General features: G+C 35.7%; 1 protein-coding gene across 2 annotated transcripts; it reads left to right on the top strand.

The window, feature by feature from the left end:
* Positions 1–16,138: 16,138 nt before the first annotated feature.
* LOC149550751 (alpha/beta-Hydrolases superfamily protein) lies at positions 16,139–71,071 on the top strand. Of its 2 annotated transcripts, none has more exons than XM_089786305.1 (14): positions 16,139–16,617; positions 16,697–16,773; positions 16,943–17,023; positions 55,733–55,861; positions 56,001–56,087; positions 56,201–56,254; positions 68,707–68,797; positions 69,090–69,160; positions 69,305–69,374; positions 69,456–69,508; positions 69,612–69,705; positions 69,812–69,909; positions 70,400–70,487; positions 70,818–71,071. In XM_089786305.1, the coding sequence occupies exons 1-14, from the start codon at positions 16,536–16,538 to the stop codon at positions 70,820–70,822; spliced, it is 1,080 nt and encodes a 359-aa protein (XP_089642431.1). In that variant the 5' UTR covers positions 16,139–16,535; the 3' UTR covers positions 70,823–71,071. The 2 variants fall into 2 exon arrangements, with proteins under 2 accessions (XP_089642431.1, XP_089642433.1); XM_089786307.1 differs by having other exon boundaries at positions 16,529–16,617; positions 16,697–16,745.
* Positions 71,072–72,089: the final 1,018 nt, after the last annotated feature.

Below are 72,089 nucleotides of genomic sequence, written 5' to 3'. Positions count from 1 at the left end.
AGCATAAGATGTTTCAGCTAGAGGTAGTGCAAATAGTATGATCAGTATAATATTCGAATCAAAATTATTCGAATGTACTTCTTACGAAACTTGGTTCAAACAAAAGATATTATAGTGCTTGTGTAATTGTGTCTTTGAGCATTGATTGTTCTTACTATATCAAAGGGACAAAATTTTCTAAGCCAACCATAAGCAAAATGGAAGCATGTATAACTGTATGCATTATGTCTTCAGTCTTGATAGGATGTTACCTGTAAAACAAGATTCATGTTGGCGAAATGTTAGAACTATTTGACATGAACAAGCGGAAATAAGATTGTAAACATATAGATCAATAGCACACTAACCTATGTTGATGATATCATTGTATTATTCTTGAAGTAGAGTGGCACGTACAATCTTGTTGGTTTGATTGAGTGTGAATTTTCCTTACATTGTGAAGTCTCGTAAAGTGAAAATGATTGTTGATTTGTCGGAAATGTACTTCTCATAGGTCATGTTTTTTAAGGAAGCCCAGATTTGTTGGACAATGTTTTTTTCAGCAAAGTAATGAATTGTTTGGTTATTGGTATTTGTTATAATTGCTTTTATGTGTAGAGAGTATATGTAGTTGACTTGTTCTTTCCATCCAGTACAATAAGCTTGGTTGTCATCAAGTACACCGTACTTTTCAAATCTGAAATTACAATTAGGACAGTAAGCATGGAAAGGATTGCAAAAGGCATTTGTAGGCTTTAGAACTCCTAGTACCTCGCAGAAAATAAGATGGTGTTAGTATGGCAATAAAATGGAGAGGAAGAAATGAAGAACAATAGGTGTTGTAAATTTTTACCTCGAATGTTGTGTGCAAGAGGTCATTTAGTTGTTGAGTTGTTCTTTTGTCATTCAGTGGACAAATATATGTTGCAAGAGTAGTGCGAAGAGAGTGTTTTTGATCAAGCTTTTTTACAATGCTTCGAAAGAGCAGTATTGGCATTTCATTTTTATGTAGTTTCTCTTGCATTTGGAGGTAAAAGTGGGCAAATTTGGAATGCATGTACAACTGCTATTAGATAAAATTGTTAATCATTTGATTTTTAAAAAAAAGGAAATAAAAACATACAAGTACAAATGAAAATAGAAATAGTGTGCAAAAGAATACCGGTCCTTGATCCATGTTTGTGTGACCATCTTTGATGTCGAGTATGTATTGAGATCCTTTTTTGTATGCTGCTGTGACTATTGCGCCGACTGATCCATTAGGGTAGTCTTCTATACTAGTGAGCAAGTTTTTTACAGTTGTGCTTGGAATGAACTTGTATTCAGTGGACAATAGTGGAATTGTTTCTACTATGCTAGAATCATTCAGAGTTAGTATGCAGTCTGAATCTCCACGATCATACTCGCTCTTAGGTCCAATGTCAAAATCTGTAATTGCTATAGCTGTGCCTGCAACTATTGTACTCTCATATTTTTGTATGAGGTTGCTTCCAATACTAAGTGTTATAGTCATTTCACCTTTGGAGTCTGTCAAATCTGCAAGTAGAACTTCTCGTGTTCCTGTGGATCTGTCAAGGACAACTTTGTACACAACAAGCACATTTCCTTGAAAAGTATTGGCTGATTTTCTGGCATTTAAATCTTCAATAGTTGTTAGCCTTTGAGCAGTCAGTTTTGGCCTAGGCAAATGAGGAATGATGACATTAGTTTTTTTATGTTCGTAGTGTTAGAAAGAAATGTCATCAGTTTAAATGCTCAATGTAATTACTTTTTTGCCATTTTGTCTTCATTTGGGTCTGCTTCATGTATTGATCCTGTTGAATCCATTGTTGCTGGAGGAGAAGATTTGAATATTTAATCTGAGATATCAAATTGGCTCCTGTACAAGAGTATTTGCTCAAATTCTGGTAACAAGTATTAACAAATAGCTGTGATTATATGATTATTGAGCAACTGTACTATTTAGAGCAGAGATATTTGTAATTGGTTTTGATATTTCAATAAAGTATCTATTGTTGTAGTGGGCTGGTTTGTTTGTCTCATTGAAAAGGGTTTTTCTTGGGTTTTTTGACAGGTGATGTATTTTTGGAAAATTGGACTTCAAGAACTGTGGATTTGAGTAATCATGAGATGTGTAAGCACCAAATAATTATTATTGCTTATATTCAAGTTTCACTTATGTTTGGGACAGAAAGTTAAATTTCAATGACAACCATTATTGGGGAGTGCGAGGTGTTGGAAACCCTTAAATGACAATTTATATTAACTTTCTTGAGTTTATTCCTATGGAACCAGAGATTGGCGGTCTTGGAAAGTAATTGACTAAGGAATCAATCAAGTTTTTGTAGTGCTACAGATCTCCTAAGTTGAATTGAGACCATTTAAACTTAGTATTCTCTACAAAAGCGAAATGTAAATCTAAATTTTCAGATCAACAACTATGCTGGGTAATTTGATTATCAACTTATGAACAGGAAAGAGGTTGGATCTGGTGGCTTTTAGAGCTAACCTGCATAGTAAATAAGGACGCAAGTATAGCATGTTGTGTATAAGGACAAGCCAAACTGACACAGTTTATGTTATGATTCAGGTAAGAGATTAATTTCTTGGAAAAATCATAGAAGATGATTGCAGGATGTAGACCATGCCTTTTCATTCATAAATTGTGGAATCTTTGTTATTACACGACTCAGAGTGTCTAGATGTACCCATTTACAAAATCCTATTGTGCTTAGTATTTATGATGCTTAGTCACTCTGACTGTGCTAGTGATAATATGAAGTGTCTGTGTCAAGGAAGTTTTAAAAACATTTTCTCCTATAATTAAAGCCTAAGTTGCTGAATTAGCATACTAACGAGCCAATTCTAGGTACAAAATGTCTTGGAATCAGAAGTGAGAAAATGTACTAGCAAATTTAGTTACGAGTTAGCTTTTTCACACTAAAACAACTGCGAGGAAGGTCTGTCATACCCATGTGATTCGACTAGTAAATAGGTACCTAGAATGATTTGATGCAAGATAAAGAAACCTTGAAATGACACAATTTTCAAATGCATATAAAATTTCATGTTCCTATGCTCAAACTTTGCTCAAACTTCCTGTTCCTATTCCGACTGTGCTAGTGATAATATGAAGTGTCTGTGTCAAGGAAGTTTTAAAAACATTTTCTCCTATAATTAAAGCCTAAGTTGCTGAATTAGCATACTAATGAGCCAATTCTAGGTACAAAATGTCTTGGAATCAGAAGTGAGCAAATGTACTAGCAAATTTAGTTACGAGTTAGCTTTTTCACACTGAAACAACTGCGAGGAAGGTCTGTCATACCCATGTGATTCGACTAGTAACTAGGTACCTAGAATGATTTGATGCAAGATAAAGAAACCTTGAAATGGCACAATTTTCAAATGCATATAAAATTTCATGTTCCTATGCTCAAACTTTGCTCAAACTTCCTGTTCCTATGGTCAATCTTTGCCAAATCCTTATGGCCATTTTGAGCATTGACGACAAAGATTGTAGGGGTAAAGATTCCTACTGCTGTAAAAGTTAGAGGAATTGTAAAGAATTTGGGCAACATTTTCAGCTATGAGAATATTGTCACCTATAATTTGCGAAAGAGAGAGATCTGTGCAATTTTAAAAGAAGCAACAAGATTCTTACAATTCTTAATGAAGGATAAGCTTGATATTTTCTTGCGTTTAGAGGAAACAAATGCAAGAGCTGCTCATTGTAGGCATTTACTGTAGTATTATTGATCATGGATTGGAAGGAACTTGTGAGGTTGACTTTAGGTTTCTGCAGTTTCAAGCTAGTTAGTTGGGGTTGCCATCTTCATCTTGTGCTATATGTGTGGCAAGATTTGTCGATATAACTTGTATAGAATGTTCTATTTGTTGTAATTATGCAATCTTTCCATAGTAGCCAATTATTACAATTTACATTAAACATTCGTCTCTCTTCACAATTTAGAATGATTTGCCTAACATCTCTTGAATTGCAAATGTTTCAGGCAATCTTATTTCTAAAGTTAGATCGTCGCTGACTCTATGAAGGTCATTAGGAAGAAGAGATACAATGAAATTGCCACCTTTGTTGAGTTTTACCTCATATCATTTTTTTCATGTTCCAAGGTATAATGTTAGAGAAATCGATGGAGTTGAAATTTGAACTTTAAATTTTGTATGAGAGTAGTTGAGATGTGGTCATGGGGGGAAGTGAATATTTGTGAAGGTGGCAAGGTGGTCTGTCCAATAGGCTTCTGTTTTGTAGGTGGAACATATTTTTCCTAGTGTGTTTGTCCATATATGGTCAATGAGTGTTTTGTTTGCAGTATGTGCTTCATTCAGGATGAAGTTCATATTGTGTTGCTGCATTTGTTCAGTGAATCTTTGTGTCACTTTGTTTTTTGTAGACATGTCAAAGTTGATTGTTCTTGATAGTGTTGTATATCTTAATCCATGTTGTGTTATGCCTGTTGGATCAAATGCAAGCCCATCCATCGTTAATCCTTGTGATCGGTGAATTGTTCGAGCACATGCGATTTGTATTGGGAATTGGTTTCTAATTTTTATTTTCCCATTGCTAAGTACCTTTGGGATGGGCCTTGCAATTTGAGTTATGGGAACCCAATGTTTTTCTATTGTTGTAGCATAGTATTGATCTAGTGCTTTTTGTTGTTGTTTGCCAACTTTGGGGTCATTGAATTCGATCCATACGATATCAAAATCTTGATGTTTTGTGTATGACTTGAAGATTCCATTAGACCCATTTACTAGGCCATCTTGTGTGTTGTAGTTGCCTCCAATAATCTCAATGAGTATGTTTGGTTTTAGGATAATTTGAGTTGGTAGTATTGCTGCATGATTGTATAGTCGTATTGTTGAATAATTGTCATCTTCAACATCTATTGCATCTAATATTATGGGTGTGCCTGGAATTGTTGAGAGAATATTGTTGTTGTGTCTATTAACATCATTTCTTCTATAAAAAAGGTAGGGAAATGTTGGGTCAGATTGTGGTGGCTTTAGACAATTGTAGTTTATGTATTGTATATCTTCATTTGTTTGTATACCTAGGCGTATTCTATTGAGTGTTGAGACAAAATTTTCATCTTGTTGTCGCATGGTTGTGGTTAATGAGTAACACTTGACATTGTCCTTCCAGAAATTGTGAGGCATTAACTCTGTGAGATTGTGTTTGCTGTCGAAGACTACATCATCTAGTATAGGGAGTGCTTGGTAGAGGTCACCACAAAAAATTGTGTCAAGGTCACCAAAGTATACAGTGGGTAATTGTTTAATATCTCGTAATCGTTTGTCAATGTATCGTAGAAATGTAGAGCCAACTAATGAAATTTCGTCTATGAGGAGCACATGTAGTTGACTATAATTTTTGGACATTGAGTCCATAATTTCTATGCTAAGTGGGACAAATTCAAATTTGTTGAAAGGTATGTGAAAGGCTGAGTGTAGTGTTGTCCCTCCAATGTTATATGCTGCCTTGCCTGCGTATGCAGTTATTAGTCCTTTTGGTTTATCTGGATCATTGTTTATGCAATTGCTATATAAACGTATTAGAGCTTCATAAATAGCTTTTGCAGTAAATGTCTTTCCTGTTCCAGCGCCTCCTGTTAGGAACAAGTGCAATGGAGTCTTTAAATCTTTCATTTTTTTCATAATAACATCTTTCACAATTGCTTGTTGTTCTATATAGCATTCTTCTCAATTTGTAGTAGTCATTATTATCCATTATTTGTGGGCATCGAGCAATTTCAAATCCATTTCGAGATATGTTTTGTGGGGTTATATGGAATGTGGTTTGCATATCGTCCTGTATATTATAGTGGTCTTCTTGTTTATGTAATTTGTCTATATGGCATGTATTTTCAATGTTGGATTCATTTTCAATTAGTTCATTGATAGCTGTATCAATATCACCCCATCTAGAATTTGTATTATAGCAGAAATTTGTTCGATTCAATTGGATAGTATTCTCTTGATGGAAGTATGCCTTTTCCCAAGACTGAAAACTATGTTTCAATGTTTCTTCACTTAGTGTGAATGGCATGTACAAGAGTAACTGTTCTCTAAAATGATTTTCTATGTCGACGTGTTTGTTGAAATTAATGAATCATATAACTCTTGGTTTGTTGTTCAGTTGAATTTTTCTTCCATCTTTTTTGTATTTTGACACAAATTCTGCAAGGCATATGTGTGCAATAGTGTGAGGGCGTTTTAGATAGTAGTCAATTATAGATTTGTGCATGACATTCTCAGAATCATCAGATTCTTTGTTTAAGTCTTTTGTAGATTTCAATATGAAAGTACGATTATCGTCTGATCTTGTGTTGATAAAAATGCACTTTCTGGAGCTGTAATTTAAAGGGAGTGATAGAGCAAGATGCGTTGCTTGTTGAGATGACATTTGTTGCAAGTTAAGTAAAGCATTTCCAAGCCTTGAAATCATTTTGACTACGTAAATATTGTTTTCTTGGTGGTCTTTACGGATTCGATGAAATGCAGTTGTCATTGTTTTATCAACTTTTGTCATGTATGAGCTGCAATACATTGCTGCTGTATATGCGTTGAGGACAAATTGTGCATCTGTATTTGCCTTCCATATTTGGGGTATTTTTTTGGCAAAACTATTGTTCCATATAGCAGAAGGGTTTCGTTGAAGGTAAATAGTAGGTCGGTTGATTGTTGATCTTAGGGCCATTATGTATTTAGGTTCATTGGTTGACATATCATCCAAGAAATTTTGGAACGTATATGTAGTGTTGTAAGTTGCTTTTTCAATTTTTGTAAGAATGTTTTTTGCAAGTGAACGTGTAGTTTCATCTGTTTCAAGTAATGGCTCGAGTATTGTAGTCTTGCTCATTGGTGGAATTGGGAAGTTGAATCTACATTGTGTTTTTTTTTTTTTTTTTGCACTGTTTTGTATGATGGTGCTTATGCAATATAGCTATATGTGGTTCTAAATCTTTTGTGTCACATGTGATATAGGTGTCCACAAAATGTACAATGCTTGAATCATTTTGCTTTCCATAAATTGGTGCACCTTTTACCCATATGAGAAAATGGTCATGTTCATTTCCACGATTTTGGAATTCAGTTATAGAGAAATAGTCTACAATATTTCCAAAAATGGAGTTGTCTGCAAAGATCAATTTTTTAATGCATTTATCCTATGTCTATAGTATTGAGCACAAGTTATCAGGTCTCTTTTGATTAGTCTAAATGCATCATTTTGAATTTCGTTACAAATATTTTGTTTTCTTGATAACTGGTAAGAGTTATGAAGTTCCTTAAGCGTGGTGTTCAAAGGTAGCCAATTTTGTTCAGCACTAGTGAATGTGAGGAAAAAGGTGGGTGGCCCCAATTGTCGTATCATCGCAAAAACATTTTTTTTTAATTGTTGTGTGTAGTCAGGAGATATTCGTATTTTTTTGAAGTCAACATAGCCAATATCTGATTTAAGTATTTTCTCTAGATTTGGTTTATGTTTGACATCTTTTGCTAATAATTTTCTTCCATTTAATTGTTCTTTTCGTATTCTGATCCACATTGTTGATAGTACTTGTTGAATGAGTATCTTTATTGTTTTGAAAAATAGATTTGTTGTATGGTACGCAAAATTTCTATTTGAATTTAATAATTCCCATTGCACAATTTTTTGGTAGCTATAGTTGTTCAAAATATCTTCATAGCATGGTATGCCAAAAAATAGTGTTGGAAAATTCATTTCTTCTGCATATTTATCTTTAAATATTCCAATGGGGTAGTTGTCTTGTGCGGGTGCAATCTCTATTAGTTTGTCTTGCATGTTGTGAATGTTACTTGATTCAGTGAATCCATGGACTAGAGTTTGAGATGCTTCATATTCACTGTCACTTTCAGAATCTACTTCAGTTGTGCTATTTTCTAGGTTTTCTTCAATCTCGTTATTGGTTTGAAGCACTTGTTTCCAGTTATCATTTATCTGTGCATTTTGCAATTTGTATAAGGTTGTGGTTGTTAATTGTTGAAGTGCTTGCATGATCAAAGTTGGACGCACCATGCCTTTTTGGAAGGCATTTTTGTATTCAATGCGTCTTTTTAGGGATACAACAATTGTTGTTGTGGTATTAGTTGATAAAGGCAATGCTGTCTGTATAATTTCTGTGTTGACTGGGACATTAATAATTGAACCTGTCAAGCCCATTTGTGATCTCTTGTATCCAAGTTCCCATATTTGTGCAAATGCAATTCGTAGTGAAACTAGACACTCTTCTAATTGTGTTAATTGTTGTACATATTGTAATGGATTGTTCATTTTGATATTATGTGGAGTTGCATATTTAGGTATAGCGGAATGCTTTAATGAAGTTTGACAATTTCGACAAATTGAATATGTTAGTAGATTGTCAAATGATTTGACCAATTTGTGATACATTTCTTTTTGTTTATTTTTTAATGTTCTGATGTCTTTCTTGAAATACAATAATTGACAAACAGAACATGTATACTTTGGTGTATCTTTAATTATTTCTTCGAATACTTCTATTGGGGATAATGTTTTTTTAGTTTTTTTAGGTATGGATTGTTTATATTTTAAGTTAGAAGAGGTTTCATTGTGCTTTGGTTGGAATTTTTGTTGTTCCACCATTGCATTTGGACATATAGAGTCATGGGAATCAAGTTCATAGTTTGCTCGTATTTTTCGCTTTAGGCGACGAAGAGATGTATGTTCATTTGGTTTTTGTTTTTGGGCCATGCTAATTTGAGTTTTGATTTTATTAGTGCTTTTTGAATTTGGCTGATTTGTCATTGTTGCATTTTGTATGTTCGATTTGAGATCAATTGTTTGCTTAAGCTCTTTGGGTAGGCATTGCATATCTTGTGTGTTAGTATTTCTTGTAGATTCCATGAGAGGTTCAAAATGTCCAGATAGTGGATTAAGATCATGGAATAGTAATGAATATGATTTTGTATTTGAATGTTTGTTGAAATGCAAGTCCTTTTTCCCTCTTGTTGATGACCAAATAGATATTTGTATATTCAACTAGTTTGATAGCCAGTGTATACAAAATATATCTCCCCAAAGTCCAGTTTCTGTATTTGGTGTTGTTGGTTTTGCAGACAATTGCATTCTTCGTAAATATGTTTGAACATCATTGACTTTGTGCAACTCATATAGACTTTGTGGAGTCAATTCATGGTTGTAGGAGTCAATGGCTTCTGGTTCATGTCTTTCTAGGCAAGCTAAGAAATAGTGAACAATGCCTTTTCGCAATTGTATTGACGTATATGTATTGTTCAACAAGAACTGTAGTGAATCAAAAAGGCAGTCTCCTACATTATATTTGAATGCATGTAATCTATAAAGTCCTTGCTCCCTAAGTATATTATCAATGTTACAATCTTGAATTTTTCTATTGTTTTCATAGTTCTCAATGTCTTCAAGTTCTATATTTTTCATTTTTAGTTTATGTGTTGTGGCGATACTAGAATAGAATGTGATCTACTTCTCTAAAGCATAAATTAAATAGTACAAACAGAAAATGATACAAGTAGTCAAAAGTGAAAATAAACTATATATTTTGAGCAAAATCTAACAGAAAAGCAATTTCATTTCTGAAAAAATAATAGGCATAAAATACATGGGAAAATGGAATTCATACCTTAAGTGTCCTATTTTCTTGACTGATTTGTTGACTTTTGTTCTTTATGCAGGCTACTATGTGCGTATACCTGTCAAAAGCAACAAGTGTTGTTAGCCAACCTCAATTTAGAAAATGTGACATTAATGGTTACTAAAAAGATTGATTGACTCCTTATCCTAAAATAGAAATATAGATGAGACTCATAAACGTATATATCTTAGATAAAGGAGGAGACAATTATAGAATACAAAATAATAATATGATAAATAAATAAATTTAAGATACAATGAATATTTAATTAGTATTTGAGAAAATAATTCTCATTTGAAATATTATTTATTTAGTAAATGTATAAAATAATTAATAATTAATAATAAAGATATAATATTATATAAGTTAAATAAGATAATATAGTTAGTATAACTAATTCTATAATTGAACATAATACTTTAATTGTGACATAGTATACTAACATATACATTAATTAAAATTTTAAAAGAATATATATATTTAATATTATTTATTGTATATTATTAGTTTTCTGGTCATATTAAAAAGTATTTTACTTATATTTAACTAAAGATATTTAAAAATGTAAAAAATATTTAACTAAAAGAATTGAGAAGCTTATATATTTATTTAGAATATTATATATTTTAAACATACAGATTCTATTTTTTAAAATTCAATGTCAACCAAATTAATATGATAGAGTATATAGTATATATAGAAGGGTAAATGATAAAAATTAGAAATAGACTAAAGCTGAAAAATATGTTGAAAATTTAGTTATTTTAGTACAACAGTTTCATTCCTAGTTAATCTAGCAAGCGAGTCTCTTTTTGTCTGACAATTTAATGAAATGAAATATTTATTACGAGGGTTACCTTGTTCTGCTCTCCACTGATCGTTTGGACGTACTCGTTGTATGCTGTTTGACTTGATATGTGGACTGCAAAAACAACACACTAGTTAGAACAGTAAAGGTAAACATGAATGCAGTGTAAAATATTGAAGTTTAGTTTCTCATATATCATTTTATATAGGTTTCAATGAAAACAAAGACAATGAGGTAAGTATTTGCATTCGCTGTAATTGAAAATTTTCACGGTCATTTTAAAATATGTGGCAAAAATAAAATAAAAAATTGCTTCAATGGTGAAGAGAAGAAGCAATAGCCATGGAACATATGGAAAAGTTATTGACTACTTGAACCTTGTATATGTTATTCTCCAAATGGCATCAGTCTCTTCCAGCCACAAACTCAGTAACAACAAGCACAATGTTTCCATGCAAAGCATGCCACAGCATTTAGGCAGAAAATTCTGAAGCTAAACTTTTATTTCAGGCCTCAAAATTATGTGGTAGACCATTTTATAGAGCATTACATTTTAAAAGAAATACAATAACTTTTTTTCTCTAGGTAAATGAACCTAAAGAAGACCAAACGTTGTATAGAGCAAAGCTTAAAAACAAAATAAAAACCATTACAATAGAACTACTTAATTGTTATGAACTAATTAATATCAAATCTGGTTATGACAATTGATATGATGGGCAAATCTAAGCTACAGAGCTTAATTATTGTAACATTGTGGACAGCCGAATGGCAGCAACTTGTACAGTTCTTTCTTTAAATGCAACACTAACTAGTAAAATCTACTCATGTCTAAGTTATGAATTTGAATTTGGAGCTAAAGACATAGGAAAACTATTGACTGGATAAAAATCAAATGAAATGTAGTCCATATATCCATTTTGGTTAATTTTATTCCCTCATATGAAAATAAGATCTGTAAACTTTGTTGGACATTTTACACATATTTTTAGTTGCAGATTTGAAATAATATTTAAAAAACTTGCATGCAAATTAAATGTTGTCAGATAAAAATACGGAAGAAGAAAGTTAGTGTTTATGGACGCATGTTGATGTTATGATGGAGGGGCGGCCTGGTCATCCAATCAGCCGAAGGAACTGGCCGACAAAGCAGAGCGAACGCAAAACATTTCAAATTACAGTAGCAACGCAAATGCTTTATGTACAAATCACAGCTATATTCTAGCGGAAAAAATTAGGGAAATATCATTTTTAAAAATTTATCACATGCAGGTACATATTTTAAAGACAAAGCTGAACAAAATCACTTTATAATGGCTTTGTCTTGTAACGACAATTGTAGAACTAAACATCTTCCAAAACAGATGTGTAAGTCATTTGAGCATTGCAACACATGTTTGAGCTGTAACATTTGGCGCATTGAAACCTACTTCTCCATGCATCAACATCCTTACTTTATTACAAAATACATGAGAAACTTGGTGAACTCTAAGAGATGGATTCAATTTCAACAATAAGAGCATTGCGACAAATATTGAATTGAACTCGTTTCTTCAATTCTTCTTCCAACGCACAATAAATAGCTTGGTCTCATATTGGGCAATAAGGCCAAAAGTACAAAAACCCAAGTTTCCCTCTTTGTTTAATTCATCATAGGTTGTATGATCCAATCGCCTCAGAGATCACAGAGAAGCGAACTGGGGGCTGGCGATTAGAGGGCGAAGATGGGGAAGAATCAGGCCTACAAGGCCATGCAGAGGGCCAAGATGGCCATTGCAGGCAGACCGGATGAAATTGAAAATGGAATGGTGTGTACCCTTCCATACCCTTTTATTTATTCATTTTCTGTCCCATTTAATTGAATATAATGCTCGTTGTCATTCGTGCTTCAGTTTTGTATGCAACCCAAATTTCTACATGGGATTCGGTAACAAGACGTTTACTTTTACATTTATGAAACCCTAGCACTGAATGCCAAATCTAGTGGAGAAAAAAAAAGGGATTATGGGCATGAGCGAGTGATGATGCAATGGTGGAGGCTTTCATCGCTTGGACGACTTCTCAGTCAGATTATGGGTGGAGCAATGGCGGTGCAGCAGTGATGGAAAATGGGGGAAACTCTGCATTCAATGATGAGACTCTGCAGCAACGACTACAGATCTTGATTGAGGGCGCTCGACAGAGCCATTATCTCTGTTAAAGAGATAGGTCGGACATTGAGGGATGCCTAAGGGCCATTTAAAGATCACTGGAAACCAAAACATAATCTTCGTTCGCTGTTATACCATGATTGAACTGGTTGCGGGGTAAAGTGATTCATTTGTAAATGAATGTTTGAGGATAAGGCTCCTACACTGCCGTAAGGTTAGCTTCTTAGTTCACTGCAATTTGGAGTGCTTTAAAAATTAAGAAACGTTACCTACCGGGTTCAAATAAAAATCAAACTTCACACAACAATAGTAACTTCATACAACAACAGTAAAGAAAATGGATTTCAGTAAAAGCACCTTACGAAGATATCGACAGTCAAAAAGATTTACTGAGATCAAATTGTTGATGTGAAAATCTTTGCTGGTAGACGATGGAATTATCTTTGCTGGTAGACGATGGAATTACTGCCTTTCTTGTCGCAGAAGAGCAGAGCAGAACATCATTAGAGAAAATGACCGCCTTTCAAACTGCCTTTCGAACTTGTAGGAAGAATTGTAAAACAAGTAACATTCCATTATTTTAATAGAAGTACAAGTTAAACTTATGGTGGCCGGTGTACATTAATTGTTTTGGGACACATATTGAAAGATAAAGTTAGCGCTTCCGACTGTTCTATTAAAAAAATTAACACCGACATACAGGGAAAATTTTGGAATTCTTGGTGTACTATGCCAAACTTTGCCTGACTTACATTTAATGCAATTAATGAGTGAAGACAACTTTGCACTGAAATATCCAAATTTTCTTGTGCAAAATTAATTTTACTCCTTGCCTTTTTTCACAAGGACGAATAAAATTTCAGATAAAAAACATTTTTTAACTTTGAAAATTAAAAGAAAATTTGTAAACCATATAATAGATTTTATAGCTTAAAATTTTTGAAATACTATTGGTCAAACAAATAGCACTAAAAAACTTAACGAAAGCAATAGTTTTCCTGCTATCGCAGGAACTGACAAGAGCTGTGTTCGAGCATGAGTCCCTACCTATTGCAAGTAGAAGGAAATAAATTATTACAATGACTAGTATGTCAATAATGAAATAGGTAACCAATACCAGAATTTGATTATCTGAATGTTTCATTATGATTAGGTTGATAGTACATGTCTTCATTAAGTTGAAGTGTTTCATTCCAAACACTTCACTTTTCAATGAACCATTAATGTTAAGATTTGGATTAAAGAATTTAAATCTTTGCAAATATTACAAACATGACTATTTATAATAACATATTTAAGAATTAAAAATACTAAATATCTAAACATGAAAAATTATAAATATCTACATATAGAAGATTATAAGTATCTAAATATACAAAATTATAAGAATTGAAATATACAAAATAGTAAGTATGACTGAATTAGGAAACTTAAAAATTGTTTTAAAAAAAGTTTCCCACAACCTAGGCGAGCTAGCAGCCTAGAAAAATGCATAGATGTATCTTTCTAGAACAGAGTACGTGACATAGTCGCCAAAACACATGACAAACCATAGTATTAAATATAAAGGAAATAATTTGGTAATGAAGGGACTAGAACAAGATCATTTGAGTTAATGATACAATGGAATAGACGAGTTATTTAAGTACTACAATAAAAATTATTATGTAGATATTATTTAAAAATAATATTATTATAATGTATTTAACATATTATATATAATTATTTTGTATTATATTTTAGTTATTATTCAATTGAAATTATTAGTAAAAACTATTATAATATAAATTTAAACAATTATATTATATTTTTATTTTAAAGAATATATGATATAAAACTCTTGAAAATCAACTAAAAGTCAAAAACATTGATATTGTTAAAAACAATTAAAATATCCTGGGTAACCACTAATTCGACAATTGTCTTCGAACTGTATGTTAATGTTGATGTGACATGTCTTGGTGATAGTTATCGAATGCAAATGCATTAAATAAACCATTAAACTTTCTACCTATCTTCTTAGCTTAGCTGTAGTCGAGAACCATACACATTTAATATTCAAAACAATTTGAACTCTAACCTAACTTACCAAATTATTATATTTTTTTGACTTGATGTGTAAATGCCTTCCCACCACATATTCTAAAATCTATTTCGAGGGGAAAGAAACACCTTTTCAAAAACAAAAACAAAAACAATTCTTAAAGAAATTAGTTTAAAATTACTTCTTAAAGTTTATAAAAATAATTATAAATTTAAAGTTATGTAGTTTGTAAGTACAAATTTAATTATAAGATAACATTTTAAATAATAGATTTAAAAAATGTCAAAGATAGCTTTAACTTTTTAAAACATTATAAATTAATTACTAGATTTATATAAATTAGTTACTATATATTATTATTTTGTATTGTTTTAAATTTTGTTGAGTACACATATATATAGTTTGTTGAGTACTTTATATTTAGTAATATAGATTTTATTTTATAATTTTAATATTGACATAACAACCAATTTTATTAAAATTTGATATTATATTTTATAGTTAAAATTGATTTTACCATTAATTAAAATTTGATATTATATTTTATAGTTAAAATTGATTTTACTTATTAATGGTAAGTGAGATTTTTAATAAAATTGATAGTTTTAAATATGTTTCCCCTCAGTATTATAGGCTTAATTTTAAGAATATTTTAAGTTTTAAAATTAACATAATAACAATTGATCGATTTCTGCTGTTCAGTAACAGATGTGAAAGGGGGTCCCCCGTCTCCTACCAGTACTTTGGACTTTGGGAGACCTGATTGGGATTCGACCTCCTCTTCTATTGTACGAATTTTATCTCTGGCCATATCAAGGCCTTGTGCGAAAGCTGAAACAAGGGAGGAAAATGAGCCGTTGAAGAGGCCTTCATTTTTGGCGAAGAACAGATTGGCAGCATTGACTGTAGGCGTTCAAAAGCCTGACTGGTGTTCAAGCTCTCCGAGTGGTCACTGGATTGTTGTCAGATCAAATACTCCCTTCTCAGACACTGCAAATTGTTCCAGAGGGGAAGAAACCCAAGGCAAAGCCATCGTGGAAGCCAATGATGGGGAAAAGCGAGAACTCGCACAAAAAACCTCAGTGGCAGAGACGTGTGGAGAAGAGTTCAAATATGAAGGTGAGCTGCCCTCGAAGTTGTTGATCGATCAAGCTTCTGAATTGTGCAAGAATCGCTTTAGGCATCTTAGAGGCTCTCACCATCATTCTAAAATTCATGGCAGAATTTTTCGGAGAGAATTTGTGTGCACTTCTAGTGCCACTCGTCGGCTTTCCTGTTTTGTTAATTTTGGTTTAGCGGGAGCTCATCAACAGCATGCCGACATTGCTGAATATTTCTAGAACATTTCAAAATTGGTAGAGAATCAAAGAAGTTTCTGGAAACTATATAGATATTTTAATTTTTGAGATTTTTTAGAGTGAAAATACAATAATATTCCTAAGAAAATTAAGATCAATCAATTAGAAAAGAAGAATTAAAGATTAAAAATTATTTTAAAAATATATCTATTCTCTAACTTTAGAAATTGAGTACTTAAAGTCATAAAAATTAATTGAAATGAACAACTGTAAAAATTAATTGAAATGAACAACTAAAAACATTAGTACCCTGCCTGCCTATTTATAGGCAGGGACTAATAATAAATAGGCAGGGACTAATAAACACCGACAGATTACCGTACATTCACCAAACGTTGCCTTGGGAAAACAACTTCGGGTGCTTAAAATAAATCAAGTTACCAAAAGAGGTTTAAATCTTGTACGGGCGATGTGTCTTGTCTGATATGCAATCGCACGTTGCCTGTCCGGTATAATTTGAACTCTTTACGTGGGCAAACCTTTATGAAGATCTGAGATATTCATAGTTACCTGACTTCAAGCATGGAGCCTATTGCTAATGCTCAATACATTGACACGAGGACGGAGTTTCTAGATGTTCTGGCTGAAAGAAGAACAAAATTGGGTAATTACATCGTCCCCATTTCCGAACTTAATATTAACATGAAACTCTTTTTGATGTTGATTATGATCTCTTGCTCCAGTTGGATGTAGTGTGGAGCCAGCGCATCCCGTGACAAATCCTATGTACCAGTTAGATTCCATTCCCCAATTCTGTGAGGTGTTTTTCATTTCGCTTGATTTGTTTTATATAATCCAGTATGTAAGGGTCATGGAATTGAATACCCAGGTTTCTCTGATGTTTTCATTTGATTCGTTTGTCTTATTAGTTTAAGATTTATGGGCCATTGATTTAATATGGTTATCTTGTTATGGTTATGCATTTGTAGGCAATGGCTGCCTGCCCAAGGAAAGATATTCATAATCTGAAGGAGGCTATAGAAGAAGAGAATTTCTACTTGATTACTGAGGTGAGTTTTAATATTTGTCCTTTTTTTCCTTCTCAAGTTTCATGTTTTGGAACATTATGGGCTTCTTGCTTGTAGGTGATATGTCTTGCTTCAGTTTATTAAGTGCTTTAATTTTCCACTCAAATGATCTGATGGTATCAAGTCTGTGATGTTGATTTTCAGCCTTGAATAGTTTAGAATTGTTGTTTGAGGCTGATAAGATTCCTCTGTAAGGGGCAGCGTCTTTTGACAATTTTTATAATTTATCGTTAAGATGGTTTGATGACATCAAGGCAGTGGCATACATTTTTGGCCTTGATCTGTTCTCATATTCAGCAGGGCCCAAGCAATCTCTTATGTCATAGTGCTGCCAGAGCATGAGAAACTGAGTGCAAAGGCTTAGATCAATCTTAGGGTAGGCTAGAAAACTAAGGGTTGGGCTTGGGTTCCTAATAAGGTTATATGTACACTTCTGGGTGTCTCTGGCAATACATGGTTTGGCCTTTTAACAGGATTGTTTAGTGCACATAGATAAACGAGGAAACATGACATGAAAAATGGCTGGGGAGTTTTTATGTAAGAAATGGACTTATAGTGGCCATGAATGCATGTAAAATATGGAAATTCTTTGAGGTTCAAGCAACTCTTCAATGGCTTGATACAGCCCTGAAATGATCAAGGTATAAGATAAGATAAGATAAGATAATAATATTAATGTCCAACAAAAGACCACAAAAGGTCTATGGGACTGAGAGCTTACAACAAGATAGCTGACAGAAGCAGGAACACGAAACGGTGTCTGAGAAAAGCAAACAAGAACAAAGAAACAACAGGAAAAGAAGAGAACAATTAAAATAGATGTCCCCAAAGTCGGAAATATCCACTGTCAATGGGCAGTCATTGTGGAGGGAAATAGTTCTCATGGGGGTTGGGATTTGACCTGTAAACAAAAAATTCTGTTGCAGTGGTATTAGGCCTTTTAAATTTGTGTAGTGAAAATAAAAACATAATTGTTCGCATTTTGGCTGTATTATGTTTATTTGAACTAGCAACAATATCATACCATTGCATTTCTGGAAATATGCATTGCCTTATGTCTGATCCCTATTTCTAGCCGTCTGAATAGTTTCTCGAGGATGTTGAAGTGTGAGGGTGCCCTTAATTTGCAGTTTGAATTTTTATTCAAGATGCCTTGAACTTTTGGAATGGAACCATGATTCACAGTGTGCTTTTCTTTGTAATGTACTGATCACAGATCTGGCACAAAAACTTCCATATGGCCTCACCTGTACTCCTCACCCCGTATGACACTCCCACAACTCCGTACCTTAGTTGCCGATTCGTGAAATGAATCCGATTTGTGCACATGAATCGCATCTGTGGATTCAAGATTTTGTTTTTCCCAATTATGATTTGTGGAGGATTCATGTGTATATATAAATATAAATATAAATATACTAAAAAATAAGGGAAATATACATATTCTAAAACTAAATCATTTCATAGTATGAGTCTATGATTTTAGTATGGATCTACAAATCTTGTATACTTGATAATTGATTTATTTTCATGATTTTAAAGAAAATTAACACACTCACATTGAATTACTGAATTAGAAAATGAAATTATGATCCTTGAGGATCCTCGGGCTGTGGCTTGGATCCTTGAGGATTTGGGCAGGATCCTTGATTCTGCCTGTGGATCTGTCAGGGTCCTTGATCTGACAGATCCACAGGCAGAATCAAGGATCCAAGCACGAATCTGGATCCTCAAGGATCCAAGCATGAATCCGGATCCAGATAGGATACATACGATACACCCATACAGCCCAAGTCCTGGTCTTCCCTACTGTATCGGGTATCCCCACATGTACAACACAAGACTCTCTTGTACAACCCTCCTTCCATACAAGTTGCCCATGGGTATGGTCAAACACTCTCTTCTGTTGTATAGTGAACTCTTGTTGCTAAGAATGCAGTGTTCGGTAAGATCCTCTGTACGCCAAGACAAGGCACTATGTTCAGAACTTCTCCTCCATACTGTATGACATTCACCTGTATGGCTTCACCATACACGCCCAATGAGCAGATAGCTCCTGACTTGTCTCTCACTGATAATAGTTGAATTGAAATAGAACATGTGCCAACCAAATAATGAATCGGCACTGGATATTTGTATTTTCACTCAATATAGGTAGATCCTTGAATATGGAAAATTTGAGAACAACAAGCAGATTAGGATGAGGAGTTATGCCCACCGAAATTGCAAACATCCAACTATGGAGGATCTTGAACCTCCAAAATGGCAGACAAGAATATTCAGTTCCAACTGGAATTGCAAATACAGAAGCAATGATAACTCCATGATGATTTCCTACAATGCAAACCACGGCCTTACGAAGATAGCCAGGAAGTTCTTCTAAGGTTTCAGGCAGGCCGAATTAGCTATTTATCACTATTTATTTTATAATTAAATTAATTAATTAAAAGGGTCCGTGTTATTAAATTTGGAACCACTTAATCTATTAATTTAATTAAGTCATTTAAATATTTTGGGGACATTACATTCTTTTCAAAATTCGCACAAACAATGTGAGTGGAACAAAAAAGGCAGCATAACTTTTTCAAGGCTTTTGCTCCATGGGCTATGCCTTTGATTTGCTACAAACCTGTACTCACTGATTTAATTGGAGGAGAAAGTATAAATTACTAGTTGGACATAAGCGTCAATTTCTTTCCTTTCTCAGCAATTTAATGCCCAAATATAATATGAATTTGTAGTATCCTTTAAGACAAACTTTTACAGTATCAAAATGTACCTACTTGTTTGGATTGCTTGTCCACTTTTATAATTTTATAAGCTTTGTTTAATTGTTGTAAGACATGAGCATCTTTTTAGTTTTATCCAATGCCATTATATATTGGATAAGTTAGAAGTTGGAAGAAAGAGATTTTTTAAACTACAAACCTTACGCTGTAAGTTACACTCTGTACATTGATATTTCCAAGGGATTCTTCGATGGATATGCCAGTTGTACTGCGTTTTTGTATCTCAATGCTGTGTGTTTGTTGCAGCTTATCTGTATGTGTATACTACAGAAGACAAAAATGAAAGGATTAGTACACTTCCAGACCTCAAGCTATGCAATGTGATTTCAGTTGAACCCTTTTCCCATGTTCTGAGTTTTACAGTTGCTCTGTCATATTTGGGACATTTATAGTTTCCGGCAAATTGAGTGCGGAAGGCTATTCATCCTCAACTAGGGATTTGATTAGACTCTCTACATTCAGACTCTTATGTTGTTCCCTTGGGTTTGGCCATACTCTATAATATACTAATTACTACTGCCTCATGGTTAATATTATTATTTTTCCTCATCAACACACCTCAAATAATATCTTAATTTACCAATCAACTTCCATCCACCTTAGAAGTGCTAGCATCCTAACCTACTTGCCATAGTCATGGTATCAACATTGTGCGACAATCTTAGATACTCACACTAAATATGATAAGCTCCCACAAAAAACAAGGTCATCCTTACACCTAGATCTCTACCTTGAGAATATTAATAGTGCTCCTACACATGTTTTCATTCCTTATACGTAGATCTATAAACTTGCTTTTGGCATGAAGAATTCTCGAGGCATACTGGAGATAGGGGCAACATGATATCTGTTAGTCACAAAAAGATGTAAACTTTTTGATAATAATTGCATTCTTAACATTTTGATTTCATTTTCCTTATGGCACCACCTGATATTCCCATAATTGTGTAGTTAACTAGCTAGACAATATTAATGCTTTCCACTCAAGAGCCAATAGGATCTCAATTTCCAGCAAGCAGCGGTTCCATAATACAGTAATAAGTTTGAAATCAACTTAATATATTCATAGCAAATCAATCCAATATGTTCATACTTTAGTGCTCTATAGAAATATCACCAGCTCACAATACATCATTCAAAATCCAACATCACACTATTAGCAAGCAACCAGATACAAGAACAATATAGATGCAGTGTATTTAAACTCGAAGAACATTCCTCATAAATCAGTAACTAGTAATGGCATGAGAGTACAGGAATTTTAGGATGTAGATCTTAAGGGCATCAAGCCTCTAATTTAATCAATAATTCTCATTAAATCCATCACAAAATTTCCTGAACTCTGAGGCAGACAGATTCTCAAATCTCCTCTGCCTTTGTCTCACATTTGCTCAACAATTCATAATCACTAAAACCTGGACCTGTTCTAAACAGAAATACATTCAAAAGAACCTTACTTATCGTGAGATACATTAAATCTCAATTAAAATGAACAATGAACTCAAGCTTGCATGATCAGAGAATCACACGAATTGCATATAGGACAGTCTTGCATAACTGGAACATATTTTTCAATCCAAAACTATGCTCAGAGCTCTCAAAACTTTGTAACACGAGTCTCTTCCCTTGAAAATAGCAAATTCACAGAATAACATTCTCTTCCCTTATAAATATATTCAAGGAAGCCTTAACTATCATGAGATACATTAATCTTAATTAAAATGAACAATGAACTCAGACTTGCATGATCAGAGAATCAAATGAATTGCAAATAGGAAACTCACAGAGTAACAGAGTTGTGCATAACTGGAACTTTTTTATTAATCCAAAAATATGCACAGAGCTCTCAAAACTTTGTAATATTCACACTCTATGTTGGTCCCTTGGGTTTGGCTATACTCTATAATATACTAAGTACTGCCTCATGGTTAATATCAATATTTTCACTCAACAAGCAGCCTCAAATAATATCTTAATTTATCAATCAACTTCCATCCACCTTAGAAGTGCTAGCTTCATAATCTAAATATGATAAGCTCCCACAAAATCAAGGTTATCCTTAGACCTAGATCTATACCTTGAGAACATTAATTGTGGTCCTACACATGTTTCCATTCCTTAGACCTAGATCTGTAAACTTGCTTTCGGCATACTTGAGATAGGGGCAACATGATATCTGTTAGATTTTCACATGAAAATGTAAACTTTCTAATAATAATTGCATTCTTAACATTTTGATCCATTTTCCTTATCGCACAACTTGATATTCCCATAATTGTCAATCAGCTAGACAATATCTGTGCTTTCTACTCAAGAGCCAATAGGATCTCAATTGCTAGTAACCAGTGGTTCCGTATAATAGTAATAAGTTTGCAAATCAACCTAATATATTCATAGAAAAACAATCTAATATATTCATAGCAAATCAATCTAATATATTCATACTTTAGTGCTCAAGGGATATAGAAACATCATTGAACTCAATATCCTCCTCATCTGGAGCTGTCAAAGGATCGTCGACTACCCCAGCATCAGCTTCTGTTGCAGCCACATCCTCATCAACCTGAGCTAGATCCTCCGTCTCTAAGTCCCATTGTGCTGCTAGGATCTCTTTGTACCCACTTGTCTTGTGATCCACAATACACAAGATAGTGTGTACAACAACTAGCTTCTTTGCTCTCTTAGAGGTAGGTCTATTCCTCTTAAGAGAGCGGATGAAGTTGTATGTAGACTAGTTCCTCTCTGCAGCCGAGAAACTAGAAACCTAAAATAGCAAACAAATGGTGATTGCAAGAATTCGAAAATTAGAAAACATCTACTCTAAAATTAAAAAAATTAAAAAATTGAACAGGTTATAAAGACAAGGAACTACAAAACTGTGAAAGGAATTAGATGGTTAGTGTGGTAATCTTTACCCTTTGTGATCCATGACATTTCTACCACAATATGGGATGCTTCTGTGGCATAGTTCTAAGATCCATTTTTGCCAAATCTAAGTATCCTAGAACATAATAAGATATAACATAATGTCATGTCTCGTAAACATACCCAATACTAAAATTAATTAAATTGTTTTAATGTTGCTAATCTCTATATACTAATGAACATTGAATATTGAATTAACAATTACCTGTAAGAGAGGCAATTCCGTCCACTCTGAGCGAAATTTGGTAGCTGTCTCATCATCAAACATCTTCCTAATCTATTGGAAGACCCCAAACTTCACATCATCATCTTGAAGTGATATAATTCTACCAAGCCTAGGAACGTACCACTTAGGATTCAATGCATAGGCAGCCATGTGCAAAGGAGTGTTCAACTTCTTCCACCTGTGATGAATGATAGGCTGAACGTGCTCATTACAGAATGCTAGAGTGGGGTCCCTCTCACGCGCAACAACCCTTATCTGGCCAAGCATGGAATTAATTCTTTGGTAAACCTCTCCAAGGGTAGGTGATCCCCATCACCATATCTGATGACCTCAAAAATTGGAGAAATAATGAAGACTATGTATTATGCATTGGCCTAAAATTGCTCACTCTTCATTGTCTCCTTCACCCTCTTCCCCTGCTCCGATTTAGACTCAACCCACTGATTCTGCTGCTATGTTATAACCATGAGTTGCAATGACTCTTGCAACTCAAGCGTTCTCTCCAAGAGAATGTAATATGAAGCATATCTAGTCTCAACTGGTTTTAGGAACTCCTTCGCAAAGCCTGTGAAGAACGCAAATGAAGTATGGTGACTATAGATAAACATCTGCACCTCTCCACCATCATTAACCACTCGTCTAATCTAGTCGATTTTCCCCATATCTTTGAGGGTATTATTCTTGGCATGCACACAACATGGAGTCCACCAAATATGTCTATAGCAAAGTAACGTGAATCAGAATCGTATCGGAATCGGCACGGCCGAATCGAATTGTGAATCAGGGGTGAATCGCCGGTGAATCGGCAAATTTGAAAAAACCCTTTAAATGTAAAGATTTTAACAATTTAAGACTTATTTCATGCACCCTTTATTGAATATAACTTAAAAACACTATAACATCATCAAATAGAATTTAACATACATAAACATGAAACATAAAATCCATCACATACGTAACTATGTTATCATTATGTACTAAAATATAAATTGTATGCTAGCTGAAGTAAATAAAAATCAAATGATCATAATGATTCAAATCATAGAATCAGTAAGATGAAATCATGAAGATCTATAAGACATCAAATCATAGATGTATGTATAAATCTAAGATGAAGATCCATGAAAGTTTGAAACATATGTCTATCAGTGATTCAGTATCACTATCAATATCTATACAGTGTAAACAAAATATAAAAACAAGGCTCTAGCTCAAGCCTCATCATCCTCCTCCTCATCCTCTAGCTTTGCTGCAACCTCAACCTCAGCCTCTGAGTATCCAGTTTGCCTATGAGAAAGGCGTGTAAGGTAGGTCCTAGAGGACCGCCGAGCCATGTCCCCTGCATGGGCAATGGGCTCATGAATAACGTCGCTAGGGCCTGCGTCTGTGCGTGCGCGTGTGTGTCTACCAATGCCTGAATGTGCTTTAGCTGCCTCCTCTGCCCTGGCCACAGCCTCAGCCTCTACATCCACCTGGTCAACCCACGCGCGGTCTTCCTCAGTGAAGACTGGGTCCACGGTCTCTGTAATCCACTTTGATTTTGGATCAATCTCCTCCAGAATGATTGGAGAGGAGTCAACGCCCAAAATCTGTCTGATCCTAAGACGAAGGTTGTAATGAACAAAGACAAGATCATTCAACCTCTGCACTGTCAACCTGTTTCTCCTCTTCGAGTGGATGTGCTCGAACATGGACCAACTGCGCTCACATCCAGAAGTGCTACTCGGCTGACTCAGAATGCGGATGGCAATTTTTTGAAGGTTTGGGGTTGTGGCCCCAAACATTTGCCACCATCTATCTGAAATAAGGAAAAAATAAAAACAATTAGTCTCATTTACAGATTACAACTCTAAAATTAATGCATTATATAATCAACTTTAAGTTTAGAATCTAGATTCATGAACATTGAATATATTATTTAATTTTTACTTGGCTGTAGTGTTGTCTGAGCATTTATGGCCATCCTGCCAGAGAAAAGTGGCCCCTCCTTATTGTTGAACTGGTCTAGCTCAACAATCGCAATAGCGCTATTTTCATCGCTACTCAATCTCTGAATCACTGTGTATAAGCCAATGAGAACCTCCGCATCCGCCTTGAACTGAGGACGGAAATGAAATGCCGGATTCAGATAGTAAGCTGCTGCGTGGATGGGTCGATGGAGCTGATTCTGCCATCTCCTATCGATGATGTCCCAAATAGGGCCATACCTCTCCTGCACTCCTGCATATTGGGCTCTGATGGCCTCCTTGGCCCTATCCATGCCCTCATAAATGTAGCCCATAGAGGGCTTCTCCCCATCAGTAGTTCGTAGCAAAGCTACAAGGGGCTCGGTGACCTACATATAAAGTAAAACAAAAAATTTGAGTCAAAACTTAAATTGCAATAAATTTACCTTAAGGATTTCTCTAGCGGGTTTCCAAAAACCATCCTCATCAAATATGCAATCTGCCACATCTAATCCTACAGTGGTCGTAGCATAGGAAGAGCAAATCTACTCCTGCCCAACAAACATGCTCCTCAATCCATCCCTTGATGTCAACAAGGACTGCAAGGTGATGAAATTCGAGGCAAACCTCGTGATACCTGGGCGAGCGAACTCCTTGCCTTTTGTGTACTTCCTCATTGTGCTAAGGACAAATGCATGATTATAAATGAATTTGCATATTTTTTTGCCCTTTCCACACATGACTTGTAAAACTCAAGTTTGCCAATTTCCTCCAACATGAGGTCAATGCAGTGTGCCGCACAAGGGGACCAAAATATGGTGGGGTGCCTCTCCATCAAAAGTTTACCTACAACAATTTAAAGTCAATTAGAAACTCAAATTTCAAAATTCAAATAAATTTATTTTCAAAACTTGCAAAGTTAAAAGTTTACCTGCTGCAACATAATTTGCTGCATTATCCGTCACCACCTGGATCACATTTTGGTCCCCCACCTCTGCTATAACTTCCTCAATAGCCTCACATAAATATGTGGCATTTTTCACATGTGCGGAAGCATCAATGGATTTTATGAACATGGTATATCCTACAAGTAACAAAACAATGAATTATAATATTAAATGGATCATTAACGAATTAGCATTCAACAAATCAAAATTTACAATGTATGTAGGAAAGTAGAATGATCAATCACCTCCATAGGATATAAGAAAATTGAGGAGTGTTCTATTCCTCCTATCGGTCCAACCATCAGTCATGATGGTGCAACCCTTTGCAATCCATTCCTTTCGGTTCTCCTCGAGGTCAACCCTCATGTCCTCTACCATCTCATCCAGGAGGTATCTGCTCAACTCAGTCTCAGTTGGGGCTTTAAACTCCGGACCACAAATAGCAACCGCATCTATCATATTCTGCCAATAAGGAGCCCTGTCACAAATAAAAGTTTAGATGTCAAAGACTCAAATTATAAAACAAGTAGATATAATTAAAGTTTTACTTTTACTTTTAATTTTAGCTTTAAATAAAACAAAGAAAAAAGAATCAATTACCTGGCTGCAATAAATGGAATGTTGCAAAAGTACCAAAATTTGCATATCTCCTTTCTGGCAGCATCGTGAATCTCCTTGTTCAAACCCATGCCCTTAAGTGTGGGTTGGGAACCAGGAGTAGTGCGGGGCACAAAGTAACTATCCATTCTATTTTTCCGCACTCTAGGCTGCAATAGGTTGGTGTGGGACTCTGTCTCAGTATGTGACCGACTAACACTAGCACTAGCACGAGCAGAAGAACTAGGATAAAAGGAGGCCTAGAAGAACCCTCTCCAACACAACCTACGGATGCGGAAGCTGATGCAGATGCAGATGTGGATGCGGCTGCGGATGCGGGAACATGGGAGCCAATACCCCTTAACCCTTCAACTTGCATTTTCCTATTTGCTTTGTCTTTTTCAATTTTTTCTAATGCCATTAAGCAAGTGCGTTTTGCCTTAGGAGTTTGGTGAGTGTAAATTGTAACATCATGTCCAAGTATAGCAGCAATGTGGAATTTCAATCTATAAATACCCTCGGAAGTTATTTTTTCTTTACAAAACATGCATTTTGTTTGATATTTGGTTCTTCCAGGAAACTCTTCATTATATTTCCAACATTCGTCTTTTTTACCCATTGGAATTTGCGAAAAATGAGAGCAAAGGCTGCTGCAATAAATTTTTTAATGTAAAATATCAAAGTTTGAAGCTAATGAAAATTAGAAAACAACAAACCCTAGCTTGCAACTTAGTAAAAATAAAGAACATTCAAGATTTACACTAAAATTCTTGAAAACTATAGAAATTTAACAAAAAACGCATAATACACTAAAAATTTAACAAAAAATGCATGATACACTAACATGCAAGAAAAAAATAAGCACTTACCTCTTGCAAATGAGTTGAGGAGTGTTGATATTGGCTCCTTAATGCTCCCCAAGCAATTGATGGGCTCCCGAAATGGCCTGCTGATCTCTTTGGTGCTCCTCCTTCTTGTCGGTTGGAAACCTATGGCTTTTCTTTTCTCTTCTTCTCTCTCACTTTTCCTCTCTTCTACTCATGCTTCACAAATAGAAGGCCCTTTAGAGTTATAACAAAGAGAATAGGTCAAAAACAAAGTGAAAAAAACAAGTGATTTTAAAAAAAATTTCAACTTCCCTTTTTACATGCCGCGGGCGATTCATGGCCGATTTTTTAAGGCGATTTTGGTGATTTTTACATGAATCGCCTGAATCGGCGATCCATGGCCCAGAAATCGGCGATATCGATTCACGATACAAAAAAAATCGCAGAGGATGAATCTGGTCGCGGAATCGCCGATTCAGGCGATTCTCGTTACTCTGGTCTATAGGCTGCCTCAACAAGCCTCCTTGCAGCTTTGCAACATGTGCAACATCTATCACCACTTGGACCACATTTTATGGTCCAACCTCCTCAATGGCCTCCCTAAAGACATGAAATTGAGAATCAACGTCTTTATGACGGCTTGAACAATCAACTGCCTTAAGAATATATGGGCCCTCAACACATGTGACCATGATCTTTATGAGTGGGCGATCTCTAATGGTCGTGTATCCATCCATAATAATGCTGCAATCTGACTCCATCCAATATGCCTTCATCGTCTCCATCGAAATGCCAACCTTCATATCCTGCCTATCTGATGCAATGAGAATTCGAGGGTCCCCTATTGAAGGTAAACTGGATCCCTGCAAATAACCACACAACATAGACACAACAACAAAGCAACAACAATGCAAGATCTGATACCAAATCACAACACTTTATTCATAAAATAACTGATTATGTGCAATATGCCCGACTGTAAGGCCTTCCGGGTTAGGGCCAAAGACAACAACAATTACAAGATAGTTCTGCAAGATCCCACAAGATCCAACTCACAATCCTAATATTAGCTAGTCCATAGCCACCCTCGGGTAGAAACCTCCAAGGAAATCTTACTTGTGCTCGTAAGCTCACCAAGCAATCTCCTAGTTTCAAGCCACAACTACTAGCTCTTCAAAGTTTGCATCCTCTTCTCCAAGATGGATCATAATAATGACTAAAAGACTCCACAAGACCCCCTATTTATACCCAACTAAGCCACAAGTTTGCCTAGCTTATTACAAATTAAGTTAAATCCCTTACATTGAATATATGTTGAGCCACAAGTCGGCTACAACACGAATTAAATACCCAAAAGTCAGCTCACAAACAACTCGGCACCTATAGGAACCAAGACCAAGCCGAGTGTCAGAGAAATCAAGCCGAGCATCAACAAACTCCCAAGCACTGTCGAGCTCCCAACGCATGCCGAGTTCACTGAGAGTGCCAAAGAACCAACACATGCTGAGAACACAGAGAGTGCCGAGCAACCAACACAAGCTGAGCACCACAGTAGGTGTCGAGCTCCAACAATAACCGAGCACCTTAGCCACAACTAGACCCTTCAGCGACTGAGCACCACTGTTTGGTGACCAAGTCCACAACACTTAGCCAAAATACCTCCAATCATGCAGGATTACAAGCAAGCCTAAGATGCTCCTACATCACTATCTAAGAATTGGTTCTCAACTTGTTCTCACTAGGTGGCACAAATGATGGCCCTGATGGAGCTCTATTTTTTCACAAAAATAAGCCTCCATTTGTGAATAATGTTGAAGATTGGTGATATCAAAGGAATTTATAAGCATAAACAAGATTGCTAAGGTAACCATTACTAATAATGAAGTGGAAATTACCTTCAATTTGTCAAACTTGTTGAAATACTATGAATATAAATTGAAATAATACTATTGGCAAAGGTGAATAAAGCATCTGTAGGTTGCATAATGTATACATATAAATAGTGATACATGGATACACTCAGCCAATCTGTAAAATATTCTACAGCATGTAGAGGTCAGCATATTGGAGATATGATTTACTTAGTCAATGAAATATATGCTCTCTTCAAGGAAATATCTTGTCCTAAGGATTTTTGACCAATTTCTAATCAAATGCTTGTTGAGATTGACAAAACATTTAGCACTTTAATTACAAATCACATTTCTGGCAAACATATGGGGTCATGTATACAAAAGAAGAAGTCGTGAAGTTTAGAAGTTTGAACGTGTGATATCAAACCTATAGATAGAACTTGCATGATATCAAATTTTTGGAATGTGAGCTATAATGGAGATGGATTTTGAAGACTGAATTCTATTGGGGTGTATGAATGATGTGGTTTGTTTTATTCAAAGGAATATGATGAAAGGCCAAGTAAAACACAATCAATCAAATGGCAATCTTTAGTGCCAATGAAGAAATTGTTAAATATGAAGCAAAATATAATTGGGGACACGACAACTTTATTTATCATATCTCCTAGAATGGTGATGATATTATCATCAGGCAATAATCTGCATATATAATCACAATACGATTATCATACATATCCGAGTGAGGAAATAAGTGTGGTCAGTGTAGTGTAAAGCAACTACATACAAAGTAAACATGGATGTGGATATGAAAGTAAGCAGGAGCTTCGGTTGTTGAAGAGTGGTCTTCCAAGAGATTTTAGTGTTTTTGTGTGATTCTGTCTATGCTCTTCATTCTACGAGCATTGAGCCTTTAGTCCAGAGCCGTATGAAAAAGAGGAAAATACTTGTGACTCCTTGATAAGTTTATATCTGATGTTGCTTTGTATTTGTTGCAGATAAGGAAGAGGTGAATTGAGCAAGTACGAATGGATTGTTGTCTTCAGGCACCCGAGTGGAGGATGGAGAATTTGAACATACCATTACAAAGTCAGAAGACTATTTGCGAACCTAGGCACAAGAGAAAGGGTGATTTGTTAACAACACCTACGGTGAAATGAATGAAATCTCTACAATGCAATGACTATGCCACACATGTTGAAGTTGTGCCGTCCATGTATTTCCCGCACTCATGAGTTAAGAAATGTACACTTGGAAGGATATTACCACCTGAGGAGGCTATAAGAGTATGTGCAATGGAAACTATAGGCACCGCCGGTTGTATTTTGGAAAAATTAAATTATATTAAGTATTTTACATAGGTTAGTTATTTTTTAAAAAGAGGTGCGATGGTTGAGGACATACATCTCCATCCTTTATAAATATGAGATGAGAAATCAAAAGAAAGACATTCATATAATTTCAAAAACTTAGATATTCATATTATTATGCACTTTGATATATTTTATTCTTTCATTGGCAAATGAATGAAGTTTTGAACTAAGGCCGTGGATTGTAGATTATTGAATAGATTCATATGCAATTCTAGAGTCAAACTGTATTGGATGGATCATTTGTAAGGAGTGTCTCCAGTGCAATTTTATTTCCGGCATATAATCAGTATGAAATATTTATTTTATTTTATTTGCATGAAGCTTTAGAGTTAAAGTATTATCTAGTTTTGTCCTTTATAATTATTATTTTAATTTTAAAAATAATTTATATGATAGATATTGGACAGGATCAATTATAGCTGTTTAAAATTGAACATCATAAATATTGAGAAATATTTAATTGTTTCCGAATCTATGTCTAGTTTGTCTCCTTACCACAAGAGTTAAAGTACATTCTAGACTATTTTAAATTGCGTCCATATATTTGATTTGTCGCATCTTGATTATTAAATTGTTTATAATTGATGTGTGTAGAATTTTATAAAGTTGTACGTTCTAAACTTATAATATTAACTTTATTGCCCTTCGGCACTGGTCTTTATATTTTTCATAGTTTGCAATCCATACACTGGCAATGATTTCATATCTTTCCTTTGAAGAATTAATATATTCATTTGTTGCAATCATCCATACTTATTTTTATTTTGAAAACATTCATATATTGATTTATTATTCTTAATTCACAATCGATAAGCTTGAAGTTTTCTATAATCCTTGCCGTTTGAGAAACTTTCAATACATTCGCATTCTAATCAATCTGCTATAAGTGTCTTGGACCTAAGTGTTTTGTTTAGGATTAGGTACACCCACCTTGGCCTTGCAGAGCCAAAACCGAAGGGGATTTGGATGGCATCAATCAATCCCGTCAAGTTGGTCATAACTAGTTGGATATCCTAGCATCGAGTTGGCAAGACTCGTAGGATTCCAATCTGCAGTTTTGGGAACCAACAGGCCCTTTGTCCTTTTCCACCATTGACATCATCTTTTTATAGTAGAGAGATCGAGTAACATGTAATGGGATGCTATTGGCAAATAAGAACTCACTAATGACTTCTTCTAGCTGCTCCTTTATGCGCACATTAAACAAATCAACAATGGAGTTATTTGTGCTAGAACTTCCTTCCTTCCTTTCCGCTTGCTGCTGCCCCCTTCTGAACTATGAATGGAAGCTGATTCTGAATATCTTGCCGCCCCTGTAATTGTCAAATAGTCTGAACCTTTTGCGTACCAACCAAAGATTTAGGCACTGGAACTGCACTATCATCAGGAATACCCCACAAATTGTTATATCAATTCTACACTTACATTTCAGCATTTGCAAGAAACTTGCAAGGACTAACACAATATCCAATCCAAAAGAAGTGTGAATTAGCTCTAGTAATGCTGCCATACCATTCTACACCACAAAAATTGCATTTCCATTTATGTGTACCTTCACTTGTAGCTGTAGGAAGTGACACTTTAATAGAAAATTGTTGTAGAGGGGATTTTGAGTCAAAAGGACCACTAGCAAATGATGCCAAAGTATCATAGGGGCAATCAGTAGAAGGTGCTCTTGTTGCAACATAAGGAGGTTTGGATTGTGCCTCAGGATCAGCCTCATGCTCAGGATCATACTCAAATAAGTTGGCATTTTGACTTTCCTTATGCACATCCATGTCTTCTGCACTTTGACTGTAGGCCATTTATACATTGCATTTCACAAAATCATAGATTTCAGTCTAATTAGTAAATTAAAAAAAGAAAAAACTAACTACTTTCAGCCTTGTTTAGAAGTTGAAATAAATTTCAGCATTAGTCAAAAAGCATAATCATAATGATCATCAACTTAATAATCATAATGCATTCAATTTTTTTTTGTTTTGATCAGTCAAAGGCATAGTGCCCTATATATTATATTATATTTAAAAATATTTGCAAAAGTTTTCTTTTCCTGTTCAAAGTGCGGGCACTGGGGAAAAAGAACGGGGAAGAAAACCCCAGTGTAGCATGGGACATTAATGTCCTGTAAATGAGATATTACAATTGGCTTTGATATTTGTCAAAGGTCTTTGGGAGGGCATACCCTCACTTACTTCGTTTCTTCCCTTTCGTTAAGAAGATTCCGGAAGGCATACCTTCCTTTATAAATTTCTACTTGTACATTACAGTGCTTCAAATTTGAGTTTATGAATCATGTCTACTTATTTCTGCATTAACCTTTATTGTTGTTACTTCAATGCTTCCTGTTTATCTGAACCTGTCCTTGTGTTCCATTCCTTGTTAGTGTGTTTGATTTATTCTGTCCATGTTATTTGATGGCTTAGATGACTTGTAATGAATGGATTGTGATTCCTCCTTTGCCTGTTTTGAGGGCTCTGCAAAACGACTTATCTTGATCAAGATCATTTTTAGGAAACATTTATATCATTTGCAATCAAAGAATCTTTAATATATGCACTCATTAATCTTTAGTTAAAAAGTGATAAACAGTCTAGGATCTTTGAAGCCTATCCTAATATGTTAATAAGTAGTAATTTGTAGTTCAGAATATTCAGCTTAGTACTTTTTATTTGATGTTCTTTATAATCTTTTTAAATCAACTAATTGCTTTGGCTTTTTTAGCATACATTTATTATCTCCTCAATCCTTTTAGTTATGTATTTGAACATGTGATTGAGATTAGCTTTTATCCTTCATAACCCTTTTTATACATTACTTCATATTCTGGTATTAATCTACATATAGGACTCTGTTCTTTAAGATTTGCTGTAGCTTATTAAAATGAACGTTGTAGTCTAAATTGCTTTGGCACAGGAAGAGCTTTTCAGAGTATGGTTGTAGTTCTCATTTATTTATTTAATGATTTCTGTTTCAAAGTTATCCAGCAATACTATTAAATTTAAATTCTTTATAGTGTTGGGGAGCTGTTAAGTGCAGGTGACCACGTTCCTAATTTAATTTCAGACTGATTTTCCAATCCTTATATGTTAAGTGATCATATTAGGATTGGTGTTTGTTTCTGTCGTAGTCATTTGTCCTACATTACTTCATTTCATATGGTATAGTTATAGAAAATCTGAGTGATGCATTTTGATTCTGTTTTCTAGTAATTAATTTCTTGAATAGAGTTCATCCATAGATGCTCTGTAGTATATATAGATGACATAGAGATTATTGTCAATTATCATACTATTAACTTTAAATGAGATTGCTTCCTTTTGATTAGTGCTGACTGTTTTTCCAATTGTTTAATACTCGGTTAGGATCTATTAGTTTCCCTTTTGGAAAGATATCCTTGTGATTATATTACAGCCACTGGAAGATGTGGTTATGTTTAACTTATTTAGGGGAGATGCTGTAAATTTGATCACATCTGCGAGTCCACACATAAAACAATGTCAATTAACCTCGAGGCTTGTCATAATTGAAATTTAGTTATATTGCTGATAAACTAAAAGCCTTTCATATATAGATCGAGATCAGTCTTAAACCATGAAATGCCTAGTTCAGATTGGTCTTGCTATCTATGGAATCTGATCAACCTTTTCACACCCGAGTTTATAAATTCCATTTATATTGTCATAGAAATTTACATTATAAACTGCAGTATTTTGAGTGACGGTATTCAAATTTCAAACGATTTACTGAGACATGAACAGTAATCCATCTACTGGAGGTTGACTAAACCAGTAGCTCTGTTTATGAGTCTGATCTATCTATAATATAAACAGGACAAAATATTGATCCGACAACTTCACTGATAACATAATGCATTCAAAATTGAAATTTAGTTATATTGCTGATAAACTAAAAGCCTTTCATATATAGATCGAGATCAGTCTTAAACCATGAAATGCCTAGTTCAGATTGGTCTTGCTATCTATGGAATCTGATCAACCTTTTCACACCCGAGTTTATAAATTCCATTTATATTGTCATAGAAATTTACATTATAAACTGCAGTATTTTGAGTGACGGTATTCAAATTTCAAACGATTTACTGAGACATGAACAGTAATCCATCTACTGGAGGTTGACTAAACCAGTAGCTCTGTTTATGAGTCTGATCTATCTATAATATAAACAGGACAAAATATTGATCCGACAACTTCACTGATAACATAATGCATTCAAAATTGAAATTTCAACAAAAAAAAAAAATAACAATGCATTCTAATGACAAATTTGAACATGACATTTTTGAAAAAAATTGCAACAAACTAGAATGAAAATCTGAAAATAAATCAAAATGCAAAACACAGGAAATACTAAAAATAAATAAAAACCTACCTTGCTGAAATCACTTGCAAGATTGAATATTCTTGCTCCACTTCCTCCAAGAGATCTTGTAATCACTCTCCAAGCTCTTCAACCACTTGATTTCACTTTGCTTTCAGCTGTTGCAATAATAAAAATGTCAAATGTGAATGCCAAATGAAGTATACATGCCATTTGAAGACTTAGAGGGCCCTATATGTTACCCACATAGTTTAGGGCTCAATTAAAAATTAAAAAATAATAAAAAAAAATTCTTATTTTATTTTTCTTTTTCAACCCCTACTGTCGGCCGCACCTTGTTGCGTCCTGGGGTGCAATCAAGGGATGCCTGGGCAGTACCGTCCTAGGGACATCCTAGCACCCAGTTTGGGGGGGGGTGGGGTGTTGTTTGGGACCGAGTGCACATCTCCATGTTACACTACAAATAAGCCAAATTTTGCCCTAACTTTTTTGTGAATTTCATCATCTTTAAAGAGTCTTTGAAAAGCTTTATAGCACCCATTAGCAACTTCTTCATCCACATATGGTGCTACTTTATTTGGCATAGGAAGCATTTCCTCGCTATAGTACCTCAAAGATAGAGCATATGCAAGGTGGTACAATGTGGTGGTCATATTTTCCCAACAGTGATGAATGATGCTTTCCATCCTATTGCATGAGGGTTCACATTCTGTGGGGTCGTTCCCATGTTTTTGTGTGGAAAGTTTTACCTTCTCTACTATTGTGTCCATGCCATCATAGACATCCCCCCAAACAAGGTTTATCTGTATTAGCAAAGTGGAGCATACTTATGATAGGCTTGGTGAAATCCAATACAAATTTCACATGAGCCCATCAAACATTATCGAAGACCGATGCCTTAACCTTTTGAGCCCTTTCTAAATGTGAAGCCTTTCATAGACCCCATTAGTTAGAAATAACCCTTTGGCCCAATGCCTCTTGCACCTTGATAAGTTGTCTCATGACAATAGTATGAGATGTAAATCGGGTCTTAGCAACCTAAGCAAGTTAATGACAATATGTCAATAAATATTAAACAAAGTTAAATACAATATCGATTATGACATTCGATAGTTCGTCACAAAAATATATATCTCCTTCCTCTATTGGTATATTTGTTTACGCAATCTATTTGAGTGCCAATTTTTTGCATGACCAAGTTGAGAGTGTATGGTGCATGATGTCAAACAAATATGGCCATATTGACCCTCAACCAAAAATTTGTACCCCTTTTGTTGTTGTAACTTCTCTTGACATTGCCGATGGTGTGCCTGCGCAAATGTCACATGAAAGTTCCATAGTGTATGAACATCGTCATATGAAGGGTCCATAGTAAATTTGGGTTTGTAAAAACACATATTCGAGCAAGGTATGTATAGGGAAAGGACATGGAATGGGTAGGGATAGTGAATGAGCGAATGGGTAAAGCTCAGAATGACGAAAAAATGACTAGAATAGCCACGTGGACAATGAGCTTTTAAATGTGCTATAGTGTAATGAAATGGAAACATAGCATACTTTAATAGGTGTAAGTCATACTATGTATCCAACAAGCATGTGGGAAATTCTTCTTCATCCATAGGACAGCCATATGAAGGTTCATGAAATGTGTACTGGTAGGACTTGCACTTGCATTCTCATGTGGGGAAAAGAGGGACTTGCTTCCATATTACGAGAGTTTATCCTTGATTGCACATGCATGTAAACGGGACCTTGCATATGCAACTTGAAGAAGAAGACGAAAGAAAAAGAAGTGACAACATATACACAAAAACATGCAAATCTGAAAATGGAAATGATGAGATTTTCATACACAATACAACAACAGCCTTATGAAATATAACAAGGAATCATACCCTTTTATCAAGAGGTAAGAGAAGAAGTTGTTTTAAACACTCGTGAAAAATCTAAAAATGCAATCAAAGTAATTTTTTGATTTAGAAAGACTGCAAGATGAAGTGTTAAATAGACTTCGAATCTTGACTCAATCCTTGCAAGAGATGAGTCAAAATTCGTAGCTTGCCAAGTGTAGGAAGTCAGAGCAAAAAATTACATCATTTTAACAACCGTTTTGACCATGCAATGTGCAACATGCAAAGAATTTGGAAAATGACATCCAACTAATATCAAGTGATTTAGAAGACATGAATACAAGCCAGGAAGGATAGGAAATGCTTTCAAACTTACCTTGATCCAATCACTTGTTTTAATGTTGCAAATTGCTCAAAACTAGGCCGTTTTTGAGCAAAAATGTGCCCTAGATGGGTTGAGAAATGAAGATAACACTCAACAAACTCCATTTTTGAGTAGCCCAATGTGTTCTTTGGGTGATTTTTGGCAAAAAAATCCCCTTAGATCATAAAAAATGATTAAAAAATGCTCAAAATATGAGCATTTGAAAGCTGGAAAACCCTTTCTTGGAGAAAAAGGCTGAAAAAGTGAAGTTTTGAGTGTCAAGAATGTGTTTTTGGGCTAAAAATTGCCACTTTTGTGTGTTTAATCAAAAAGTCTCATGTTATGAAGTAAAAACACTCTTTTCTTGGTTGCATTTGCATTTGAAAAATGTGTCTAAAACCCCTCCAAATGCAAGCTGCAAGTTGAAAACATGATTTCGTTGTGTGAATGCATATATTATAATGCATGCAATGTGCTTCAAAATCGCCATTTTGTGTTTTTTTATTAAGGACTTAGTGCAAAATGCACTTTTGGAGACCATTTACCTGTTTTTGAAAGACATGCAATTGGGCGAAAAGTTGCCACTTTGCCATGGTGGGGTTTTGAAACATAAAAACACATTTTAAAATGCATGTAGTTGGGCCAGAAAATGCCACTTTGGCTTAGGCTAAGTGAAATGGGTTTTTAAATATTACATACACATGCAATTGGGTTCAAAATCGCCACCTAGTGGATTTACATATCATTAAAACATGTATTTTAACTTAAAAAGTCCATTATGTATCAATTTTAAAAGATGTATATGTAATGGGTTAGAAAAATCCCATTTAAATGCATATATATATATATATATATATATATATATATATATATATATATAAAGTAAACTTATACATGCAACAACATATGCAAATGAGTAAACATTTTTCCACTTACATTAATTAAATAAGTTTAAAATATCTAATTACATATTAAAAACCTACTTAACACATTAAATGTGTTATTGCATATTAAAAAGTCCATTTAAATTATTGATTGGACTTCTAATTTATTCGGAGTGGTTTTTTATGAAGTATTTTGCATGTGGATATATGCAATATGAAATAAAAACCCCACTCTATACACTTAAGTTGTCTCACGTAATTATATTTAATATTCAATTATAGTTTTTAACAAAGTAACATGAAAAATAGTCTTGGAAAAGACTATTTTCGAAACATAAAAAAAATTATGGTCAAATAATCAGCTCAGAATGAGCTGAAATTTTAAAATGGACCATAGAATCCACTTTAAATATCGAATATAATCTTATGTCGTGCAATTGGCAATAAAAGCCAATTTTATAAGGTGTTAAATAAAAATATGCAGTTCCTGAAAAACTCTACTTTTTCCATTATAACTTGAGCTAGACAACTTTGATTTGGATCCAAGTTAGTTTGAATTGAGCGGAATTCCAAGGGCTACTCAGCTAAGGCAAAAGCAAAACCAAAAACTATATACAACACAAAGAAAAACAAAGAAAAGACGAGAAAGTTAACTGCAAATTGTGTTTGTAGTTAGAGAAAGGGAACTCTAACCAACAAACAATTGGGGATAATCTTGATGGGAAACTTTCAAAAGAACACATAAGTAAGACTGCACGAAGAACAATTTGGGGATAATGAATTGTTTTCATGATGTCTCATCAATGCGTTAAGATGAAGAGGATGCATCTACGAATCCATGAGAAAATTCCGCAGGGTTGCTTCAATTTTGTGATTTCATTGAGGACAACAATCTGTAATCACCTCGACCACATTCTTACTATCCACTATCCCTATGGGCTCAATGAGAATTATGGAGTGAACTGTGCATCTTTTTCTTCCCCATTAAATCAACTACCTTCAAAAACATCTGCCCTTTTGGGGATGTTGTCAAAATGGAGGTAACAGTACGAAATTTTTCCAATTGAGTTTCACATTTCTCTAATATAATTCACTATTTGATTGGCCAAGATTGATCAATTAATTGTTACCAATTCATATAACGAATCCTTTTACTGAAGGCTCTCCTTACCTCATTTCCATTTTTTCAGTTTGTTAGCCTATATTTGATTTTGAGGTCTTCAAAGTCCCTTTTGTGTTTTCAAGTGTTTGTTTAGACTGTTTTAGTTTTTTTGTTTCCTTCAATTTGTTGCTTTCAGTTTTCCCTTCGAGTCCACATATCTTCGGACTTGAATGGAGTTGTCAGTTAAGATATTAAAGATTAAGTGCCCAAAAAATGGGGGTTATCAAGTTCAATTGCATATTAAAAAAATGGCTTTATATTCTAATGTTGAGATGCATTTTTTGAAAAATATATCTTAAAATGACTTTATGTTATGTTTTTAAGTTACTTTATCACTTTAGATTTATCACTTAAGTGATTAAAGTCATTATAGTGCACTCTATATTTTTGATATTAAAAACCAACCAGAATGGGGGCTAACCCAAAAATAGAAAAACAAGGTTGAAGATCAGCCAAAAGTCATTACCATATGATTAACCAACCCCCTTCCTTATTATCAAACCCCTCCTTACTAATATATTCCTACAATTAAACTTACTATTGTTATCAGTTAACATATTGTTAGAATTATACAAAATAACTAGCCCTTCTTATGTTTCTAGGCATAAACCAAGTCTAGTGATTGATAACAAAATAAGCCCTATGGGCTGCGTAGTAACCAGTAAACATAAACATCAAAAAAGAAAAGACAAGGGACCAAGAGCTAATTCTCCTTTTGGTTGTTTAGGTTCTCCAGTAGTAGTCGTGACCAATCATTCGCCAGGAAGCCATAAAGTGAGTGGGTAGTCTCCATGTCCTTGGTATCATTGCTCTCCTCCTTCCCAGCCTGTAGAAGATAGAGGGCGGTCGCAACAGAATGCATAACACGGACAAAAAAATTCACCACCCTATCAAACTTGTCCTCAAGCTCCTCATTCTTTTTTATCAGACTAGTAATGGATCCTCCAATTTGGAAAAATCTTGTTTAGCAGGGGTTTGTTTAGCAATAGTAGCCTGAGATACATTATTCTCTTATTTTTGGTTATTACCTCCCACAGGCTTATCAACTTGGACCTCCATTTTCTTCTTAGTCCCCTGGTTTTGAGCTTCATAGTTTAAAATGCTAACAGGAAAGGTAATCATCCCCTGATGACCTATATCACCCCCCTTCCTAGACTTAGGGGTGTTGGTCTCTGTTTTGAAAGTATCTGACACACGGGAAGATATAGGACTGTCGGACCCTCGTCTATGTTCTCCTCATTCTTGTCTTCACTAGCTATCTCCTCTTCCTGTTTGTCATAATTTCTTCTAGTGGCTTTCCTTTTAGGTTTAGGGCCTCCTTTTTTCCCGGAGTTCTTCGTAGAATCATAACTAATTAGTTTCTCCTTGCCAGGTGGAGTAGAGGGCTTTTTATCTTTCAATCTCTTACTAGACCTATGGGTTCCCTTTTTGGTCATAGCTCTAGTACTTTCCACATCTAAAACCTCAATTTTGTCCATTTCAACCTTCCTAACAGTGGCAGAGGGCTCCTAATCATCTTGAATTTTCCAGAAGGGGATGAAGTCTGGGAGACATCAATGATTTTGGGTGGGGATGGGGCCGGGCTAGGAATATAAGGGTTAAGACCTTTATGAAAAGTAAAAAGGCAAAACATTAGGGCTTGATGGTATATGGTGAAGCTCTTTACCTCTCCTTTCTACTTGCATACATTCTAAACACAATCCTCCATAGAATGTAATAACAGTTAAGGAAAGGAAATACTTTCCCTATTCCTAAAGTGATTGAGAATGGGAAAGTGGTAATAGTAAATCACTTTATACCTGTCTTCCACGCTGATGCACCTCATGATCACATAGTAGACCATATTCTAGGGTTGGTTCAGGTAGTTTCTCACGGGAAAATCCACCATGGATACGAACAGAAGCCTTGTTAGGTCGGAAGAATTTCCTCAAGCTTGTTTCATCCGTAACCCTTTGCGGCTTTCTCCAATTTTTCCCTTCTAGAGCAAGGACTTGTGGCGTTCGCAATAAACTCCTTAGTAATTCCAAATGATACTCCATTCAGCCACCGAACGGTTCTTCCAAGAGTCTCAAATTGCCATGAGACCCTCTCAGCGTGGCCTTCAATGCATTCCATAAACCAAATTAAACCCCCTTCCCGCAATTAAGTCCAAACAGCTTTATCTTCCTTGATAATTTCAATTTTGGGTGGCTTAATCCAAGCGTTGGCAGTCTCCATGGATTCGTTGTCTCTAAGCTTGATCACCAAGTCATCCACAACTTCAGTCATCTCCTCAGCTAGGCTACTAGAAAAACCAAGAGAAATGCATAGAGAACCAAGAAAACCTTTTCTTTTTTAACAACAAAAGTCATTAATAATAAGGGCTATGGTGTTTTAATTACACTTGGGTTTATTGCATTGAAAATGGGATAATAAATACTCCCCTATTCCTCCTCTTCTCCTTTCCGTAGCCTTTCTGTAAAAATGGCCATTGGGAGTTGGAAAGTGCTGTCCTTTGGGATTGAAGAAAATTGCTGCATATCTTGCCTTGCGTTATGAACCCGCTCTTGGCATAAAGAATCATATTAATGATATTTATTGGAAAGGTGATCCAATTTAAAATCATCATCATAAAATCCCTTGTCTCGTAAGGGGCCATCATAAATCCTACTCTCACAAACCATTAGTTTGAAATAGTAGTCATTGTATGAAAAGTTTTTCTTTTTGAACGGGCGATAAAATTGCTGTCAGAAGATCGTTCTCCCTTTCCCAGTTCGGTTGATTGATTACATTGTGTCCATACGCAACTAGATTGTTTGCCACTTGGATCCCTTTACGATAGACATGGTGGATGGTGGTCTCAATAAACCTATTTAATAATATTTGAGCATCCCTTATTATCGTCATGGCATGCTAACTCATCTTACAAACCCCGTTAATGGTCTTGATGACAAGCAATGAGTTGCCCTAAACCACTAATTTTTGAATGCCCAAGTCAATAGCTGTCCTTAAACCCCACAAAACACCTAGAGTCTCCACCTCATTACTAGATATTTTTCCACAGTTACTTGCATAGTCCTTAATGCAATTTCCTTGTTCATCTTGGGTTACACCCCCCGCAGCCGCATTACCATTACTCTTAGATCCATCGAAATTGAGTCTTCACCAATTTGGGGGGGGTGACTTCCGTCTAGTACCCTTCCTTTTCAAGGCCTTCGTGTTTTTTTTTTCCACTAGATGAGATATATCCCACACCTCCACCCATCTCTTATCCAAGTGTGGGGAATGGGGGTGAGGTTTCCATTTCCAGTTCAATGTGCATTCCCTAATTAGGGCCATAGTCATTCGGGAAACCACCTCTGGGGGATATATTTCTCTCTGAATATGTGGTTATTCCTTTCTTTCCATATATTCCAACAGATATAGTGCACTTTATGTTAAAATATGATGTTGAGTTTCTTTTTAATTTATCACTTAAGTGACTTTACCACTTTATAGTCTAATTTGATGTTGGGATTTACTTTATTGTTTTAATTTAAAACATTTAAGCAAAATATCACTTTTTGAACATATTTACACATAATATGTAAATATGTATTCGACCCCTTTAAGTGATATTTTCAAATAAACATGTGCTAAATAGAAAACTTAACACAACTCCATTGCATGATATTTTTGAAATGAAATACATGTAATGCATCCACTAAAACCCAATTTTCCTCTTTTTGCAATAGGGTGCTACATTCATTTTCATACCCAGGACCTATGTAATCAACTGGTGCTTTATTGATGGCTGCCAACATATCCTTCCAATAGGACGATCTCACCAAATTGAAAGAAAGACCATTAGCGCACAAGCAACATGCAATGGCTTGATCAACAAGCTCTCTTGCTTCCATATAAAATGTCCTGCCCAATGGACCTCTGTTGTAGGTGGTGATTTCTATTGCTTCCTCTCACACTTTCAGTACAGGTACTTGCAAGAATGGATGTTTGGAGTATACATCAGCTTCAATAGGTATTGCATTTTTTTATTTCCAGATGGGGGTTGATAAAAACTTTGTTTTGATCTTCTAATCAATTTATCAACCTCTTCTCGTTCTTTTATATATACTGCTATAAGTGCACTAGATATCCCCTTCTCATCTTTGTTTTTGCACATTCCCATTCCTTTACCATAAGAGCCCATTAAATGAAGTTTGACCCGAGAATATGAAAATGGTCTTTTACCATCACATACATTACACTTCCAAATGTATGAGCTACCACTTGAAACTTGTGATATTGGTATGTCTCCATAAAGGAGATCCTCCATCAATTTTGAATTTATTGGCTCCTTGCCCTCAAATTGAACTTTAACTACCATTGGCAGCCATTCTTGTACAATGCAATCTAATTTTTTGCTATTATAAGAAATTAAATAATTGAAATTAGGAAAACACTATAAAATCAAGCTTACAGTGCCAAAAAAGATAAAAATATTAAAATAGATAGCTAAATCTTAATTTCTTAATAAAATAATTTAAAAAGTTGAAAAAATTCTTCCCAACCTTAAAACAATTCATCAAAATCTCAAAAAAAGCATTAATGGACTTAAGAATGGGATCAAATGCTTATATTAGATGCTTAGATCTCCTTTGTGGAAGCTATCTAGCACCCGCAAATGATCCTCTTCAAAAATAATCGCATTGCTTTCAAAATGCGAAAATAGAGATCAACTAAGAAGAGAGCCTAGCTACAAACAAGATGAGATGAAAATACAATGAATGCCCTCTACTAAGGCCGTTTTAGGGTTTTAGGCCAAAAACAATGGTAAAAAGTGTTATAAGCCACATGGTAAAAGGTGCTTTATGTTGATTTTTTGCAAAATAACGTCAAATTTGATTTTTTCATTTGTAGATGCCCTAGAATGCGTTAAGAGGCTCTATTGAGACTTGATGCATCCACAAAGAATTCAGGGGCCTAGGATGTGCTTCTTGCAAGCATCCTCAAGGCCTCTGCCTTCAAAACTGCCTCCTTGAGAATCCACATCTGCATTCGCATCCATACCTTCGAGGAGTGCATCAACAACTTAACTATTTAGCCTATTTGTAACATGGCAAAAACAATTCTTGAGACTGCAATATAAGGTCAGAACTACATTTTAATTTTGAAGTATTTGAGTTTTCCATTTCTATGTTAATTTTTCTTCAAACCGTCTCTTTCTGGACTGAAATGTTAAACATTTGAAATAAATCCAAATCCATTGATTCTCCCCTTTGAACGCTCATGAATAGTAGTATTGAAACTGTATATGATTAGCAATAATTCTTTTGAATTGCAAGAAATTTGGAAATATGTTAGATCTTTACCCACTGACCACTTTGCAATCAGCACCCATGTGATGCAGGAGCATCTTGCATGGGAAAATTTAAAAAAAAAAATTGGAGGAGAGAGAGTGACGAAAATTAGAGGAAAAATTTTAAAAAAAATAATAGGGAAAAAGGAGGAAAAAAAAGGAAAAAAGGGAATTTCTATTTTTGAGGTACATAGGTGGCGTAAATAGAAAAATAAATAAAAATGGTTGTCATTCCATTTATCAAGGTGTGTAGGTGGAATTCTAGAAGTTTGTGGACATTTTATTAAATCATGCATTTAATATTTGTTGGGTCACATGATGGTGCTTAGTTGTATTTGGGTGGGAATTAAATATTTTGTGGACATTTTATTAAATCATGCATTTAATATTTGTTGGGTCACATGATGGTGCTTAGTTGTAAAAAAAGAAAAAAGGGAGTGGATAGGTGGCATAAATAGAAAAATAAATAAAAATGATTGTCATTCCATTTATCGAGGTGTGTAGGTGGAATTCTAGAAGTTTGTGGACATTTTATTAAATCATGCATTTAATATTTGTTGGGTCACATGATGGTGCTTAGTTGTATTTGGGTGGGAATTAAATATTTTGTGGACATTTTATTAAATCATGCATTTAATATTTGTTGGGTCATGTGGTAGTGCTTAGTTGTATTTGGGTGGGAATTAAATACTTTTTTGAAAGGTAGTTGCATTTACCTTTTATCCCACATTGGTTGTGTTGGTAACATCTTGGGTGGTAAGTGCCTATTTAAGCAAGGCACATGAGCATTTCTAATCAAGGCTTCAAGGTGTGAAAGCTTCTTAGTAGAAGCTTGGAGAGAAGGAGGAAGCTAAAGGGCAAGTTTTCCTGAGTCTGTGGACAGAGCACCGAATGTGAGGTAGTTTACAATAGGATTGTGGTGGAGTTGTGAGTTTGTGAGAAGAGCTAGTGGCTAGGGTTTAGAAACAAGGAGGTTGCTTGGTGGATTGTGAGCACAAGTTGAGATCTTGGAGGTTTCTACCAGAGTGTGGATTTGGACTAGCTAGTGTTTGGATTGGATCTTGAGGGATCTTGTAGAACTATTACTTTCTTTGTATTTGGCCATAATCGGGAAGGCCTTACAGCTCGACACATTGCATGTAACATTTATTTTATGAATAAAGAGTTGTGATTTGGTATGAGATCTTGTGTTATTGTTTATTGCTGTTGTGTTTTCGCTGTGTAGTTATATTGCTGGGGGCTAGGACATCTCCTTTGGGGATTCTCTTGCCTTGCACTGCGTCAGATGGTATTAGAGCATAGTTTGTTCTTGAGTGTGTAGACAGATCGCCGAAGTTGTGGCAGTTTGCACCAAGACTTGGGCGGAGAAGTAGATCTGATTTGATCTTGATTTGTTAGTAGATTTTCTTTTTGGAGTCCTAGATCTCTTGGTTGCGAGGTGGCAGATCGTAGTTTTAACTTGCAATTGAAGAGGGCTTGTAGATGGATCAATGGATGTGAAGATGGAAGGTTGATTTTGTTGATGCATGATTGTAGAGAGTTCATGGATTGCAGATCCGTGGTCTTGGACTTGTGATGTGGTTCCTAATTGTTCATGCAAGGTGGCAGGTTGCGATCTGACTTGCAAAAAATTCAGTTTTGTCACAAGGAATGTGGGAAGGATTTGTTGCAGAGGGTTTACGAAGATCTTAGGGATGGCTCGAAGAGGATTAGACCCTGAGATGATTGCAAATCTCTATGATATGGTGGAGAGGAATTTTTCTAAGATGTTTGCTCGGTTTGAAGCTAGTTTGGCTGATCGAACTAAGAAGGTGGTTGCTTAGTTTGAAACTAGTTCGGATGATCGAGATAAGGATAGGATGAGGAAGGCATTTCGTAGATGTTTGTGGAGTTGTAGTATACCGATCCGGAAGAGATTTTCCTGGGCGGTTAAGAGACTTGTTCGAGAGAGAAGATGGTATAGCAAAGTTGAGGTGGAAGAGGTTGGTTTTGTTGATCAGTTTGTCGAGTCTGATACAGAACTTGCAGAGCAACTGGAGGTTGTTGTTGAGGATATTCCTAACCTTGCTGATGTTGGGATGGAGATTGGTTTTCATGATCAGTTAGTTGAGTTTGACATGGAGATTGTGGAGCACTCGGTTGTGAATGATCTAGTTGCTGTTGGTGATGATTTGTATGTGGCAGAGCATCTTGTTGAGCAATGAGACTGCTGGTGTTGTGAGTTTGGCATATGTTGTTGAGGAGTTACATATTGCTGTTGATATCAAGTTTGTTGTTGTTGGTGTCGATTCACTAGTTGCTGATGTAGATGAGGGTTTGTTGATGATGTCTTATGTTCAGTTTGTTCCAAGGAGTGAGCATGCTGATTGGATGGTTGATATTCTGGTGTTTGATAGAGTGATGCATATGTGGATGATGTGCAGATTGGTTTTCTTGTCCCTGTTGAGGTGGAAACCTTTGGTGAAGATGAAGATGGTTGTAGGTCTTTCTTTTGTTGTACAAGTGTGACACTTTTTTTGTCTACTTGGGGAGCCTGATGCAGGAGCATCTTGCATGGGAAAATTTACAAAAAATAAAATAAAAAAAATTGGAGGCGAGAGAAAGTGACTAAAATTAGAGGAAAAATAATAAAATAATAATAATGGGGAAAAAGGAGGAAAAAGAAAAGAAAAAAGGGAATTTCTATTTTTGAGGTGCATAGGTGGTGTAAATAGAAAAATAAATAAAAATGGTTGTCATTCCATTTATCGAGGTGTGTAGGTGGAATTCTAGAAGTTTGTGAACATTTTATTAAATCATGCATTTAATATTTGGTGGGTCACATGATGGTTCTTAGTTGTATTTGGGTGGGAATTAAATATTTTGTGGACATTTTATTAAATCATGCATTTAGTATTTGTTGAGTCACGTGGTGGTGCTTAGTTGTATTTGGGTGGGAATTAAATATTTTTTGAAAGGTAGTTGCATTTACCTTTTATCCCACATTGGTTGTGTTGGTAACATCTTGGGTGGTAAATGCCTATTTAAGCAAGGCCCATGAGCATTTCTAATCAAGGCTTCAAGGTGTGATCTTTTCTTAGTAGAAGCTTGGAGAGGAGGAAGCTAAAGGGCAAGTTTTCCTGAGTCTGTGGATAGAGCGCCGAATGTGAGGTAGTTTACAATAGGATTGTGGTGGAGCTGTGAGTTTATGAGAAGAGCTAGTGGTTGCGGTTTAGAAACAAGGAGGTTGCTTGGTGAATTGTGAGCACAAGTTGAGATCTTGGAGGTTTCTACTAGAGTGTGGATTTGGACTAGCTAGTGTTTGGATTGGATCTTGAGGGATCTTGCAGAACTATTACTTTCTTTGTATTTGGCCGTAACCAGGAAGGCCTTACAGCTCGAAACATTGCATGTAACAGTTATTTTATGAATAAAGAGTTGTGATTTGGTATCAGATCTTGTGTTATTGCTTCTTGCTGTTGTGTTTCCATTGTGTGGTTATATCGTTGGGGGCTAGGACATCTCCTTTGGGGATTCTCTTGCTCTCCACTGCGTCACCATGGAACTCCGGTTCTTGGCATGCAAATTGGTTTGGAACCATTTTCAGTCTAGCAGTAGAATATTTGGTTGATGGAGTCAGCAATAGATATTAGAGATAATTTGATCAGTGCTAGCCATTTTCGTGCTTATATATCCTATGTTTTAGGGGGAATTTCGTGTTATTATGTGCTACCCTTGCATTTTCATGATGATTATTGTGAAATCATTTTAGGAGTTGATAGATTGTGGGAGATCTTGTGGTATTGGGTAAAAATTTTGCCCTTTCACTTGAGAAAGTATGTCATGTCCCCAAATTTTAATGCAATAATAAAATAAATAAAATAAAATAATAAAGGACTTTTAATTAATAAATATGCGGCTGAAATTAATAGAATAATATTGTCAGCTTGTAAAATTCTAGATGCTTCTTGTAGGCCTTTATAAGGAGATGCATGGGCATTGTAATTTATCATGGATTAGAATTGATTTGCTTTGTGTTTTCGAAGGCTAAAAGTTGAGGGATTGTTGTGCGCAGTTTCAAAGGTGGAAAAATAATATTGTCACCTTGTTGTAAAATTCTGGATGGTTCTTGGAGGCCTTTATAAGGAGATGTATGGGCATAGTAATTTATCATGGATTAGAATTGATTTGTCTTTGTATTTTCGAAGGTTGAAAGTTGAGGGATTGTTGTGCGCAGTTTCGAAGGTGAAGACCCTCCCTACTCTTCTTGTTGCTATTTCGGTGGATCGACACTATCTTATTCTACCGGTGGAGATATCACTTGGATATCTCACTGTGTGTGAGATTTGTTAATCATTGTCATTTGGCGACTACTTTGTATCCGTCGAATCTGGTCCAATGCTTATGTAACATTGGAGTATTATTGGATCTGAGAATATTTTTGTGTTGCCGAACTTGGCCATTACCCACCGTTTGTGCACTCTAAAATTCTATTGTATGTGTGTGAATTCACTTACTTGGGAATCCTTTGATTTATGATGGATCTGTGCTTTATATTATGGTAGATGATATTTTGCATAAGATGACGATGGATATTGGCTACACTCCGATGACTAAGTCATAGCAGATATAAGGAATCGACATCTATGTTTACTCATTGCTTCTACTTGTATTTTGGTGCAAATCTGTTTGGGATGAATATTTGGACATGATCGATATCATCTATTGACTTCACCAGCTGATCTGTATTGCTCACTGTAGTTGACACTCACACGACAACGGACAAACATACACAGTACGAAGATATTCCTTCACCTTCGGTGGTGTAGTGCATCTTACATTGATCACATGATGACATCCAACATCCACCTCACACCCTGTACGTTGAGAAAAGATCGTACGGACCACACTATATCTGTACACTCCTCAATCCTATTGTACGACCATACCCCTTCAATCTCGTGTTCCAAGTTTTTCATGCCATATGACCTTGCATCTGGGTAAGGGTCCACTAGTCCTACACAAGCCATAAGCATTTCTTTCCTCCAGGTCGACAATAGGCCAAGGGAGAGCATCAATGCCAGTAGAGGAACATTACAGAGTATTGATCACTGCACTCATTTGATGGTGTAAGTACGCTGGCCTCTTGGTGATGATTGGTTGATTGCAGTATGTTGGAGTACTCAGATTTCTTCCTTTAAAATGTCAATGAAATGTTTTTAGTTGGTGGCCACAAAGGTATTCCATGGCTAGCTGATTCCAATGTTGGTTATGCTGACATTTTCTATAGTTGCCCCTTGGTATTGATTGGTCAGTTCCATTTGGAGGACAGCAAGAGGGGATATGCTTAGATTTATGCTTCATGATTGAGCAGGTTTCCTTTTCCATTGCGCAAGATCAAGTCTGGTAGTGGAATTGTTGAGTTGGATTTCATTAAGATTCCTTGACAACACATGTTTCATTGTATATATTAAAACCTTTTTCAGGTATTTCAGTTTGGATTATGATGGTGTTTAATTTTTTGGATAACAAGAGAGGAGAGTGCTGATTTGCACATTAGATATGTAGTCATGGTTAAAGTGGCATATTGCCAGCATGGTGGTTCTTCTCTGAGGTTAACATATCGGACTTGAGATAATTAAGGTTTCAGTCTAGATCAAATCAATGTTTCTATTTTTGTACATGATTGCTTGAGGATAAGCAACCTTTAGGGACAAAGGATTACAATGTCCAAATTTTAGGGTTCTACATTGCAATTGATTTTGACTTTCTTTGGGTGCGTTTAGTCAATTAGATGAGTTATATGACAATTCCAATGAGCTCAAGTGATTTGAGGATTGATATGCATCTTTTAGATGTTATTTCTAACTTTCGGTGTGGTCTTCATGAATCTTTTGAGAGGCCATTTGTTTATATTAAATCACTCAATTGGCTCTACTTGTCATTACTTCATCGAGATCCCTTTAGTGCAATCAGATTTCTATTTCGATGTGTTTTGACAATTTTTTCGCTAATTTGGTGCATTAATGGTTTCTTCTAATTATGTTTACAAAGGATGCTCAAATTATATTAAAATATTTATAAGCACCTTATGTTGGTAAAATGGTCATCTCCCCTTGGGATTCATGACATTGGTTTAATCATCTCCTCAAGATTCTGTAAGTCTAGTGGTTATATTGGGCATTAATTGGTCGATCTTTTGGTGCAATGACAACCACTACTTGTAACAAATGGTATCAAAGCTTGGTCACATGTTCAAACCCCCTTAGTTAACATTGAGGGGGAGATTGTTGACAAAATGGTCAGTGCTTCCCTTGGGATCTGTGACATGGTTTAATTGCCTCCTGTGGATTCTATGAGTCTAATGGTTGTATTGGGCATTAACAAGTCGATCATTTGGTGCAACAACAACCACTACTTGTAACACCTTAGTTTCATAGCATTCTAGAACTAGGGCGAACTGTTTCAAATCATGGACATATTTACAAGGGACCTTAAGTGTCAAATTTTATTCATTGTTTTAATGAGAGGTAATTATCAGAGTGAAAAGTGAGTTTAATTTAGTAAAGTGAATTTTTAAACCGTTCATTTCAGAACTTGATGGGAAAAAGTATAAAAAAGCATTTTGGTAGCTCATTTGACATTATATGGATTATAGTTTCAACTTTTTGCAGAATGGTAATCTTTTCAAAGAAGATCAGTTGTGGTGGTGAGATATTCACCCTAGTTGATGTAGTCGGATTTTTTCAGGAACTCAACTTTTGTAGAAAGATATTAATGGAATTCAGTTTTTATAAGTTTGTTATTGGTTCAGTTTTTCTAGGAGCTCTCATGAGCTGTGTGTTTGTGTGCGTAGGTTGAAGAAAATTAAGTATTTTGTTTGTATGTTGTTGAGAACTTGACAATATATTTCCCAAGTTGTGCCCATTATTCAAATGCAAAAAATACACATATGAAGGCATGGTTTCTGAATTAAATTCCTGATGCTAACGACAAGCAAGTCAGATATAAAAAAAATAGGTTCCCAAGTGCCATGAGGAGTTTCTTGTGCAGTGAGGTGCTAGCTAAGGACAAACTCGAAGTCAAATGAGCCAAAAAAAGAAAAAAATTGTGTGAAATTTATATGATAGATAGATAGATAGATGAAATTTTAACATGCACAAGGCTAAACATAGCCTATGGGGCAACCATCCCACTAAACCAACTTCGGTAATTTGGTTCATTTTTTGTGCAAGTTGATTATGAGCCCCCCTTACTTCTCAATGTTTTCCTTGCTGAATAAGTTGTACCAAGAGTTGGATATAATATCCGCAAATTTTACCCCACTGTCCTTGTATGCATCACATCTAAAATAGAGTGTTGTTCAGTTTCCACCTTCACACAATTGCAAAATGCGCAAACTCTCCCTTCCCAATACTCTTTTGGCCTCTTCCACCCTCCAATCTCACATTGGAGCTGGTAAGAGTTGGTTCTAAGTTGTGCAATAAGAGGTTTAGCTCTCCAAGAAATGTTGGCTTCTATGTACGCCTTTTGGAGTTGATCACATGTGGGGTTGAACTCGTTGATGTAATCAATCTTCTTCCTTCAAATCCTTTTTCTCTAATTTCTCTTATAGTATTTCTTCATAACACAGATCTTTATTTCTTTTATTGTTTGTGGGACACATATTGAAATAGATATTCCATTTGCTCATCCACTTGATGTTTTGCTGCATTCATGGGACAGAGTTGGAGATTCGATGAGGTACTACTAGAACACAAATCAGTTCTTGCCACTGGCATTAGAAGAATGGTGCTTGAAAAGAGGCAAATAAATTAAGATGTTAGTTATACAATTGTTGTCATTTGTACAAATTATGGCCACCAAATAGACAAATCATCCTCTAGAGAGAAATCTTGGAAACTCCAAGTTTAGTTGTGAGGCAATAACTCCTCTTGCTAGGCGAGTGTAATGTCATCTGCTGGGCATGATTTTTTATAGTAAACCAATGTTATTTTTCTATTAAACATTTGTACTAATTATGGCCACAAAATAGACAAATCATCCTCTAGAGAGAAATCTTGAAAACTCCAAGTTTAGTTGTGAGGCAATAACTCATCTTGCTAGGTGAGTGTAATGTCATCTATTGGGCATATTTTTTATAGTAAACCAATGTTATTGTTCAATCAAATAGAGGAGATGAAAGATGCTTATATAGATTTACAAAGACAATGCATTCTATAATGCAAAAATTGTGAACAAAAGATGAAAATGGAATCTACCTTTGTTGGGTAACAAAGGTATTACTCGCTATATATATCCAAAGACATTGAGATGAAACTGAAACCATGATTTCAAGGAAAATCACCAAACCTTTTTGCAGATGTGCTATTCCCCAAAACAATTGCAAGATGATTGACCAAGAACTTTGTAAATGAGAACTATGACTCAAAACAAATTGCAAAAAGCCATGTTGTTTAGGAGAAAAATAGGGAAAACCAGACATCATTTTTGAGGTTAAATTGCATCAAAACTAAACAGAAAAATTCAAGACACAGATCGGAGAATACAAAACATGATTTTGAGGAAAAACAATAAAACTCAACAAATAATTTTTGAGCAAAAAATTATTTAAACCGAACAGATAAATTTTGAGGAATTTTTTTATTAAAACCCAACAGATAATTTTGGAGAAAAGAATTTAAAAAACCTGTCAGGGAAACCTTCATGCAGCAAAACACCAGGCTTCATGTGGTCAACCGTAAAACAACACATGCAGTTCACAAAAAGCACATGCAACCTTCAAAAGTCAGCGATTTGCTCAAACCAAGAAATCAAGCGATCAAAATCCTCAACTAGGCTCATCATTGTCGACTAAATTCTTTGAAGATGAACCACAATTTTCATAAAATACCTAATGACTTTTATTCTAAAAAATTGAAAGACAAGTTTCTAGGAAAAAATTCCAGATTTGAAGAGGCTCGATTTTTTAAAGAAAATTTCACCAAGTATTATGAAACCCCATCGACCGCTTTGATACCATGTTATGGTAAATCAATGTTATTGTTGTATTAAATAGTGGAGATGAAAGTTCCTTATATAGATTTAGAAAGATGATGTTTCTATTATGAAACAACCGTAAGCAAAAGACAAAAATAGAAACTACCCAATGAAACTAAAGACAAACTAAGATGGCCATTAAAGAAACATTATTATATTCTAATATGATTGTCCAGAGTAAGATGTGAAGCAAGGCCGGGACATGTGAGCGGACTATCTGTTTGATTGGCTTAGCACATAAAACTAGCGATAGACTTGCCTATTGCTTGCTGTGGCTGATCCCAAGATCAATCCGACTCACAGCAAGAAAAACAGAAGACTAGGAAAAATATTTGGGTTAATAAGCTACTGCTGGAAGGCATGTGAGAGTTTGGAGGATCTTTGTGTTCAAAAAAATCCAAAATTTACAACTTTGGTTGACTCTGTGACCTTGTCATTACAAATTTACAAGTGTCCTTTTATTCTTCTTTCCCATGACATAAAGCTCATGGGTTGGTCTATTGTCGAGTCCCATCATGTTCTTCCTCATCCTGACGGTTGGTTTCAACAAAATTTCGTAGGATCTGTTGGTGGCATTGTTCCCGCTCAATTTCCTCCCTTTGATTCCTTTGGGCTAAGGATGTTTGTGCCAACAGACGGGTTAATTGGTCCAATAGTTTATCCACAACAAAGCTCACATTCAGTGCGTCCTACACGATATCCTCGGTCACTTCTTGTCTCGCCTTCCTCCGTACAAATGTTTTAGTAGCAGCTCGTAGCAGCTCGAAACAAAATGCAAAATTCAGTAGTTAGAGCATGTTCTTCCTCAAAAAGCTCTGTGACTTCTGCTTCATTGGTTGTGATATTTTCATGAATAGGTATTTCCATCTAGCCGTTGTGTTCCATTCCCTTCGTTGCTTTTTAGGTTCAATTAACAATGATGCCTAATGTTTTCCCATATGGGTTAAGCAGGAACTTATTGCATGTTGACAGAAAGTAATGTACTCAACACAAAATAAGGAGATAACTCAATGGCATAATGAACATCATATGCAATAGTATTTTCCATATCCTGTTCTCTGAAGGGAGTTCATGCATGTAATGTTCGAGGGGGTTGTGAGGCGAACTGTCGCACCCGTGTAACTCCCTCGGTTATGTATAACTGTTTAACTACCCAAGTTTCTCGACAACATAAATCACAAGCCATACTTCATATTTAAAAAATAAATGACTTTAGACGACCTTTATGGGTTAAATCAGGGTTTAGAAGGGTCATATTACATCCAGGTTCATTTTAATTTAAAAGAATGAGGAAAGTGGGGCCTGGTTTTAGATGCCTATACCCATGGATTCCACTGGTTTCCACCTGGATTCCGACAAGGCCTCGAAGTGGAATCCTTATCCAGATTGCACCAGATCTGGGATCTAGGTTTTTTCGGAGGAATCCAATGCCTTAGCTTTAAAGGTAAATATAAAGGTAATACTTTAGGACCTCAGGTCACTGCCAAGTGAGAGCCACATTGGTGTATGGGACTCTTGTTATGGATACTACCTACAAGGGGTATGCTGTTTGATTTGCCTTATATGTTTCAAACAAGGTGTATAATCCTACTTCTCTTCGGACGACCAGGTTCACTTGCATTATATTAATATGCATATCCAAACAAAATGTCTTGCAGCATATAATTCATGGAATGTGATATGCTTGTTGGTGTGTTCATTTATATGTGGATTTAGTTTAATTAAAGCTCTTTGGTATATTATTTTGCAATACTAAAACATTCAGTTATAACTAAATGACATTTAAGGGGAGTTGATTTTTATCAAGTAGGAGTTAGCTTTTTTGGTTAACATTTCAGAGCAAGTACTTAAAGATACAAGGACCCGCCTCATGGAAAAAAGGCCTTTTGCCAACTTTTCTGGTCTATTTAGGGAAATAATTTCTTTGAAGCCTGTTAGGTTGATGCCAAACTTTTTCTGGATATAAATCCTTTTCATTTTAAAAAATTTATTTCCAATTTTTCTTCATTACACTTATTGGCTCTGAAAGTATGAAAGATATCTTGCTTCCTTGCATGTTAAACGAGATGGATTCTTTATAGAACGGAAAGCATCATAATATTCTTAAATTTCAGAAAATATTCAATTCAATTTCTTCTGGGCCAACTCCCACTATAAATATGTTTCATCAGCATACTAGTTTGCTAAATATTGTGCTTCTCTTCCTCTTTTTGTCAGCAACTGTGGGAAAATTTTCAGTTTGTTCTTTTATGCTGAACATATTCACTCTCAGGGAGGTGAACAAGGTCATTTACCCGTACTGATTGTAAAGCTTAAAGACAGTGAAGTAAAACAAAGACCTGCTGTAGTTTTCCTGCACAGCTCATACAAATGCAAGGAATGGTTGCGGCCATTGCTGGAGGTAGAGAAACTATTCCATATTTAAATTTACATATGCATTTGGCAATTCATCTTTTAACTTGTACTTGAATTTTCTTTCAAAAACTTGGAAAACATTTTGGCCAGATGTATTATATAAACACGTGCAATGTATTATTCAGGCATATGCCTCCCGGGGATATATAGCAGTAGCGGTGGATTCTCGTTATCATGGTGAACGTGCAAAATACAAAACTGCATACAAAGATGTAAGGACATTTTTGTATCGTTTACATTTATTGAAGTTTGATGCATGGTTACTTGAATTCAGATGTCCTGTCTGATAATGTTTTGTTGGGTTAACTGCTATCCTCTGGATCAGGCTCTTGTTTCTTCCTGGAAATCTGGCCAAACCATGCCTTTTATATTTGACACGGTAATCCTATTCCTCACCTCTTTATGTACGCGTTTCTCATTCTAACATGCATGCACAGATTCATGTTTACATATCTCACTTTTTCTCTGACATATTTAGAGTTCCCACATGGTGGGACACAATATCATGTGGAAATAAAATCACAGGATCAAACGAGAGGTTAGAAGGTAAAATGTCAACATAAGCAATAATAATCTAGCTAATTTTCATGTTACTGACCACTGCTAGCAGCCTGTTTGTGTGGTTTATGCGTAATAAATTCCATTTATATGAAGCAATTCTATGCGAGAATTGTTTGGTGCATCTATTATCAGAGTCTTTGAGAACATCATAAAGTTATGGTGTTAGATATGGGGTTTTCCTTTAATCAAGTATATTTCATTTATTCATTGAAACTGAGAGTTGTCCTGTATGCTAACAGTTGTCCCCTTCAAAGCCTTGCTTATGCTATCATTGTGATTTTTTATACTGCTGGTTTCTTCTATCCTAGCTGAAAAGACAAGTTCATGTATTTTACTAGTTTCCTGACTTTGGATAACTTGGTTGAGCTCTCTGGAAATAAGTTTGTAGTTTTTTAAAACAGCGAGGAGGTCCTTCAAAGGCTTATTTCTCTCTGCAGAAAACTGGCAGATTACACTTTTGAGTAAATATCATAGATTCTTTAAGCTTGCGTATTAGGTGTGTGTTAAGAGGTATGCATCTTTGGCTGTTCCTAAACTGTAGTAGCCTCCCTAATGATGCTTAGCTCACAGAATTCACTTACAATAGAGATTTAACACATTCAAATTAATGAATTCATTGAACCAAATGATCACTTATTACAAACAGAAATCTGCATTAAAATAGAGTATAAAATCCTCGATTGATAGTAACATTTTTTACTGGGTTGCTGCTGATTTAGGTTTGGATTTGGGTTCATATATGGGTTTAAGCTATGTTACTAGGTCCACATCCTAGACCCTCAAATTGGGTCCAGTTTCGACTTTGGGTACAATCTAGGTGTGCATAGGTTGTGTGCCCAGCCCTGTGGGTCTGCATATCAATGGATTTGCGGACCCACAACACCCCTCCGAAGTTAAAAGTCATTTGTTCATTTTTTACTTTTTGCTGTCTAACCCTAAAATGCACCATATGAAGACTCCAAACAGTCATTCATTTCACTTTTTCTCTCTCCATCTAGCCAGTTTGAAGTGATATGATTGCATTCAAAGGAAATCGATTGTAGAGTGCCAAATACCTTCCACAAAGCAGATTTGAGTGTTTAAAGTATGCATTTCAACCATATTCATTAGTTTTTTGATAGATTGTTTCAAGTTTTTGATGAGTTTTAATTTTTTTCAAGTTTGCGAAGTAGTTTTCAATTATACTTTTTTTCCCATTTTCTTATAGATTGCAACAAGGAGTAGTCAAAGCCTAATGGTTGGGGAGGGATCTCTAAATTTAAAATTGGTAAAACGTCTCCTTTATGGAGACACAAAGGAGACACACTACTGATTTTCACAACTTCATGGAGGTGGGGGGTTTATTTGGAAATGTAATTTTTGCAACTTACAATATAAAAGCTCCTATGACAGAGTCAAACTTCATTTTTTGGGCCCTGGGAGCAAAAAGAAATTAATGTGTGAGGGCCTAGGGCTAGATAACAAGGGGGGCTAGGGCTAGATAAGAAGGGGCTGTCAGCTAGACCTATAGCAACACTTATAAAAGAACAAGATGCTGACAAATTGATTGCAAAAGGAAAGCAAAGTGGCTATAGTTCCAGGTCAAAAAAAACAATAATACCACCCTCTCAATCTGCCTCTAGACATCCCTTCTTGCCTATGCCTTCTATGGAGGGTGAAGATGTAAAACTGCAAATCACCACTCACAAGAGAGGTCTATTAAAGAAGGTATTTAAAAATAAGGCAAGAGATATTGCTGATGAAATTAATTGCATGTTGCCTCTTTGTTAATGTTTTTCAGTTTCCATTCAACTTGATGATATCATCACATGGAGGGAGATGGTGATAGCAATGAAAAATGCATCTTTTTAGTTATACAAGTCTAGGATTTGAAAAGGTTTGCACCATCTTATTGGCAAAAGAGAGAAAATACATAGAGACCCCATTTAAACCAGTTAGAGATTCTTGGGCTCAATTTGTCTATTGCTTTTGATGGATGGAAAGATTGCAAAAACTGTACGTTGATCAATGTTATTGCTGTGACCCACAAAGGGGCAATGTTTTTGAGGGCATTTGACTATGAGGGAGAAGTGAAAGATGCAAAGTTCATTTCTAGGATTCCAATTGATTCCATAGAGGGGGTGGATCATGATAACGCGCTCTAAATAATTACAGACAATGCAAAAGTTTGCAAGGCTGCAGGTGCTTTGGTAGAGGCTAGATATGAACATATTTTCTGGACACTGTGCTTGTCAAGGTTGCATGGGTACTCGTACCCACAGCCCTGGTACTCATACCCGCGTACTTGCATACCGGGTACACATATCCCACGTACTGGGTACTCGGTGGAGAGCATCATAGCAAAGGACCTTGATTAAGATTCTGATTTTTTTTTTGGTTTTTTGTTTTTGTATTAGCTGCTTGTTTATCAAACTTAATTCAATACCAAATCAGTTTGAAACTTTGATACTAATTAACAATAAACTTTATCACTGTTCAAGTCATAAGTTTATCATTTGCAATATGTCATTGTCATATGGTTTAGGATCTTCTTGTTCATGTTTAAAGTCTGCCTTCGTTGTTATGTATCTAAGCATTTATCATGTATTATTATTTCAAACATATAGCAAATCTGAAACTGAAAACAGTACATTACATTTGCAAACTTTATCACTGTTCTTGTTTTGAAAAACCATTGTCATCACTCATAATTTCAGATTTTTTATAAATATAAAAGTATAATTTTTAAATAAGTTTGACATACCCAAGTACCTCCGTCGCCTATTATGAAAAATACTTTAAACATTCAGCAATAACATATATATATATATATATATATATATATATTTGACTTATGGCTCATATTTTCAAATTTCTTGTTTTGAATGCTCAATGTCATGACTCATGACAGATACTTTGATTTTTATATTTTTTATAAAATATTAATTATATAGAAAAAATTAGGCATACACAGTACCCCCGTCCCCTATTTTGAAAAATATGCGTACCCGTACCTGTTCCCGTTCCCGTACCCACGTACCCATGCAACCTTGGTGCTTGTATACTTGCTCAATTTGGTGATGCTTGGCGCTTAAATAGAATGGGTGAAAGAAATATAGGAGGGTGAGGAGATTCACATGTTTGTGACAAACCACCATATGTCAAAAGCAACTTTTCAAAACTTTATCGAGATTGGAATTATTGGAGGTAAATTTTAAAATTAAATTTATTTATTTTCATTTATCATTTTATGTCATGTTTTGCATAATTGAATAAAATATTTTATGTTGTTTACATATTTTAATGTGTTATTATTAATATGTTATTAGGTTGCTGAAGCCTGGTTTGCATCTCACACAATCATTCTAAGACGACTTGTGAAGGTGAAAGAACTATTGTCACAGATGATTATTAGCAACCAATAGGGTATCTAGAAGTAAGCAGATACAATGAGGGCCCAAGAGGTGAAGGCATTGTTGTTAGACGATGATTGGTGGGCTCATGTGGATTATGTATTGGAATTCACCAAACCTATCATGTCTATGCTTTGGATTGTTGGCATAGATAGGCCATGCTTGGGGAATGTCTATGATAGCTCAGACACAATGTTAGAGAAAATAAAATTGGTAAGCTATAGTACATTCCTATATCCTTCTCTATTGAGAGATATCTAAATTGACATTCACATAATTTAGTTACTTACATCAAGGTAATATACATGAATATCATTGGATATCCCAAGTAATGCAAATGAGAGAATGATCCTGAGAACACCTTTTGTAAAAGGGTGGAAGCAATATATCTTTATCGTTTGGAACAAGATGACCCCACCTCTATCTACCTGGTGCAATAGCGCATAAGTACTTTCTATTCCAAGTAGAGTGCCACAAGAGATTTTGAAGTTGCATGGCTATAAGAGGGCACTTAGTATATTCTTCAATGATCCAGACTTGGGGGCAGCTACTAGGAAAGAATTTGGATTGTTTATCTAGGAAAAGATCTCATCCCTATTTTTGTTAGTGACCAAAGCAGAATGGATGCTATTTTATAGAGGTACCTTCATAGTAAAGATTTTATGTACCTCCAACCTCTTGCAGTTTTTCTTTTTCATTTTTCTTTTTCTTATTCTTTTTGGCCACTTATATTGTAGAATTTAACACTTACCAATTTGAATTTATGTTGTTTTTATTTATTTTTTATTTTTTATTTTTCTACCCAAGTTGCAAGTTCTTCTTTCGCTGAGTGGAATTGGAGTATATACTCCTTTATCCACTTAGTGAAGTGTAATTAGTTGGCTGCAAAAAAATTGGAGACCTAGTGTATATTCATACCAATTGTACCTCTTGGCATGTAAGGATCCAAAATACAAGAAGCAGAGAATGATGATAGGATGATGATGATGTGGATGACAATGATGATAATATACCACGTGGTGCATCTAGTGCTAATGGAGCCAGTTTGAGTTCTCATGGCGATGATGATCTACTTGTACCCACTGAAAATGCCATAGATGATTATTTTGATAATCCCTTTGATGATTGATGAACACTTTGATGAACATTGAACACTGAATCATGTTTCAAAGTTTAATGAACTATGATTTCATTTTGTAATTTGATAATTCAATGTTATGGTTTTCATTAGAGTCATGCTTTAATGTTTATCTTTGGTATTTGGCATTACTCAATGATCAAGAATCGTAATGTAAAATGATTTAGTTTAATACACACACACACATAAGTACCCATACATACCAAAATTCAAAAGAAAATTCATGTGACCATGCATTGGCATCTTGTATCCAAATCCATTCCTGAGCCTGAACTAGTAACTTAGGGTTCAATGAATAGGTTCGCCCATACGACAAAATTTTGAAATGGGGTTTGAGTTCCATTGTGAGGTTTTCACACCATTACTCTATTGCAAATGGGGATCCCTCCTTTTCACTTTGTGGTGGGGTAGTTGTCCTTGGTATTCTTAGTATAGTGAAAATTTTCAAGTCTCTGTGTATAAGAGATCGGTTTAAGCAATTACAGAGTCAAGTCAGCCAGGGATATGAGGTAGTGCTGAGAAAAGAAAGTTAAAGATGTGGAACTAGATCAAGAGATTTGTCATGGAATGAATTAGCCAAAGCATAAAAGGATGAAGTCAAGATGCAAAGAAAGAAGAGGAAAATTAACTTGAGAAGGAGCACTGATGGATGCGTGTTGATTCCTGAAATTTGATTCTCTTTAATTTTACTAGAATCTCCCAAAATCTAAAATCTCCATTGCAACTCCTTTGAATCTGAAATCACTCTCGAACATCCTGACAGTATATAATAAAATATAACTTAAAAAGTATACTTAGATGCTATATTTTATGTAGTCCGCTCTCCCATTGACCGTCTCAATTTGCATTTTCCAAAACACCTTGTTCTTGACAAGTGTGGAATTGACACTTGCCTTGTATAAGATTGTACTTAACTAGTTCAAAATCTGTACTTGTCAAGTAAAAGCAATATTCTCCCCCACTTCCATGCCTTCAGGTGCAAGAGTTTCAAGGAAAATGGCAACATGAACTAGAGAAAAGTTATAAAATAGAAAAACAATCAATAAAGGAACACCTTGTGCTTGACAAATGCAAAGTCCACAATTGCCTACGATGTTTTGCAAGGTAGTTTTGGAAGAAGGAGATGCTTGGAAAACAATGGATGGTGGCAAGGTCAAGCTCAAGGACTTCACACAAGAATCCACAAATGGCCAACCTCCCATTAAAGAAGACAGGCTCAAAATTTCAAACCAGAAGGTGGTTTGAGATCGAGGATAAGGTGAAGATGTAAGTTCAAGATGGAGATCAAGGAACAAACTATGCAGGATAATGATCCAAGTAAGAAAAGGATTATCAAACTTGAATTCCCTCTCGGAGTCCAAGTTCAATTTGACCAAGCAAAGTAATCTAGTTACATGAAACTTTTAGAACATCAAGGCCAAAAAGTCGAGAATTCAAGTACAAATAGAAGAACAAGCAAATGCAATGAGAATATTTCCAAACGATTCATGAAGATATTTTCTGATCTCCAAGGAATTGATCAAGTCTATAAGTATGCTAAGGTGGTGCTCAGTCATTGTCAACCAAGTGATTCAGCAAGAGATATTTTCAGACCCCCAAGGAATTGTTCAAGTCTATAAGTATGCTAAGGTGGTGCCCAATTGTTGTCAACCAATCAAAAGACTCCAACTACACGTGTTCAAGCACATCCAATCAAATCAGGACAAGTGTACTTGTGGAGCTCACATGATACTTCTATGTAGCCTATTTTCTCGTTTGCTGTCAAAGGCATTGTAATTTTCTTATTGGCCCACAAGGTGGCACCTTCATATAATTGACCAAGCATTTTATGTTTGCAGTTGTTAGTTGGATTAGAGCTTTGTTGGCTAAATCTCGACCCTTGATCTTGAATTGATCTTGATACTTCATTGTAATTGAACAACTATTAAAGGCCAAGGCCTTCTCTATAATGTTCCTAAGTACAGAGGGGCTGAAACTAGATGGAGATTAATTGCTAAGGCTCATGCAACGTGTTTTAGTAGAGGTTGTACGATATACAAGGCACAAGAGTAGCCCCACGGGGTCTATACTCTGACCATACGATGGATATAAGAAAGCCTATACAGTGTGGAAAGACAAACCATACGGTGCAAGGAGGGAGTCCGTACGGGTGCAGACCAAGAAGGCCGTACGGTGGTATTGGATGGGTAGCCGTACAGTAGATGCAACTGTCCATACGTCAAAGGAGGGAGAGGAGGGATAGGCTATACGGTAGTGGGGCCTTGGCTGTACAGTAAAGCAATGGGTTGATGAAGGATGTACGATATCTGTTTGGGCTGTAGGTTGATGTGTTGTGAGGGGTGTAAGGTATTACAAGTTGCGTCAATGATTTGGACCGTGCTTAGAGTTATTCGTACAAATGATTGCATCCATCAAAGACACCAAACAACGCCAATACAAATACTGAAAACCAAATCATAGATTGATGCAGATATAAGTATTTGCAAATAAAGATAGTGCGCGGAATTGTCAGATCTAAGAAAAGTAATACAACAAATGAATAGGTTGAGGGTTGAATCCCAGTGAAACCAGAAAGCCGAGTAGGGAAGGTCTTTTACTTCCGAAATGACAAACAACATAGAATCCCAACGGGAATTAACAGCACAAAGAAATAATCCAAATTGCATACCAACAACTACCTACAAGCCGTGCTTAAATACCCGTCGAGGAAACCTTTTCGAGGGTGTACAAATATAGTTGACAGCTACACCTACCTACGAAAACAAAAATAAAAATGGGTCCGAGATATACTAAATCAATCGGCCCATTAACAAAAGTTTGATTAAATATTTCTTTAATGATGGAAACATTACACTCCTTTCGTCCCAAAATTTGCTTGTCCTCAAGAAAATGCAAATCTGATTCTTGGAAACATTTTGTAGTCGGCTTCTTTAATTTCGAGTGAGGTACCAAGTAGATCTTATTGCCGTAGTAAATGATATCATCAATAACTTTGTATCTTTCATCATGTATATAACCATCCAGCAATTGACATTCAAAATGGTTCTTGGAGTACTCGACCAATGGATGGCCCTGCCAGTTATCCAAGGAATGGGGTAAAGTGCTAACTGTCATGTTTTTTACTTGCAATGTTTGGGATCATAGCATGTTTAAAAATGGCCTCCATCTTCTTGATTGTGACTTCCCTCGATCCTTTATTCGACATTCCTCTTAACAACACCTTCTTGCCATCCATCTCGGATGTGTAAGTCCATCCTCTTGAAGCTTTGGGTGTATTGGTCAAGGGTTTCCATCCATTGGATGCCCAGTATGACATCAACATCAACCAAATCTATGACAAAGAAATGATTTGTCAAGGTATAGTTTCCCATGGAAATTTGTAGCCATGGGATCACATGAGTGTCGGGTAACAAGGTTCCTCTAGCTACGTTAACCTCAAATTCTCCATGCTCTACTGCATGCAATCCCTTACTAGTGACCAAAGATGAATTGATGAAATTGAGTGTGGTGCCACTATCAATCATGACTGTGACTCGTTTCCTATGAAGTGTGCCACAAACCTTGAAGATACTACTTCCAATCATGTGTAGTGAGGGTAGCAATGGAACCCCCTTTTTGTATTAGGGCATTTATTCTCTCTTGCTGGTTAATTTCTTCTTTGGTTACTATAGGTGCTTGTCCATCATCGTCATCAAGAAACACACCTCGATGTAATTAGTTCCCTTCCCAAGGCAACAATGACTAGGTCCCAATGGTTCCTTGCACGTGAAAGTGAGCTTTTTCCTTTAGAGCTCTTGTCAAGAGTCTTCATCCAACTAAGGATTTTTCTGAATTGGCTCTTTGTTTTTGTCTTCTTGTGGGGTCGATGTTGGTGTAGCTATGTGAGTTTTGGAGGAAGATGAGGCTATGTCACACACTTTCTTAATAGCTTCGTTGAGTGTGCACAAGTTGAACCCGTTGATCCAACCTCTCAAAGGCTCTTTCAGCCCATCCATGAATAACACGATTCGACGTCTTTCAGAGATGTCTGTGACTAGTAATGATAGCCTTTGGAACTCAGTGATGTAATTGTTTGCCGTTCCTGTTTGCTTTAGCTAAGCTAGATCTTTGAAGTTTAGTTTGGGATCCTTCCCATCAAACCGGTCAATGAGTCTCTCAGTGAACTCGAGATAAGAGGTTACTTGGTCGTGGCTGAGAGTGACCAATACATGGTGCCACCACTCTTGCACCACTACTTCTAGATGGAGTGTTGCGAACTTGATTACTTCGTCTTCGAGCATCGGCTTGAGTTGGAAACAGGTGTTTGCCTTCAGAACACATGCCTGTGCGGTAATGGCTCCAGATCCATCAAATGGCGATAAGTTTACTTTTCCGCACCTGAATATCTCATTCTTAGATGAACAGTCTCTATAAGATATATCATCTTCCATATTCACATTGCTCCAATCTTCTCGAAGTTTTTCTTGCATTTCCTGAAAAGTGGGCTCTCTTTCTTTGCGTGGTGCTTCCATCCTTGGAAGGAAGATGGGTATTGAGGGTCGAGAATGAGAGGGTTAAAAGTTTTTCCTTCTCGAAACAGAGTCGTTGCTATGCCCATTTTGCTCTCTTGTTGTCTTTCTCTCGGCCAATTTTTGTAGTGCTTCCTGCATAAGCCTTTGGGCTTTTTTGATTTGCATTTGGTTTCTGTGGAGCTCTTTTAAAAGATTCATGAGTTCTGTCATAGGATCCTAATGATCTACCATTCTACCAACAAGGTTATTTCATCTTCTCCTTCAGGTATAAACTTGCATTCACTTCCACAATCTGGCAGAATCACTGGCTCGGATACCACTGTAATGTTCCTAAGTACGGAGCGGCTGAAATTGGATGGAGATGAATTGTTGAGGGTGGTGCAATGTGTCTTAGCAAAGGCTGTATGGTATACAAGGCACAAGAGTAGCCGCATGAGTTTGATCGTATGGTGGATATAAGGAAGCTCGTATGGTGTGGAAAGACATGCTGTACGGTACAAGGAGGGAGTCCGTACGATGATGGGAAGGGGAAGTACAAGTGCATACCAAGAAGGCCGTATGGTGGTATTGGATGGATAGATGTACAATAGATGCAGTTGTCCGTACGTCAGAGGAGGGAGAGGAGAGACAGGCTGTATGGTAGTGGGGCCTTGGCCGGACAGTAAAGCAATGGATTGATGAAGGTTGTATGGTATCTATACGGGCTGTAGTTTGATGTGCTGTGAGGGGTGTAAGGTATTACAAGTTGCGCCAATGATTCCAATTGTGCTCAGAGTTATCCATACAAATGATTACATCCGTCAGAGACACCAAACAACACCAGTACAAATATTGAAAACCAAATCGTAGATTGATGCAGATATAAGTATTTGCAAATAAAGATAGTGTGCGGAATTGCCAGATCCGAGCAAAGTAATACAACAACGGAATAGGGCGAGGGTTGAATCCCACCGAAACCGGAAAGCCAAGTAGGGAAGGTCTTTCACTTCTGAAATGGCGAACAGAGAATCCCAATGGGAATTTGCAGTATAGAGAAATAATCCAAATCGCATACCAAGAACTATTGACAAGCCGTGGTTAAATACCCATTGGGGAAACCTTTCCGAGGGTGTACAAAGATAGCTGATAGCTACACCTACCTACGAAAACAAAAATAAAAATGGGTCTGAACTAAATCAATTGGCCCATTAACAAAGGTTTGATAAAATATTTATATAATGATGGGAACATTACATTCTCTTTTTTAACCCATTATATTAGAGATAGGGTAGAGTAGGGAGAGTCTTGTTGAACTTATTTCCATAATGCTATCAAGGTATTAGCTAATTACTTGTTGGTCTTCATGGTGGATTACTTGTGTTGCTTTGGAGTGTTGTATGGTTTCTACATTTTCTTAGTCAAAATAGGATTTTATTCATATTGATTAGAAGTAGTGTTTAGTTAACTAGAAGATATTTTGGATGCATCTTTGTTGAACTTACATAGACTATACCACTAGCTGCTTGCTGATTGTAACTTTTCTTTGTGTGGTCAGCTGGCATATTTAGAGCTTTACTTTGATTATTGCTTGCATGTTGATATGCATCGATGGATGGTGTTAATAGAATGGTAATAGTTTGAACGCCGCATATCCACCTTAGGAGATTGCACTATAGCTTGATCAATGTTGATGGCTAAACTAAGTCTAGTAGAATCATAAAGCCGTACAACATCTATTGCATTCTTGGAGTACAAGCTTTCTAAACCATTTACCTCTACAATTTGTTCAATTAGAAGTAGTTGAAGAAGTTGATGTCCACTGAATGAACAATGTAATTCCCTTTTTGATACCTAACATATCACATCATAAACCTAAGTGAAGGTCCACAATAAGAAGGAACCGTGGGAAATCTCATTGATCCAATAATCCATATGTCTTGTTTAGCATAGGAGCATCCTTATTCAACAGAGTTGAAAATTTGGTGTTTCATCTGGAATACTAAATAGTTGATTCTGCCTATTGTAGTGGCACAAATCTCACATCAACAGGCCCATTAGTACAACACACACAAATGCAACTTAGAAGCACGATTCAAGATTACAATGTCACATGGTATTGTATAAACACTATAAACTTGTACTCATAGCATCATTGATCATACCAATTTATATCTACTGCTGTTTTACTTTTGAAGATAGATGAGCTAGTATAAATGGATATTGTACCAGTAATGAAGGATGGAGAGAGGCAATGGCCGTCATCATTTATTCAGCTGCCTCATTTGGGTTTCTCAAATCCTCAGGTTACAAAAACGGCTTGGGCCATAGAAATGTTATCAAAATAAGATGGGCTTGTTTATGCTTTGTGAATAATCTTTTTCATTTTCTTGAAACAGTCAACATTGCAGAAAAAATTGAGAGGGTTGACGTGGTTGATTCCGAAGGCCTCCTTTGCTGCCCTCAACAACTCTACGATTATTTTTTTCTGCATTTTTTTGCTCCAGTTCATCATCAATCCGCCTAAGTATGCCTAGGTTCATCCTCGACTCTTCTGTACGAACTGGCCCACCTAAGAACGAACCCTATTTGAACACAAAGGCGGACCGAACCAGGATCTATACCTTGTTTGAACCGAACTGGTAAGAGGCCTTGAGACTGGCAGATCCGGTAACTAACTAGCTGTGGTAAAACATGTTGTATATAAGAATCCAAGCCATAAGAGTGGATCAAAGGGTTAAACAAAATAATGACAATCCTTTCTTTTTGTTTGAATTTTGGTTTAGAGTTGTTTGAAATACAAAACTAGTAAATGATGCAATCAAACGAAGGCACTACAGAGAAAACAAAATCACTTAAAAAGTTAAGAAGAACTGAAGGGAGAATGAGCCAACTTTGTGAAGTATAATAGACCTAAAGTAGAGTTAGGGAAGCTCGGTTGTGCTTCCTATCAATGTTCTGATTTTATTTGAAATCATGCTGAAGACTATAGCTGTGCACTATTTCATAGCTATTACATTGTAAATGTTTTTAAGGGGTTGCTGTTCAAGAGATTAAGAACAGGTTAAGAGGCAGAAGCTTCTATATGACTATCACTGAATACTTTAATCCATAGGCTACCTCTAATAAATTGATAATACTTCATTTGAATACAGCATTAATTATTTATCTACATGCTAATTTGCATTATCAAATTTCATGTACAGCATTATTTTAGAGCAGACATTAATATTCTGACGAATGTGGCACATAGGTGTGGGATCTAATAAAGTTGATGGACTACCTTTCTGCAAGGGAGGATATTAATCCCTCTTCAATAGGAATTACTGGTGAATCACTAGGAGGTGAAGAGTTTCTCTCCGTTGAATATGAAATATCAAAGTAGCTCTAGTATCTTGCTTTAATGCTTCTGAAAATGGCCATAACCATTCGATCCTTGATAGGAGTTACCAGCTATAAAGAGAATCACAAAGCTATACTTTAGGCTGTTTGATGGTTTGTGCTTGTCAAGCATTTGAAATGATTCTGTGTCCACTATAAAACAGATGGAAAATTTTGATTTTATTTTATGAATGTCGAAAACTGGCTTTCAGTATCTAATTAGCACTGGTTTGTAACTTTGGTATATTTGTGAAGGAATGCATGCATGGTTTGCTGCTGTTGCCGATCCACGATATGCTGTGGTGGTTCCAATCATTGGGGTTCAGGTGTGAATTAAATCTGTTTAATTTAGAATCTTCAGTTATTTATTCCTTTTTGCAATAATGGTCTACTGGCAGTTCAGTCTTTGTGATATCATATTTGTGAGACAAATAAGTCTGTACAAGGAATTGATGAAACTAAATGTCCAGGGTTTTGGATGGGCCATAAGAAACAACAGATGGCATGCTCGAGTTGCAAGTATACAAGGTGCATTTGAAGGTGAGCACTTCAAGACAATTTATTTCATTGATTTCATTCCTAATCCATCTCAATAGTCAGTGGTTTTTTTTTTGATCACAGAAGCCAAAAGTGATCTTGGCAAGCCTTCTATAGATGCTGAAGTAGTCACAATGGTAGGTGCTACCACTTTGTCTATCCGCTTGAGGAAAATTCTGCTACTATTTTAGTTACCACTCTCTTCAATCACCTGAATGAGTCATTGATCTCATGAATTAGGTATGGGACAAAATAGCCCCTGGTTTAAGAGATAAATTCGATGCTCCAAACTCAATTCCATCAATTGTGCCACGGCCACTCTTGATTCTGAATGGTATATTTGTTTGTTTATGTATCTCGCGTTATGGTATTGGCACAGAGCCTATCCAAAAGCTTGCATCCTGAATAACTACTGAAATTGTAGCAGTTAATAATTACAGGTGAAAAGGATCCTCGATGTCCTGTTGAAGGTTTGGAAGAAACAATATCTGTAGCAGAGGAGATCTATAATAAGGCTAACAGTTCAGAGAACTTCAGGGTGTATATTTCATCTTCTTAGTTTCTTCTCCTTCAGTCTCTAGAGGATCTAAATTTGTTCAGTGAAAATGTTTTCAACTGTGTTAATAACTTAATATAGTAATGCACATAAATCATATGCATGGTGATTAGTATAATTTTCTGTGTGTACCTTAAATGAGAAGACGATATGCTTATTTGTTTAGTTCCCTCTGAATCTATTTAATTTTGATATAGTGTATTGGCATCCATTTTGTAATTGTTTTAGCAAAATTGTACTTGTCAAAGCTGAATGTGATTAATTTGACGAGGGATGCCTCATGGAACTTCATTACTTGGTTTATGCGTTGTGCTATGCGCTCCTAATATGGTTTACTTTTTATCTTTATAAGGTCCTAATAAGGATTGTAAAACATGAACATTAGTTCCTGAAGACTGACTTTTTCAGACACGATTAATTTTAAAGCTTTCTATGCTGCATGGCTGACAGTTCATCTGTTGTTGAATTCCAGTTTATTGCAGAACCTGGTATTGGGCACTGCATGACACCTTTCATGGTTAAAGAAGCCAGTGTTTGGTTTGACAATTTTTTTATGACAGGTAATACTCCTTGTAGTACTGAGGTTGAATACCTCATCTAAAATAGTCAGGAGATCTAGTCCAGCGAATAATTTTCCATCCTGAATCAAATAGTGGAGCAGTTTCTAATTTGACTCTATGATTAGTTTTGTTTTCTGGGAATGTGTGGGTATATGATATTTGTGTTGTATTTCTGTGAAATATTGTCAGCTAGAGTAGACCAAAACTACTCATTTGTGCCAACTTCATAGGGACAGTAGTATTTTGCGAAGTGTGGAAAAGTCATTTGTGTTCTAATAACTTAATATGTCCATTGGTTCTAAACTAAATTCGAACCTCCTGTTTTTGCAGGATGAATGGATAAAAGAGTGGTTGGGGTGTCTCTTGCTTGTTTTCTGACATTTACTGCTACAGCATCAGTAACTGGAACTAGGAAATAAATTGCATAGTGATGATGGATATTTATTGGTGTCATATAAAATCCATATTAATTAGCCTGATGACAATGTGGGGCAAAAACATATTGATAGTGGACAATATGCAACTCTATCAACTCTACTTTTGTCTAATGGGGATCTAATAATAAGGAACAATTTTTTTGACTCTCTTCTGTGCAGGAGATGGTGCACAAAGGGGATCTAATCCTCCCAAGCTATCAATCTGTGAATCTGGTTTGAGCAAGCAAAAATGTTTTTTTTTTGGTTTTTATCCCCAATTTCAAGCTAATTTAACCATTTATATTCCTCACTGATATAATTTATGTACTTCAATTGTGTATATTTAATAATGATATTTCATTGAAGCATAATTATAATTGAATGTGATTGACATAATTATAAGATAACAAATTCAGATGTATAATTTTACTCAATGAAGCATTCATTTGTTGAAGAGAGGATAGAAGCCCTTCGAAAAATAGAAATAGATTTAGGATGAAAATAGAGCAGAGAAGAATTATTTGGAGTAAATCGCTGAATTGAATTTGAAAATTTAAAGCTGAAACATGGAAACATAAAGGAAAGGTCCCTATTCTTGATCACTTTACAATTATTGTGATATGAGTAGTTGATTTGATATCCACACTTATTGATTTAATATCCATGCGTCTCGAGGTAATGTCCAATTTATTCGACAACATCGCACCAATCAGTGACTTTAAAGTTGTTAGTGTTGGAATCATCGATACCGTTACACCTAAAGATCGAGCTATCAATGAACGTCACAACATCTTGAGACAAGGATCTACGGGAGGCGGTTAAGCACATATCACAAATTCATCGGTCTATGTTGAACAATACCTTCATCCAGAGGGGATAGAGGCACCAAACTCCTAGCAATCCCCCCCCCCCCCGAGCATGACCTGAGGGATTTTGAACTCGTAACCCAACGCTTTGATACCACTTGTTGGAATTTGTTGCCAAGTTTTAGTCTTCCCCTTTCTAAGCTTTGTTGGGTGAATATTTTGCAACCGATAGTTATGGGTAAACATCTAATCGCAAAATAGGATGACCAGCCACAGCGTGTGAGACATAGTCTCTTCTACCTTAAAGGGAAGACTCCTCATTCTCACCGTTCCTTGGATCAACTCAAGGTAAGCAAGAAGTCGAGAGATTTTATAAAATG

Source organism: Cupressus sempervirens, chromosome 6, assembly GCF_028749045.1.
Source record: "Cupressus sempervirens isolate cs-2001-9-10 chromosome 6, ASM2874904v1, whole genome shotgun sequence".
NCBI classification, from domain to species: domain Eukaryota; kingdom Viridiplantae; phylum Streptophyta; class Pinopsida; order Cupressales; family Cupressaceae; genus Cupressus; species Cupressus sempervirens.
This window is presented reverse-complemented; position numbering and strand designations above follow the sequence as displayed.

Coding starts and splice junctions, on each gene's coding strand:
- LOC149550751 (XM_089786305.1), top strand. CDS start 16,536: ATGGAGCCTATTGCTAATGCTCAATACATTGACACGAGGACGGAGTTT. Junction 69,509..69,611: donor ATGCTGAAGTAGTCACAATG/GTAGGTGCTACC, acceptor CTCATGAATTAG/GTATGGGACAAAATAGCCCC. Junction 69,910..70,399: donor ACAGTTCAGAGAACTTCAGG/GTGTATATTTCA, acceptor GTTGAATTCCAG/TTTATTGCAGAACCTGGTAT.